Raw genomic sequence first — 72,089 nt, 5'->3', positions numbered from 1 at the left:
CGTATCTTCTATTCATTTGCGATACCAAAACTTTCTCCTAAAACAAGGAAAGGGATTTTAGCATTATTTAGGTATTGAAACAAGAGGAGACATATTTTGCAACTACTTTTTGCAATGTTACAATTTCATTACAGACAAAAAAAGAGTTAACAGGATGAGAAAAAAAAAAAGGTAAAACATGAATAAGATATGGCTGGCTGGTTTTGTTTTAAAAATATTGTTACGATCAACAAAAGTTTTCCTCATCTAGACACTTCAAAAAGAAACGTACAAAAGATAAATGATCATAGCTTTGGCCTGATTAAAGAAACTTTTATAGAGTGAAAATATGGCTCAACAGATAAGGTATCTATGGGCTAACACCCTAACACCAGGACCACGATTCAAATCCCCAATCTTTATGTAGAAAATCTGGGATGGTCGCCTGTGTCTACCACTAATGCTAGGTATGGAAAACTGAGATTGAGGGAATAGAGAGTGGAGTGTCCTGGCCTGTCATTGTAGCGGTGAGCACTAATGAAAGACTGACATTGAAGCAAGCGTCCAAGGTATAGACAAAGCCAACTGAAATATAGTTCACAGGTCCAGACATATGTATACACTTGCATATGTTACACACACACACACACACACACACACACACACATTTTTTTTAAAGTTCAAATATTGCTCAGATTTAAAGTGATAGTCTATAGAGGCAGTTGAGTAATTAGCTATAAAAGATAAACAATACTTATCTTCCAATATTGTCTCTGGGGTGGCATAATAGATAGTAGATCTGGAAAACTGACAGTGTTTGCCTTTTAATTTTCCACCAACTTTCATCAAAATTACCCCTGGAAGAGCTTGCAGCTGAAATTGCTGGTTTGGGGTTTTACTTTAGAGTCCATAAAGTTTAGAGTTACTCTTTTAAAATATTTTAATCACAGCATTTTATAAAAACACAAGCTACATTTTAAACTAACAGTTGTAAACATAGAAGTTGAAGAAAATGAAAACCAAACTGTTTACCACTTTTGATACTTTTGGGAATTGCAAGCTACCAATAGAAATGCACTGCTATTTAATCCATTCCCAGGTAAATGTTTCTACATCCATAGGAACGTTCAATCTCCTCATACAGGATTTCTCTCACTGAATGAAGTCTGACAAACCAGTATTAAATTTATAGCCTTTGTGTCGAACAATCATCACACAATTTTATGTAAATATAGAATGCTACTTAGCCCATTAATTCATAGATAAATATTTTGTATAAACATTTGGTCATGGCAGTTAAATTTATTATCAATCAACATGAAAAATAGAAAAACACAGGATTTTCATCTTTTTAAGTTCATGAAACAACTTAAACATTTTTTGTTTTAGTACTGATACCACATCTGTATTAATCTAAAAATAATCAGTTTATTTATATTATTAACATAAATTTCTAAATATTTGCAAATACACATATTATGCAAGTAAATTAACTGTAAAATCTCTGTGTTGAAATCATTAAATTTTGCCTCCAATATATGATTAGGGCTTAATTAAAGTCAAGCCTGTGGTTACAAGTGATGTTTCAAAATAAATATTTCTTAAAGAGAATACATTTTGAAAAGATATATAAATTTTAAGTGTTTGAAATTACATTTTTCCTTATTCTTCAATATTACATAGTGTTATAAATACCATTAAAATATAAAGCTTGAGCTGGCTGTTTGGAACCTTGGGCTTACACAGGGACACATGCTCAGGCTGGAAGGAGGGGACTGGACCTGCCTGTACTGAATCCACCAGGTTTAAATGAATCCCCAGGGGAGTCTTGGCCCTGGAGGAGATGGGAATGAAGGGAGGGGAGGGGGGGAAGGTGGGGTGGGGGCGGGAGGGGGGAGGACAGGGGAACCCATGGCTGATGTGTAACATTAAAACAAACAAACAAATATATACATATATTATGAAGCTCCTTTGAAGACCAGTTTGAATGAAGTTCCTCTCATGATTCATGTTTTTATATATTGACAGCAACTAAATTAAACGTCACACTATTTTTCTTTAAACATATTTATTTTGTTCTGAAATATGTTATTTTTAATATGTTATATTTTAAATGCAAACATCTGTTTCAGCTATTTCTTCTAGTGGGGTTGTGGTGATGCAAGCCTTTAGTCCCAGCACTCAGGAGTCAGAGGCAGGCAGATCTCTGTGAGTTCAAGACCAGCCTGGGCTACAGAGTGAGCTCCAGGAAAGGCGCCAAGCTACACAGACAAACCCTGTTTCGAAAAAACACAACAAAATAAAAAATAAAAAATAAATAAATAGATGATTATTCTACAATATTTATGCAGAGCTTTCCTATAAAATATTTATAAACCATGTTGCTAGTCTGACTCACTATTAAGCTATTACTTCAGTAGGACTAAACTAAGTTCATCTTTTAGACAGAAGAAGAAACATACAAACTCAAATGGTTCTCTTAAATCAAAGCTTATCTTAAATTCCATAAGTTTCAATGATACATTTAATTACTCTACAGGTTTATATGGTTCCTAATTTCATGAACTCACGAAAGAACATCTGCCTTGCTATACTCAAACTGTATTTTCACTTCTAATTTCTTCTGAAAAAATTGATTTAATGGTGACAGTCTTATTATCATGCTGATGGACTCTTACTTTGTTATTGGATGCACCAGATGGCATGTAGGTAACAGTGTTGCACTCTCTTAAAAAACATATATTATGGCAACTATATTGAGTTAACTTCAAGCATTGTAAATGAAGCCAGTTTGTATTTAAGATTTTCTGAAGCTCATTTTTCTACAAACTTAATTCTTTATAAACACTGTTCCCAATTTTTTTAAGGAAGTCCTTTATTCACCCAACTAGGCAATAGGAGACTATATTATACCTACTATTAGCATACCCTTAAGTACTTTATACAAATGACAGCATGGACAATGTGTTTATGTATTTTAAAATGTTTAATATAAAGTGATATATTAAAAGGCAATAGCTTTTCTCTACAGTAAACTTTCTAATATTTCTTGACAGTGTATAAACACATGAGTTTGCATTTAATTCTGCTTCATATTTGTACCAGTCACTTGTTGTCATTATAAGTAAACATTTGAGAAAATCAGCTTAGAGAAAGAGAGGTTCATTTGGTTTCAGCCAACTTGATTCCATTACTTTGAGCCTGAAGTATAGCTGAGTAAAATGGTGTGGGGCTCATGGTGCAAGAAAACAGGCTATCTCAAGACAACTGGGAAGCAGAGAGAAGGGAGCAGGGTCCCATTACGCCCTGCAAAGACATAGTCTCAAAAAAATATGTCTTCCTCCAATGAGAGATCATCTCTTAAAGTCCTCAGTCTCTTCCCAAAACACCAACAGATGGGGAAAATTCCTCAATACATAAGTTTTCTTTGGGGGGAATCATATTAAAGATGAAAATCACAATAACACACAAGGGTTGTAGATTTTTACTTCATGATTTATTAATTATATTAGAAATAAAGATAGATTTTAATTTCCAGTTGATTGTGAAATGTAGAACCCTTCAATCAAAAGTGTGAAATACAGTTAACATTATAGAAATAAAATAATTTCTTGATTTTATTGTCACTTTGAAGAAAACTGACCAGGGTGGGCCCCCTCTTGAGATATGGTTCTCAAGCTGGACCCTTCATTGACTGGCCAATCCCACAATTTCTGTTCCACTTTTACCCCAGCAAGACAAATCATAGGTCGTAGGTTACGTGGCTGGGTTACTGTCCCAATCTCTCCACTGCAATTTCATATGCCATGTTTGGTTGATAGCCATGGGAGACCTGCCCTCTTCTGAGAGAAACAAGGGTGGAGCAAGTGGCTGGAGGGTGGCAGGGGTGAGAAGAGAGGGATGGACTCTGAGGAGAGGAGGGATGGGAAACTACAGTCTGGATTAAATAATAATAATAATGATAATGATAATAATAATAATAATAAATCATTTCAAACTGCAGTAATTGGTAAAAAAAAAAGAAAAATATATGTAATGAACCCTGACATCTAAATATATATACATATGTAATACCACTTTTCAATATAGTAAGTTTCATATCAGAATAAATTATATTTAGGTTTTGATGTGGTTTAGAAATAACTTTATCATTTGTCTCTTATATTAACCTAACCAAAAGTTATTTCTGATTTATTTATATTTATTGGAAGTGTTTTTTAAATATATTTTTGTATTCTTTTTCTTCATGATTGTGATTTTATTTAATCCCTTGTTTTGTACCACTAGAAATTAAATTATTTTCAACATTTGGTCAACTAGTATTCAAATATGTTTCTGTGGTGATATCTTGAGGGATTAACATGGGATCAGTGTGTTTTGAATCAAATTTATACTTTATAACATGCATAAGCATCTTCCTATCACTTGTGGTTTTAATCATACCAGGAGAGGTGCCCATTTGTTCCAGAATAAAATGTCAACCCTTCCTTGGGTCTCTTAGACACATGTCACCCATCCTAAGATAATTCTTTACATTGTACTTAATTGCTCTCTTTATGAGTCATTTCTCTTAAGGCCAATTTTTCCCTGAAAATATGAGTTACATGCCAAAGAACCTGGGATACAGCAATTCTTCTTTTTGCTCTAAAAGTTAATTATGTAATTTCAGTTTGTACTTTCTGTATATCCAAGAGCAAGCTTGCTATAAAGAGTGGTTTTAAATTTCCCTGTTATTAACTTTCATCTTCATATTACACTGATAATATAAAATGTTTTTACTTTTATTTTATAAAATTTATTTGTGAATAAATCATCACTATACATGTATGTGTGTGAATATGGATATATATGTAACATGAATCTTAAAGAGTCCTGTTAATAAAATCAAACCTAAGGCCAGTTATTGGGGTAAATGCTGGAAAATCAGAGAAGCAGAACAATCCACAGCTGCCTCACCTTGCGACTTCCTCAGCTGATCCTCTTTCCTCAGACTGGAAGTGTCTCAGTCCTCATTCAGAATGGATCTCACCTCAACTATGTTGTTCAAAGCCTAAAAGCTTAACCAGCCAAATGCTTCTAATTTCTGATCCTCACGCCTTATATATCTGTCTTTTTTTGCCATCACTCCCTGGGATTAAAGGCATGAGTCACCATGCTTGGCTGTATCCTTGAACAGATGGATCTCTGCCTCTGGAATGCTAGGGTTAAAGGCTTGTGCTACCACTGCCTATCCTCATGTTTAATATTGTGGCTGTTCTGTCTCTGACCCCAGATAAGTTTATTAGGGTGCACAATATTTTGGGGAACACAATACTACCACATTTCTTCTTTTTTGTCAAAGATTTAAAAAGCTTATAAGTAATACAAGAAAAACTATCCAATAAGTAAGTATATACAATATATACAGACAACAATTACATAACAATGTCTAGTCCATTAACAGTATATATGTACATTTAAAGCTACTAAAATTTATACTAAACTATAAATTTTAATGTTAATTATATATATATGCTAAATATTTTCATAATTCCTAACATGGCCTGGAATATAAAAATAATCAGAATTAGTATTTAAAATACAAGGGAAAAAACTATTTCTTCACAATCCTAGAGAGCCAGAAGTCCTGCATCAAAGCATCAGTAAATTTGACCAGTGGAGTTTGCATCTGGTGAGGACTGCTCTTCTCTAAGATTATATCTCAGATTGATTGATTAATTGTGTGTGTGTGTGTGTGTGTGTGTGTGTGTGTGTGTGTGTGTTTTGTGTGTGTGTGTGTGTGTGTATGAAGGTGTGTGTATATGTTTGTGTATGTATATATGTTTGTTCTACTGACCACATGTGGAGGTCAGAGGGCAAATTACGGGAGTTGATTCTCTACTTCCACTATGTGGAGGTTGATATTCAAGTTCAAGTGTTCAGGCTTAGTGGCAAATGCTTTTAGGTGCTGAACTATATTAGTGGCCCAGAATTACATTTTTTTTAATGTGGCTTTATATACTAACAGGCAGAAACACAGAAAAAATGGGGGAAGGAGGAATAACGAGTTGATTTGCTATTTGTTGATACTGTTAAATACTCTTAAGGGATTTCTGTAACATGTCATGTGATGTGTGTCAAAGTAAAGTTCTATATAGTTTGTAAAACAATATAATTACTTAGTACAGGGTTTTTTAAGATTGAAATGCATGAATCTCTTCACAAACTGTCCAATTTTAACTACTTATTTAAAAATGATTTGAGAGACAGAACCTGCCAGCACCCAACTGGACTAAGAGTAAGACTGCAGCTACTCCCTGAGACAGAACCCACTAGCACCAGTTGGACTAAGAGGTGCTCCCTAAGACAAAAAGCCCAACAACATTGACTAGACCAAGAGCTCCAACTGGATCAAGAGTATCAATCAGACCAGGAGAGGCTCCCTCAGATACAGATACTGCTTGCACCAAGTGAAGAAAAAAAATGGGTAGATGCCAGTGCAAAAATACAATCAACAACATAAAAACCAATATGGCTCCATCAGAACCTACATCAGCCAGACTCAAACATCCCAACACTAAGAAACAGAAGATATCTACCATAAAAATGACCTTAAGAAGATATTAGAGATTTTAAAAGAGGACATGAAAAACTCCCTTAAAGAAATAGAGGAAAAGTCAAAAAATGGGAAGAAATCAATAAATCCCTTGGAAGCCAAAAGAAAGCAATTAAACAAGTGAGGGAAACAGTTCAAGATTTCAAAACTGAAATGGAGTCAATAAAGAAGACACAAACTGAAGTAATGCTGAAAGTGGAAAATCTGAGTAAATGAATAGGAACTATAGATGCAAGCATAACCAACAGAATGCAAGAGATGGAAGAGCAGATTTCTGGCATTGAATATATGGTAGAAGAAATAGATTCATCAGTCAAAGAAAACACTAAAACCATCAATGTCTTGACCCAAAATGTCAAAGAAATTTGGGACACAATGAAAAGATGGAACCTAAGAATAATAGTGATAGAAGAAGGAGAAGAATACCAACTCAAAGGCACAGAAAAGATATTCAACAAAATCATAGAAGAAAACTTCCCAAACCTAAAGAAGGAAATGCCTTTAAAAATACAAGAAGGTTACAGAACACAAAATGGACTGGATCCAAAAAAAGTCCCCTTGCCACATAATAATCAAACCACTAAACATACAGAATAAAGAAAAAATATTAAGAGCTGCAAAGGAAAAATGCTAAGTAACATATAAAGGCAGACACATCAGAATAACACCTGACTTCTCAATGGAGACTCTAAAATCCAGAAGGTCCTGAACAGATGTGATGCAGATACTAAGAGACTTTGGATGCCAACCTAGACTATCATACCAAGCAAAACTCTCAATCAACATAGACAGAGTAAACACAATTTTCCATGATAAAACGAGATTTAAACAATATCTCTCCACAAATCCAGCCCTACAGAAAACTTGAGGGAAAAATCCAACCTAAGGAAGTTATATACAACCATGAAAACACAGGCAATAGATAGTCCCATACCAACAAATACCAAAGAAGGGAAATATACAACACTACCACCAAAAAATAAAAGGGATTAACCATAACTGGTCATTAATATCCATTAATATCAATGGTCCCGATTCACCTATAAAATGACACGGGCTAACAGAATGGATACAAAAAGAAGATCCATCCATTTGCTGCATACAAGAAACACACCTCAGCTTCAAAGACAGACCCCACCTCAGAATAAAAGACTGTGAAAAGACATTCCAATCAAATGTATTTAAGAAGCAAGCTTGTGTAGCTATCCTAATATCTAATAAAAATAGACTTCAAACTAATCAACTGAAAGAGATCAGGAAGGACACTACTTATTTATCACAGGGAAAATCTGACAAGATGAAGTCTTAATTCTGAATATTTATGCCCCAAATACAAGGGCACTGACATTTGTAAAAGAAACATTATTAAAGTTTAAAGTGCACATCAAACCCCATACACTAGTAGTAGGAGACTTCAACACCCCACTCCCACCAATGGACAGGTCTGCCAGACAGAAACTTAACAGAGAAATAAGGGAACTAACAGATATTATGACTCAAATAGACTTAATAGATATCTACAGAATATTCCACCCTAACACAAAAGAATATACCTTCTTTTCAGCACCCCATGGAAGCATCTCCAAAATCGACCACATGCTTGGTCACAAAGAAAATCTCAACAGATACATAAAAATTGAAATAACCTCCTGTGTCTTATCAGACCACCATGGCTCATCAATAAGACCAAACGCCAGCCTACAGAATGGGAAAAATCTTCAGCAACACCACATCTGACAGAGGGCTAATCTCCAAAATATATAAAGAACTCAATAATCTAGACATCAAAATACTGAAAAATCCAATTAAAAAATGGGCTACATAGCTTAACAGAGAAGTCTCAATAGAAGAATCTCAAATGGCTGAAAGGCATTTAAGGAATGGCATTTAAGGAATTGCTCAATATCCTTAGTCACCAGGGAAATGCAAATCAAAACAACTCTGAGACAGCATCTTACACCTGTCAGAATGGCTAAGATCAAAAACACTGAAGACAGCTTATGTTGGAGAGGATGTGGAACATGGGAATAGTCCTCCACTGTTGGTGGGAATGCAAACTTGTACAGCCACCTTGGAAATCAGTATGGTGGTTTCTAAGAAAATTGGGAATAAGTCTTCCTTAAGACCCAGTTATACCACTCTTGGGCATATACCCAAGGAATGCTCAATGTTACCACAAGGACACATGCTCAACTATGTTCATATCAATGTTATTCATAATAGCAAGAACCTGGAAACAACCTAGATGCCCCTCAACTGAAGAATGGATAAAGAAAATATGGCACATATACACAATGGTGTACTACTCAGCAATAAAAAACAATATTATCATGAAATTTGCAAGCAAATTGATGGATCTAGAAAATATCATCTTGAGTGAGATAACTCAGACTCAGAAGGACAAACATAGTATGTACTCACTCATAAGTGGATACTAAATGGGAGGAAAGGGATGGCCAGACTGCAACCCACAGCTCCAGAGAGGCTAGCTAACAGGAAAAGCCCCTAGGAGGGACACATGGATGATTCTGTGAAGGAGAAGAGGATGAGATCTACATGAGTGGACTGGGTCAGGGGTGGCAGAGGGCAAGGAGTGGGGGGTGAGAACATAGGGAAATGGGGGGGGGGTCAAGCTGGAACAGGGACAGAATGGGAGGACAGATACCATGATAGATGAGAACATCACGGGAATCAGAAGAGGCAGGGTGCTGGGGAGGCTCTCAGGAATCCACAATGTTGACCCCACCTAGGTCTGCTAGCAGTGGTCCAGAGGGTGCCTGTCCCAGTCTATTCTGGTGTCCAGCCTAGCAAATAACCTAGCTGTCATCATAGAGCCTTTATCCAGTGATGGAGGAAGATACAGAGATCTATGGCCATGCACCAGGCTAATTTCCAGGACTCCAATTGATGAGAGAGATAAGAGATACTGCAGGTGAGGGACATTGAGATCGTGATGGGAGGACATGCACAGATGACCTTCCACACTAGTGGAAGCCCATGAACAGTGGACTGGTGGCTGTGGACCCCCCCATGGGGCTGGACTAGGCCCTCTAGATACAGAAGATGTTTGTTTGGCTGGAACTGTTTGGGGGGCACCCAGGCAGGGGGATCGGGATCTGTCCCTGGTCTATGGGCTGGCTTCTGGAATCCGGTGCTTGTGGTGTGGTGCCTTGCACAGCCTTGGTGCAGTGGGAAGGTTCTTGGACCTGCCTAGGCTCAGTATGCCAGAGTTTGCTGACTCCCCATGGGAGACCTTGATTTGGGAAATGTGGGGATGTGGGGTGGCTTGGGAAGGAGGGCTGGGGGGTGGGAAGAGGGAGGAGGGAGGGGCTGTGGATAGCATGTGGAGTGAGTAGAAAATTTCTTAATAAAGAAAAATGAAAAAAATATATTTGAAATTGCGTGTCTATTTTATAAAAAAAATAATAAAATTTAAAATTAATTTTCTGCTATACCCCAATATAAGGTTCCATGTAGAGCATTATATGAAAACCATTTTTAGGATTGTGGACTAAAACAACCCTCAAAAGGAGTATAAATCAAGTTAGTGGAATGAAAGCATTGCATAATATTTGTTAAAAGAAGAGACACACTGGCAAACTTCTCTCACAAAAATTATTTTGTAAAATTTTGAAAAACTACTTAAAATACAATGTGTACTTGTTTATATGCACATAAGTAATGTCATACATATTAAAGGGAGCACATTGAATGAATAGTTGCATCATGAATTAGGAAATGTGCACATAATTACAGAGGTAACAATTATAAGTTACTGAAACTTAGACAGTTTTAAGATTCTTACCAACTTATGGATATGAACATAAATGCTTACAAAGAGTTATGCTGAGCTCTGTAGAGAGCAAGAAGGGAAGAAGAGGGATTGTATTGTTAAGATACCTTGTAGAGAAATGTGAAGTGTATAAAGATTAATTTGAACTTAATATATATATATATATCCTAGAGAATGTACATTGGTAAATAATGGTGGAAATTTTTTGAGTCATCTATGTACTTAGTTATCTATGTACTTAGCTCACAGTTACAGTATCATCTCTATTTTGTCTGTCCTTTCTTTTTTATCCTAATAAGTCTATTTAGCTTGTTAAGGCCCACAGTGATGATATAAAATATTCCCCTGACCTGGCTCTCTATGTTCCAATGTGAGAGATTCACAGGAAACATTGCTGAGGGAATTATTCCTTTTTCTCATTGAGGTAATGACATTCTCTTTTCAGGTTCAGGGTACCACATTATCTAACTTTAAGAAAGTAAAATGACTTGGGAGGCAGTGTCAGGCGGATCTCTGTGAGTTCGAAGAGCTACACAGAGAAACCCTGTCTCAAAAAACCAAAAAGAAAAAGAAAAAGAAAGCAAAATAATCTAAGCTATCATTAGGCATAATGTCTCACAAGTTATTTTCTGATTATTTTCAAGCTGTTTGAATGTCTTGCCAGCACTGGTTAACTCTTTGTTTCATGTTTCCTAGTGTGAAACATCTATGCTCAAAATTACCATATGAAAATATATGAATGTGCTCAGAATGAGTTTGGAAAATACTCAATCAGGACTCAGACTTGAATTTAAAAAGAAACTTTGGAGTTTTAAATGTTGCTAAGACTGTGGAAGATTATGGTATTGGACTTTTGAAGTCAGACTAAATGCATTTTGCCTTATAATATGGCTACAAGCCATTGGGGGCTAGGGAGTGTATAGTGTTGGCTTTGATGAAAATGGTACCCAGAGGCTTATATGCTAGAATGTGTAGTCCCCAGTTTGTGGAACTGTTTGTGAGAGCTTAGGATGTGTACTGGGAGAGGTGTTTCACTGATGGTGGAATTTAAAGCTTCTAAACCCTGCCTCAGTGTTTGTCTCTCTACCTGCTGCCTGTGGATCAGGATGTAAAACCCTCAACTGGTGCTCCAGAACCATTTCTATTTGATTCTTACCATGATGATCGTGAACTAATGTTCTAAATATGTAAGCAAGCCCCCCACTGAGTACTTTGTAAGAGTTTCTTTGATCATGGTGCCTCTTCATAGCAATAGAACAGAAATTAAGGCATATGCTAGCACCGCACAGAGTCCAACTTGTCTTGTTTCTTCCTGTCTGCTTTGTCATTTCTGTACCCCAGAAATGGAGGATTCTCTTCAGCACTATGAGCCTCCTTGACATGGAGATTATAATGTGATTTATTTATTTATTTATTTATTTAGTTAGTTAGTTAGTTAGTTTTTGTGGTTTAAATGTTGGTGTACAGTGAGACTATTTTTGGATTTACCTGAAATCCAACAAATGTTAATGCTGGGGCTGGGGCACTAAATGTTCACCACAGTTTTAAGTCATTGAGATTCACATCCACGAAGTATACCTATTAGGGAAAAAATATTACATTTAGATTCTGCTCCTTTCTAGAGCACAATTGCAATAATGATTACATGTACTCAGGCCCTTCTCCTCTATGGCAATGTATAAAACTCCACTTTTCTGGAAATCTCATGACAAATGTCTTAACTCACACATATTTAGCCATATGGTAAGGATATATTAAGGCAGATATTCTAGGTAAGGTTATCCTTGCAATGTTCATGAAAATATATCAGCTAGGTAGTAATCATCATCCTTTAGAAGAGTGGTTCTTAATGTGTGGGTCACAAGCCCTTGGAGGGGTCAAATGAATCATTCATAGGGGTCATATATTAGATATCCTGTATATTAGAAAATTACATTTTGATTTATAATAATAGAAAAATTACAATTATGAAGTAGCAATGAAAATAATTTTATAGTTTGGGTGGGTCACCAAAACATAAAGAACTGTACTAAAGGGATGTAGCATTAGGAAGGTTGAGAACCACTGTTTTAAAGACTACAGACATTATCGAGGTGAAAAAAAATCGAAAGTTTTTTTTTTTTCATAAGGAACTTCTTATACATAAAATGTACACACACACACACACACACACACACACACATACACACACACATATAATACACCAATTATACATCTCAGTGTCAACTGCCAGGCAAGGAAAAGATAAGTCAAAGGGAACCATTTTAAGCAAAAATAATTTTGAAAAATGATTTATCTCAATCATATATGTGCTGTTTCATGATAACTTATTGATAGTATGATCTAGTACAAGAAACTTTTCTCCAAATTTGTAATGAATGTGACTGAATTTTACATTCTGAACAATTTAATATTAATTAATTATCAGGATTGGATACATATATTAATTCATGCTAATATTTATAAAATAATTTTATCAGATATTTATATAATATGCATCAATATTGTCCTAGGCAGGTTATGAAGGCACATGGAACTTTATTCTTTCTACTATGTGGTTGTCCCCAGACATTTTTTATTTCATTTTTTTGGTTTTTGGAGACAGGGTTTCTCTGTGTAGCTTTGTGTCTTTCCTGGAACTCACTTGGTAGGCCAGGCTGGCCTCGAACTCACAGAGATCTGCCTGGCTCTGCCAACTAAGGGCTGGGATTAAAATTGTGCACCACCACCACCTGGCCAGTCCCCAGACATTTATTTAGTTAAATAATATATGTATCTTCATAATTAAAGGGTAGATAATTCAAAAAAGAAAAATAAACAATGATAAATGGACTCCCATTTTTGAGTACTATTAAAAGGATGTAACATTTCAATTACATAAAATTAAATTAATATTTAGTGGAGATAAGGCACACAAATAATTGTTAACTCTGATTACTGACATAATATAATAATACAAATAAGACATACATATCTCCTGTGATAAATCTGCAAAGACATTTTAGAAAACAAACATTGTCTCTAAATATCAAATTTGAAATATGTATACAACATATCTGGGTAGAAGATTAACAATAAGACATGTAGCAAAAACACTGCAGAAGAAATTCCTTATATTTTTAGAGATGCACACAATGGCTTGGGTGTTAAATACAACAAAGTAAAATAAAGTTATTGTAAAGGAAAGGATAATAGGATACTGTCTTATTGAGTTGTCATTTTATTTAATTTTTTTAAAGTTGCAACTAAGCATGTTTATTAAGTTTTAAGATATATTACACAATGAAATGACTGGTTAATAATAAATAATGTATATTCCAAAATTATTGAACAATAATTTAAAATAGCCCCTTCATAAATAAGTTAAATGTATTTTTTATTATTTAAGCAGATATTAAAACATCTTAGTGCATATTTTATCAGTAGGAATACTTTTTATAAAGGCTATTAGTTCATAGGTAAGTATTCATAAATATGAATCAATGACACTTCTTTGTCTCTTGAATATATTGAGCATAGTAGGTTCTCTTCATGTGACACTCAATTTTTTCTCTTTTTTCTTTCTTCATTTTTATTTATTTAAAATTTGTTTTCATTTTACATACCAACCACTGTTGCCCCTCTCTCGCGTTTTCCTGCTACTTCCCTCCCTCCCCTCAGTCCACCCCTTTCCACTCCTCATTTGGGTGAAGCCTCCCTTGTGTATTTAACACAGGCTGGCATACCATGTTGGGTAGGACGAAGCACCTACCTGCTGTATCAAGACTGAGCAAGGCATTGCACCATAAGGAGTGGGCTCTAAAAAGCCAGTTCTCTCACCCAGGATAGTCCAGGTTCCATTTCCAGGAGATCCACAAACAGATCAAGCCCTCATTCAGAGGGCCTATTTTGGTCCCATGCAGTCATTTTAAACCAAGCTACAAAAAATGTTTAAAATTCTGCTCTGTATAGATTATGTAGATTCAAAATTTCATTATTAAATTTACATATCTGGAAAATTACTTTTATTATTTTGAGTGGAGTTGTGTCCTTATGTGTAAAAAGTAGTTTTTGTGTAGGTATTATAATGTATACTTATATATGTATACATGTGTGTACATATAGTATATGCATATATATATATATATATGTAACAATGTGGAGAATTCTGATGTATTGCACTATACTTGCTTATGTAATTATTAAAAATGCATTCATCCTCAAACACATAAGTGCTTGGTACATCACAGGATTTGTTTAACTCTTTTTACTTTCTTAATTGGAAATATTTATAGTTAGGCTAATTACTGGAAGTACAAGACAAGTATATCATATGCTCTCTATTGAGTACATATCAAATGTCTTGTGCAGAGCAATAGTCTATAACCATTGAGTATTGTATTATACTCTTTTTAAAGTAAAATCAGGAGCTGGAGAGAGGGCTCAGAGGTTAAGAGCACTGACTGCTCTTCCTGAGTTCAATTCCCGGAAAACACATGGTGGCTTACAACCATCTGTAATGAGATCTGGCACCCTCTTCTGTATACATAATAAAATAAATAAACAAATCTTTAAAAAAAGTAAAGTCAAATATTTACTTTATTCAAAGAAATTTAGGTGACTCAGATATAATTGCTAATGTGAAATTCCAATGAATTCTAAATTGTTAATTTAATAAAATTTTAATTCATCTTTTATATGTAGGTCTGTAGCTGCAATTTTTTTCTCCTGGTCATTCAGAAATATACAATCTATATTGTATAAATTGTTTCCTAGTGATATCAAATACTTAACATTTTCTAAAAATGGAGAATATTCTATGCAATTCCCAAATTTATTACTCTAAATGAGACACTGTGGAAGATCCTAACTTAAAAAAAAATGTAAACAGGTGTTCAAGAGTATAGTGATGGATTAACATTAAAATATTTACTCAGATTCAAATTGAACATTCAATCAAAAGCCTGAAGATTTTGATAAACATAACTAATAATCTTCTTGGTGTCATTATAAGTGATGCATGTGAAGATTTTCTTAAACCTATCAAGTAAGTGATTTTTAGTAAGAGATTCTTGGACAAATGAACACCAATGAGAAAGACAGAGTGGGCGGATCTTTTTCAGCTGTAAGTGTACAGAATTCCAACAGAACGAAATGAGAAATTCTGTGAAGCCCAGAGTCAGATCCAAGCACATCAAGAAGAAGATAATTTTAATATGGAGTCTTTGACACCCATCATCCTCTTTGAATTGTATCAGTGCTTTCAGGTGAAGATAAGTCTCACTGTCCATAAAGTCTAAGTTTTTAAAACATATTAAATGTCATATTCTGTAAGTCTTTGAAGTATTTGAAGGTTACCTACATAATTGAAATATATGTATGTATACCTAAAAAACTTAACTAACATGACTATAAGTTTAATTATCATGGGCAATTAATTATTAATCTGTATTTCTTAATTATACATTACAATCTTACACCTGTCAGGTTAATTATATCCTAAGACCAAAAGCACTGCAGACAGCTTATTTTGGAGATTATGAGGACCAAGGGGAACTTCACTCTGCTTTTGGTGGGAGTGCAAATTTGTATAGCCACTTTGGAAATCAGTGTGGCAGTTTCTCAGAAAATTGGGAATCAATCTTCCTCAAGACACAGCTATACAACTCTTGGGCACATACTCAAGGAATGCTCAGTTACACCACAGGGACACATGCTCAGCTATGTTCATACCAGCATTATTTGTAATAGCCAGAACCTGGAAACAACCTAGATGCCCCTCATCTGAAGAATGGATAAAGAAAATGTGGTACATATACACAATGGAGTACTACTCAGCAGAGAAAAACAATGACATCATGAAATTCACAGGCACATGGATAGAACTGGAAAAAATCATCCTGAGTAAGGTAACCCAGACTCAGAAGGAAAACCATGGTAAGTACCTACTCTTAAGTAGATACTAGATATAATGCAAGGGATAACCAGAACACTACCTACAACTCCTGAGACCCAAAGAGGGACTCATGGATTGCTTTGGGAAGGGGAAATAGATGAGATCTCTGTGAGTAAACTGGGGATGAAGGGTGAGCAATATAGGGCAGGGGATGGGGGATGAGAACATAAGGGAATGGGATAGTCGAGCTGGAACAGGAATGGAGTGGGAAAGCAATGAAAGAGATACCATGATAGAGGGAGACATCATTGGGATAGAGAAAACCCATGTGCTAGGAAAGTTGCCAGGAATCCCCACTGATGACCCCAGCTTGGACTATTAGAAATAATGAAGAGGGTGCGTGAACAGAACTGGCTTACCCATCACTGTATCAGATGGGTGAATGCCCTAACTGTAATCACAGGGCTTTTATCCAGTGACTGATGGACGCAGATACAGAGATCTACAGCCAAACACCAGGCCAAGCTCTAGGAGTCCAGTGGAAGAGAAATAAGAGGGATTCTATGAGCAAGTGCATCAGGATCATGACGGGGTAACCTACAGAGATGACCAAATAAAACAAGTAGGAACTCATGAAAATTGGATCAATGGCTATGGAGCCTTCATGGGACTGGTGTAGGCTCTCTACATGGTGAGATAGTTGTGTAGCCTCATCTGTGTTGGGAATGCCCTGGTGGTAGGATCCATCCCTGGTGCATAAGCAGGCTTTGTGGAGCCCACTACCTATGATGGGACACCTCTTGCAGCCTTGAGGCAAGGGGAGGGTCTTGGATTTACCTCTCCTGGATGTGCCTCTCCATTGAGGCCTTGCCTTCTTTTGGAGAGGAGTGAGGGATGGGTTGGGAGGGGGAAACCGGGGGATGAATGGAGGGAAGAAAGGGATCTTTGATTGGTATGTAAAAGGAATGGAAAATTTTTCTTAGTAAAAAACATTTATCAAAAAAAAAAGCAAAGAAAATAGACTGAAGAGAGACATACATATAGGAAATAGAACTCCTAAAAACACAAATTCAGAAATCATAACACAATCAAAAGTTGTTATGTACAAAAAATTAATATACAACAAAAAAATCTCTAAAATGCCATTGAACTTATGGTTGTTTGATTAAGAATGTTCCCCATAGGCTCTATATTTTAATGCTTATGGAGTGCACTTTGGAATTGTGATTTTGTTGTATTAGGTGTGGCTTTGTTGGGGAAGGTGTATTATTGTTGGAGGGAGTATATCATTAGTGATGGGTTTTGGGGTCTCAGAAAGCCAAGCCAGGCCCAGAAGCCTCCCTCTCCTTCCTGCTGTCTGCAGATCCAGATGTAAAACTGTCAGTTCCTCCAGCACCATATCTGGCTGCATTCTACCATGCTTCCCACCATGCTGATAATAGGTTAAACATCTGAGACTGTAAGTGAGCCCCAATTATATGCTTTCCTTTATATAGTTGTTGTGGTCAAGCTGTCAATTCACATCAATAGAACACTGACTAAGAGAGTTGATTGTGTGTTGGCCATCTATTGCTGAACATGGGGACAACCCTTCAGTGCATTTTAATACACAGTGGGACCCTAGTGGAGAGAGTTTTTCTAATGCATGTTGTGTCAATTGGAGTTAGATTCTTGGTTAGGGGTGAGAGCTTATGCCCACTTTTAACTTTCTGCACTGGTACCCCATCTGACTAGGATCAGTGTAGGCACTGTACATGCTGCCACAGTCTCTTTGAGGTTATATGTGAATCAGTCTGATTGTGTCTGGAAGACACTGTTTCTTTGGTGTCATCCATGTCATTTGGCTCTTAAAATGTTGTAACCTCCTCTCCTGTATACTTCCACAACCCCTAACCAGAGGATTTTGATGAAAATCCATATTTAGGACCGAGTGTTCCAAAGTCTTTAACTCTCTGCACATTGTCAAGTTGTGTGTCTTGTATTAGTGTGTCTCTGTCATCTACTGAAGGAGAAGGCTTACCTGGTGATGATTGAGAAAGACAATGATCTATGGGTATAGCAGAATGTTTTTACAAGTGGTTATGTTGATAGGATCCTTCAGCAGTACAAAAGTATTTAGTTTTTCCCATTTTAGTCTCATATTCGTAGCTGCAAAAGAAATATCAGGCATGAATTCCATGGTTTGATAAGGTGGGAGGAAAGGCTACTGCAAACAGTCTACTACAGGGTTTAGGTAAGACTGGAGAGCTTATAATGGAGTACAATAAAGAGTAAAAGTCACCTACCTGACTCACATCCTGGTTTGGCCTCTGGGGGATCCATTAAGAGTTTCTCTAATGGGTGGAAAGATCTGTTTTCTGGATCAGTGGTGTCCACAGAGAATTGAACTAGAATGGGACAAGAGGTCTCTTCAAGCAGTCTGCTACAGAGTTAGGAATGACACTGGAAAGATGGTCATTATTAATATGTATGTAGCAGAAATAAACTCAGGTTATATAAGTACAATGTGTCTGATTTTTTTCTCAACAGCGTCCAATTGATTATTGAGAGAGAACATCATTTAGAAATCAAGAAGTAAGTTTATTTATTTAGTGATCTTTTGGGAAGTTTTCAACAAATATATATATATATATATATATATACACACACACACGCGTGTGTGTGTGTTTATGTATGTTTGTGTGTGTGTGTGTGTATGTGTGTGTGTGTGTGTGTGTGTATGTGTGTGTGTGTGTGTGTATTTTGACCTAGGATTTGGGCTACATATGGAATATAGATTCTTAAAATGGCAAATATTTGCATTATGATTACAGAACAAAATCCACAAAATGAAGAGATGGATGCTGAAAACAGTAACATCAGAGCTGCACTTTGATTGAATCAGTCTGTTTTACTTGTTTTGATCACAATTTTAGTACTGAAACTTTATCCAGTCATTATGCCAGGCCAATAAATTACTCTTAAAACACACAAATTTCGTTTTCTTTCACATAATTTCAGAACCCAATTCCAGACTTGTTTGCTTTCTCATTTGTAAACAATACTATGTCTGAGCTAGAAATACTCAATCCATACTTTCTATAGGGATATATTAGACTTTTAAATTATGCGGTATTATATGTGTTGTCCTGAATGGGCTCATTGCTGAAAGACTAAAGCTAGTCTTGGATAAAAACTTGTACTAGAACAGAGAAGCCTGATGAATATACAAGGATAAACAAATTAAATATACACTGAAGAAATGAAAAATATAGCAGAGACCAGTCAGCTCACTGAAGGAATAAAAAGATCTCTTCCAAACACAACGTTCAATATCAGGCAGTACAAAGGGTCATCATAACTGCATAGTCTAGCTATTCATTTCATTTTCCAAAGGGTGACAAGCAAGCATATACTTATTTTCTAAAGCACTGCTCAAATGTAAAATAAGCCTTTTGCTTTAATGGTTTATTCAAAAACTGGTCTGGTACTTTAACTGGCTAGTGCTACCCTGAAATCATCATGTCTCAAAGAATATAATGCTTTAAAAAAATCACTATTTTAATTTCTTTCAGTATGATGTTTGTAACAACATGAACTATGGTTTCTATGCTAGTTGTGATTCCTAAGTAGAATTAGTATAAAGCACCAAATTGTTGTTAAAGAAAGTTACAGTATGTGAGGGCTATGTATTTCAAAAACAGTATAGATACTCTTCTTTGAAAAGAGAAAATGGACTTCCCAATAAAATTGAAACAAAGAGGGAGATTTATAAATTATTTGTCACCTCTAATAATTCTTTTATTTCCTGCTGTAGGAAGTCCAATCTATTAATTTTTAAGTTGATGAAGTTAATTTTATATTCTTTCTTTTTTAGCTTAAATTTTTATTATTAAGGTATTTTTCTATATATTTTACATACCAACCACAATCCCCACTCCTCCCTCCTCCCATGACCCAGGCTTCCCCCTCATCACACCCACCATTCCCACCTCCTCCAAGGCAAGGTTTCCCATGGGGAGTCAGCAGAGCCTGGTACATTTAGTTGAGGCAGGTCCAGGTCCCTCCTCCCTGCACCAAGGCTGCACAAAGTGTCCCAGCTTAGATACTAGGCTACAAAAAGCCAGCCCATGCACCAGGGTCAGGTTCTGATCCCACTGCCTGGGGGCTTCCTAAACAGTTCAAGCTAAACAACTGTCTCATGTATCCAAAGGGCCTAGTCTACTACCATGGGAGCTCCTCAGCTATTGGTTCACAGTTTATGCATTTCCACTAGCTCGGCTGGTCATTTCTGTATGTTTTCCCATCATGATCTCAACGTCTCTCGTTCATAGAATCCTTCCTCTCTCTCATTGATTGGACACCTCTAGGTCTCAGCCTGGGACTCAGTCACTGGATGAGGGTTCTATGATGACAGTTAGGGTATTCAGCCATCTGATCACCAGAGCAGGCCAGTTCAGGCACCCTCTCGACCATTGCCAGTAGTCTATAGTGGGTCATCCTTGTGGATTCCTGGAAACTTCCCTAGCACTCTGTTTCTCCCTATTCCCATGATGTCTTCATTTATCATAGAATCTCTATCCTTGCTCTCCCACTCTGTCCCTGTTTCTACTTAAACCCCTGTTCCTCTGTGTTCTAATCCCCCATCCCTTGCCCCCCATTAACCTTCCTCACCCCCAGTTTACTCATGTAGATCTCATCTATTTCTCCTTTGCTGAGTGATCCATGCATCCTTCCTAGGGTCCTCCCTGATAGCTAGCCTCCCTGGAGCTTTGGGTTGTAGTCTTGTTATTCTTTGATTTACATCTAGTATACACTTATGAGTGAGTACATACCATGTTTTTCCTTCTGAGTCTGGGCTACCTCACTCAGGATGATATTTGTAGTTCTTTCGATTTGCCTGCAAATTTCATGATGTCATTGTTTTACTCTGCTGAGTAGTACACCATTGTGTATATGTACCACGTTTTCTTAATCCATTCTTCTGTTGAGGAGCAGCTAGGTTGTTTCTAGGTTCTGGCTATTATGAATAATGTTGCTATGAACATAGTTGAGCATGTGTCTTTGTGGTATGATTGAGCATTCCTTGGGTATATGTCCAAGAGTAGCCTGGGTCGTGAGGAAGATTGATTCCCAATTTTCTGAGAAACCACCATACTGATTTCCAAAGTAGCTGTCCAAGTTTTCACTCCTACCAACAGTGGAGGACTGTTCTCCTTGCTTCACATCCTATCCTACATAAGTTGTCTTCAGTGTTTTTGTTCTTAGCCATTCTGACAGGTGTAAAATGGTATCTCAGAATTATTTTGATTTGTAGTTAGTTCCCTGATGACTAAATTATGGGGGAAAGGTCTATGGTGCCAGGTGCTAGTAAAGCTGGTCCTGAGTCAAAGTGTAGAGGGTGTTCAGCCTAGAGGGCTGAAGCCAAATGTCCATGGGCAAACTGATGTTACTCATTTCTTGCTCTTTGGCAAACTTAAGTACATTTTTGTTTCAGTATATACCTTTTCAGGGGTCTGTTGGGCCACAGTCCACATGGGAGAAAGGAACAAACATGCACATTCCCATTTCCTTCAATATTTGCCTATTCTGGGCCTGCCATCACAAATCAAAACAGATAATGGGCCTTGCTTCACCAGCAGGGTCATGGTCGAGTTCTTTGAGCAATGGCATATGAAGCACATTACAGGAATGCCCCACAACAGTCAGGGGCCGGTAATCATTGAAAGAAAGCACCAATGCCTTAAAGAACAGCTTTTAAAACAAAAAAAAAGGGGGGAGTAACCCCCCATATTGAATTACATCAGGCCTTATTCACTACTAAGATTTTGAATGTGCCCAAAGGAGCCAATAAAACAGGTTCCAAAAACATTGGGGTCAGTTATACCACAAGCCTCAGATTCAAGTATAGTGGAAGGATCCATTAACATTTCAATGGAGAGGACTCCATCCCTTACTTACTATAGGAAGGGAGTGTGGCTGCATCTTCCCCAATCTTGCTCCCAGCCAGGAATCTAAAATTCCTTCCTACCCTACTCCCCACAGAAAGATGCCCAAAGCCAGATTGACTAATAAGGAGAAAAACAACAACAACAACAAAAATGTATGGTGGTTTCAAGTCGATTTTAAAACAAAAAGAAACAACAAAAACAAGATAAGTAATAATCAAATCCAGGGGTTTATTGCCCTTGAGAAAACTTTGTGTTTCTAGGCTCTTGCAGATAATGGCACCCCAGATAGAATTCCTTCTGGTGACTCTGGCACTCCTCCAGGCCACAAACAAGGCCTTGAGAAATCCTCACCAACCTCAGAAGGTGAACTGGGTGGTGATAAGTGCTGGCAATGGAAAGATCCTGAACAGCATCACCTGTGAGGCCGTCCCTGGAGCCTGGTGGCCTAAACTCTACTTTGATCTTGGCGATCTGGCGAGAGGCTCCTGGAACATTGGACACTGGACCCCTGCTCATGAAGGCTGACCTGACTACAAAGGGGTGAATGGGTGCAGCCTACCACGGGCTTCTAACCCCCGGAGTCCAGGATGCTCCCATGCAGTCAAGAGGGCCATTCTACGGGACACTTCTTTCTACGTATGCCCTGGAAGCAATCGAACTGCAAAGGCAGTTAGTCAATGTGGAGGTGCAAATGTCTATTACTATGCTCAGTGGGGATGTGAACAAACCACGACAGGCTACTGTATAAAATAAAGGAGTAATATGAAGGTTCGACGGGTCCCCCAGACTCATCTGGCATGCAAACCCTGTATGGCCGCTGCTCCAAGTATAGATGTAATCCCATCCAGATGACTATTACAGAGATAGGTGAGAGAGTGGTTGATTGGGGTGTGGGGGAATGTGGGGCCTTTGATTATACCAGCAGGGACATGACCAGGGTCTACTCTTCTCCATAAGGAGAACCATCCAGCCCATTCAGGAGCCCCCAGTAATAGGGCCCTTGCCACCAGTCCTACCCTTGGTCACTTCTCCCCTGTTTGAGCTGCATACAGAATCAACTGTCCCTCTCTCCTCCTCCCCTGCAAAAAGGGCCCCTCTCAGGCTTCTTGGACTACCTGAGGATGAGGGACTTGCCCTGTCTGTAGTACAAATGGCATTTTTGGCCTTATACTCTTCCCGGACAGATCTCACTGCCTCCTGCTGGATGGGCTTACATCGGTTGCCCACCCATTCTTTGAGGCAGTGGGAGTAGAAGGACAATTTTGGACAGAACATAGCACTACTTGACGCAGATGGAATGACCCAACTGTGGAGGAACCCATGGGCTATCTTTCCCTTTGGCTATTACAACTATGACCTGTATTACACTGGTGGGGGCTTCAGATGTCCACTAGAGGGGATGCAAGGAGATAAATGCCACCACCCCTCTCTGGCTGAGGCTTACAGATTCAGGCATCTTCTGACTCTGCTGCCAGACTGGACTGTCTCCACGTGTTTCTACTGAACTACTAACATAATGGAATGATTCTTGTACCGTGGTGTTGATACTTCCCCATGTATTGTACCATGATAATGAGGAGGTCATGGCACAATTGAACCCTCGGGTTAAGAGAGAACAGAAGACAGCACTGGCAGTGACCACCCTCTTAGGAATAGGAGCCATCAGAGTGGGCATGGGGTCCACCTCTATGGTGTTACAACAACAAAAATATCAAGAGTTGAGGCATTTAATTGATGCAAACTTAGATAAGTTAGAAACCTCAGTTAGGTTTCTTCAAAAGTCCCTTGATTCGATAGCACAATTGGCCTTACAAAATCATAGAGGGCTTGACCTTTTGTTTTTGCAGCTGGGAGGGCTATGCAAGGCCCTGGGGAAAGAATGTTGTTTTTATGTCGATCACTCTTGGGTGGTCACCAAAAATTTAGATGAGATTTGTAAAGCAATTGAGGATAGACAACGAGATAAACAAAATTCTTGGTATCAGTGATTGTTTGACTGATCCCCCTGGTTCATCAACCTTGTCTCCATGTTGTTAGGTCCAATAGTGCTGCTAATTCAATTATTTACCTTTGGGCTTTGCATCTGGAGAAAAATAGTTGGGCTCCTAAGATGCCAACAACAAGAAATAGAGCTTATGGCTCTCTGCTTCCATTTATGATACAGTTAACCCTGAGGACTCCCACTAAAACATACGGTGAACCTTAAACAAAGTGCTGTGGGTGAACCTAATAAGAGGTGCCTTGTGCTCAAACCTAAACCAAGGTGGGCATAAAACAAAAAAGGGGAGTCTGGGGGGGGGAAGAGCAAATGGAGCCAGGTGCTAGTAAAGCTGGTCCCTAGGGAAAGTGTAGAGGGTGGAACCCAAGTTGTTTACAAAATATATGATTGGAGCTTCAAGTCAAGAAAGATGACAGTACATGATTACCTCATAGGCAACACTGTAAATACTGTAGACTAGACACATGTGATTGGGTAACCTTTAAGCTGATGAGTCCAATGGGGCAATTGCCCCCCTCATTCGTCTTGTTTTGTTTGTGCTATAAAAAGAGCTTGTTGTTTTTAAATAAATGAGTACTTGCCTGACTTGGCTCCCTGATGCCCTCAGATTGAGGCTGGGGAATTGGCTAGAGTGTACTTACCTCTCCTAGGTTCCAGGTCTCTCTTCTAGGGTGACCTAAGTTCCTGGTGGGGCAGGACCCCATAAAAGATGTTGAGCAATTCCTTAAATGTCTTTTGGCCATTTGGGATTCTTCTGTTGAGAATTCTCAGTTTGCTCTGTAGCCCATTTTTTAATTGGATTATTAGGTATTATGGTATCCAGTTCCTTGAGTTCTTTATATATTTTAGAGATCAGCCTCTGTGTCAGATGTGGAGTTGGTGAAGATCTTTTTCCATTATGTAGGCTGTCATTTTGTTTTACTGAGTGTGTCCTTTGCCTTACAAAAGCTTCTCAGTTTCAAGAAGTCCCATTTATTAATCATTGCTCTCAGTGTCTGTGCTAGTGGTGTTATATTTAGGAAGTGATCTCCTGTGCCAATGCATTCAAGACTACTTCCTACTTTCTCTTCTATCAGGTTCAGTGTAACTGGATTTATGTTGAGGTCTTTGATCCACTTGGACTTGAATTTTGTGCAAGTGACAGATATGGATCTATTTGCAATCTTCTACATTTTCTCCCCTAGCTACTTTACAGCACATCTAAAAGCTCTAGAACAAAAAGAAGCAAACTCTCCCAGGAAGAATAGGAAATAATCAAGTTGAGGCCTGAAATCAATGAAATAAAAACAAAGAGAACAATACAAAAAATCAATGAAAAACTGAGTTGGTTCTCTGGAAAAAAATTAACAAGATAGACAAGCCCTTGTCCAAATAAACTAAATGTAGAGAGAGGGCATCCAAATTAAGAAAATCAGAAATAAAAAGGGAGACATAACAACAGACACTGAGGAAATCCAGAGAATCATCAGGTCATATTTCAAAAATCTGTCTTCCACAAAATTAGAAAATCTGAAATAAATGGACAATTTTTTGGATAGGTACCACATACCAAATTAAAACAAGATGAGATAAACTATTTAAATAGACCAATAACCCCTAGGGAAATAGAAACAGTAATTAAAAGTCTCCCAAACAAAAAAAGCCTGGGACCAGATGGTTTCAGCACAGAATTCTACCAGATTTTCAAGTACGAGCTAATCCCAATACTCTTCAAATTGTTCCACACAATAGGAACATTACCAAACTCTTTTTATGAAGCTACAGTTACCCTGGTACCCAAACCAAAGATGCAACAAAGAAAGAGAATTATAGACCAGTCTCCCTCATGAACAATGATGCAAAAATACTCAATAAAATATGGGCAAACAGACTGTAAGAACACATCAAAAAATTATCCATCATGACCAAGAAGGCTTCATCCCAGGGATGCAAGGATGGTTCAACATACAAAAATCTGTCAATGTAATACACCATATAAACAAACTGAAAGAAAAATATCATATGATCATCTCATTAGATACTAAAAAGCCTTTGACAAAATTCAATATCCCTTCACGATTAAAGGTCCTAGAGAGAACAGGAATACAAGGAACATACCTAAACATAATAAAGGCAATTTACCACAAGCCAATAGGCAACATGAAATTAAAGTGGAGAGAAACTCAAAGTGATTCCTCTAAAATCAGGAACAAGCCAAGACTGTCCATTCTCCCCATATTTATTCAATATAGTACATGAAGTTCTAGCTAGAGCAATAAGACAACAAAAGAAGATCAAATGAATAATTTTATATTCTTAAAATAATTTATTTTTCACTTTGATTCTCCTATTGTACTAAGATAGACAAACAATGTTTTTCTATTTCTGAAATTAAATGAGACATTATTGATGAGAATAAATGAACAAGATGTGATCACATGTTTTAATTAATTGCATGGCATTTATATCATTTAAAATTACAACTAAGCTAGAACACATATTTTAGTTTAATATTGAATTGTGTGAGAAGAATGCTAAACTATGATCTCAGATGATTCTGTAAGAAAAAAAATCTACTCCAGGTAATGGTTTTGTAGGACTATATATTATTTTTAGCTTCAAAAATTAAACTAATTTAGAAAGATAGAAGTCAATATAACAAATGTTTGTATTTTTAAGGTACCATATCCATATTCTCAAATACTTATTGTGTCTTTATTGCTAAAATATTCAATATTCTTTTCTAGGTCATATGAAGTACACCATGCTTGTCATTCTGTGTCTGCTGTTTCACTTAATCTTGAACTGGTGTTTCCTCTTCATTGTAGCAAATAACAGGATTTTTTTTATACATTGTTACTATTGAAATGTATTCATTGCGTATATACCACAGTTTCTATTCAACTCTATATTTATGTTTCTATTCTTTGCCTATTTTGAGTGGTATTTTAAAAACCATAGGAGAACACATCTTAACAACATTCTTTTAACTTCATGTACACATACAAGAATCAGATATTTGAATAGGTTTTTTTTTTTGTTTGTTTGTTTTATTTTTTTTAAATCAAGAAACCTAGGATTGTTTTCCACAATGCTTGAGCAATAACATTCCAAACAACAGTGTAAAAGTTCTGTTACTGAATGGTTGGTATTGCTTGCTATCTTTAGCTTATTTTATAATAGAAACCCTTAGGTAAAGGGTATGTTTGGTTGTGGTATGTATTCATACTTTCCTGATTGTTAGTGCCATTAAGCATTTTCTTATATGATTGTTTTAAAAGTGCTTGCCTTATTTTGAGAAATATAAGCTTGGTTTCATTTCTCATTCATTAAATGTGACTGTGTATCTCACAAATATGAGTGATGGGTGCTTGTGTCACCTAAACTCATATGTGAGTTGGTCAGTGCATGATGTCATGTTTCTTCTGCTTCTCTTTGCTTACTGACCTAAGATACAAACAGTCTCTCACTGAACTGAAATGTCACCATGTCAGCTAGGCTGGACGGCCAGTGAGCTTTTGGAACACACATGTTTCTGCCTTGCAATTCTTGGGGTTTCAAATAAAATTAAGCCATGTCTGGTTATTTACTTCAGTGCTGGGGATTTGAATTCAGGATCTCATGCCTGAGTTCATGTTCTCTTTCTTAATGTTTCTATGTTGTGATCATTAATGATAGGCAAGCATTGTCAAAGTCTATGTTCTCAGTATTACCAGATTACATTCTCATTTTATGTAAAAATACAAACTACACAGGTACTCAGGGCATTTACTTATAAAATTTGGACATTGCACATTATAAAGTATCGCCAAACTTTTAGACATAGCTAATCCATAATTTCTAATTCGTCTTTTGTTTTGCTTTTGTCTTGTCAGACCAGAGGAGCTTGTTAGTTATATAAAGTTTTATGTTTATATTGATATTTTCTCTCATAGTTCAACTCTATTTTATCCAGTTTGGAAATTGTGGAAATAATTTCACATTAAAGGTGCAGCCGATCTTAAACCTGAATACTCTATCTTCACTTGGTGTTCTGACATTTCAAAATACTAAGAGATCACAAGTTTTCTAGAAGACTAAACATATTATTGCCATTTGTAACTCTTAAACTTTTAGATGGTGCTCTCTGAATTGAGATGATCTAAATAAACGCACAGTCCTAAATATTAATTTCCATATCAGGGCAGACTAGAAATCACAGCTCAGATCATCTGTAACTTATATTCTGTAGCTGTTGTATTTTGAGATTTGAGGATATATTTTAAAAACTTTGAACATTCTCAATCTTATTTTTTAAGAGTTTAGGAATGTACTAACTTTTCAGATTTCCTTGACCCTCCACACTGTAATTAAATTAAAATCTAAGTAGTTTAAAGCAACTAAATAATTTATTGAAACATACCTAACTCTTGAAAAATGTATTATATAAAAATATTTTGCAAATATTTAGTCATGTCTAATATGGAAATTAATAGAAATTGTGCCTTGATGGTTATTTTATATATAATTTTTGAAACATTTTGATACATACTATAAATATATGATTATTTTAATTTTTGATTATGACATTTGAAGTGAAAAATTAAAAATAAGTAAATTTATGAAAATTACATCAGATAAGCATCACCAATCCCTCACTTGTTAAATATACTTGAAGTTTTATTTTAAAAATATTTTATTTTACAATTTATATTAGAATAGTTATAAATTGTAGAGTTTTGCTGTAATTTTAAACTACATAGTTTTAAATGAGGCTCAAGAGATGGATCAGTACCCTATAATCTTCTTATCAGAGGACCCAGTCTTAGTTCACAGCACCCACATAGGAGTGCTCATAATGTCCTTTGAGTCCAGGTCCTGTGATGCCTCTGGCTGCTGCATTTACCAACAATCTTTTGCACAATTTAAAACAAAGACACAGACACAGAAACAAAGATGCATGCATGCACACGATTAAAGGAAATACATTATTATATGTTAATTCTACTGATAATAATGAGCATATATTAATTATGAACACAGAAAATTACAGATAAAAATCAGTCATTTCCAATACCTTTTAAGAGTGATATATAAATAGAAATATAGATAACCGTTTTAAACTTGAAACAAAATTTTCAAATCTACCTTAGTAAAATTGATTAGAAATTATAAATAGGGTTGAGATTTTCACTCAAACATGTGGACTCATCTAACATGACCGAGGCTTTTGTTTCAATTTTCAGTATCACATGCATACACACACAGACACACACACTCATGTATATGTGGAATATGAACTAATTTACAGTTTTATATGTTTAATATTTTTTATTTTTACCTGTCACATGTTACTTTCATACATTTCTACTTTTGTTGGTTAGTTCTATGTAGTATGTTTATAAAAGATTAGAAAATCCATTAACAATTAAAGTAAAACAAGCAAATATAATTTAGATTAATTTAGGAGGATGAATTCTTATAGTTATTAAGGTGAGAAGACCAAGTGAGTAGATTGTTGGTTTGCCTATTATATTATGACTTTGGTCATTAAATAGAATTTATGCACTGATAAAGAAAGAAAACAAAGATGCACAGGTTTAGGTAAGAAGAAAAGTATTTCCATTCAGACATTCTGAGCCTTTGTATTTTATTAGATATTAGGATGGGGTTTTATGTATTAAGCAGTTGGAATGTCTCAAAGAAAGTCACTGGGATTCCAATAAAGCCATGGGAGTTACCAGTGCACTGGAAATGTATTAAAGTGAATAGTAAAGCATGCTAGAAAATTGTTTTGAACAGACAAAAGAATACATAATAAGGCAGAATATTTTTTTTTCTAAAGATTCCCATGAGAAGCCTGTTCTTTAGTGAAAGGACTTTGGATTTCATTTGTAATAATCATATCAGGGTATTAGCTAGCTTTCTTTCACTGAAACAAATACCTGGAAAAATTCATTTAAAGAATGAGAAATACATTTAGGTCTTATAGGACTATAAAATGGAAAGGAGACAGAAAGGTAAAAAGAAAGAGAAAGGCTAAAAAATAGAGCTAGAATGAGGCCATGGGAAAGATATATTCCCTGAAGACATGCCCTTGGGAACACACTGCCTTTAAATAGGTCCCATCTATTGAGTTTTTGTCACTTTATGAAAAGCCTATGAATTATGAATTGATCATTAGATTAATCCATTGATGAGGTCAGAGTCTTCATGACCCAGTCATTATCCAGTGCTTACTTTGAGTATTACTGTACAGAGATCAAGTCTTTAGTAGATGAAACCTTGAGGAGTCTTTTCTGATGCACTTAGTGAGAGCAATTTCAGTGAACTTCTGGGAGACAAAAACAGATGTAAACTATGAACAATTAGTGTGAGACAGTATTGGACAAATAAATCTAGACTACTGTCTTTGCAGGTAGGGAGGGAGCACATTTGTTATTAAAGAGCAAAAAAGAAGATGTCCTCCCTGGAAAGATCTATAGCACTGTTTTAAGTAATCTATCCTGAGACAAAGGTGATAAAGATGAGAAAAAATTAAGTATTTAAAATAGTTATGAATCTGGAGCTATGATCCTAAACAGGATTACATCTTCTGTTCTAATTTAATAAAACATGGAGGTTGTTGATAATGCAGATCAGAGGTCCCCCAACAAGGACATAAATATGCTCTGCCTAAGAATGCAATTTGTAATCTATGAAGACATGAAAGGACTAGTTTTAGGCTTTAATGAAAGAACTGAAATATATCCAACCCATTCTATTTATTGTTTTACTCATTTTCCCCTAGAGATACATAGTATTAACCAGGCGATGAGGTGGTATGCTCCAAGTTACCATATTCTAGATGATAGGACAAGGAGGTTGCACCCCTGAAATCTTAACCATATGGTTGTATAACCAGGACTTAAAACACCAGTTAATATGCCAATGTAGATTGGAGAAATATACCAAGGCCCAGTCCTAGAAAAAGAATTAGAAGCAAATAATGGCTTGTGAGAGTGAATGAATCTTCTCCAGAGATGGGCTGCTTGCCTGACTATCCAATTACAAATGATCTGTCCTAAGCACATATACATACACACATTCATTTGAGTAAGCAGGGGGCATGGAGTAGATGGATGGGAGGAAATGATATAAATACAGTTCTCCTGTATGAAATTATCCAAAAGAATTCTTACACAGAAATAAAGAAATGTATCCAGACTTGGTTGCAATTTTAAATCACCCCCTTAGGCTCCTGTGATAACAGCTTGATTATCAATTGACAGACTATTAACAAATAAATGGGCTATTTACTTGTATCAACTGATAAATTTAACAGTGAATTCATGGTCTAATGAAATCAGGAGAAGTGGTGATAACATAATGTAAAGTCTACTTGAAAGAAATTTGTTACTTACATACACACAGAAATTCTATATGTTGTTCCCAGGCCTCTTCTCTCTTTTCTCTACTTTTTCTTGGATTCTGCTCCTCTTCCTTCTCTTTTTGTTCCTTTTCTTCCCTCTTCTACATTTTATCTTTATCATGTATCCCATAATACATGATATATAACTCTGCCTCTATCTAGCTCTTTTATCTCAGGATGGTGTGATGTAAACAGACTTCACAGAGTAAGTGGACACAGGAGATGCCTACAATTCAAAAGAGCAAGACTGACCAGAGAAGTAACGTGATTTGAACCATAGATTCAGAGCACATCAGGGAAAATGTGTATGAAAACTGCTGTGGAGATGTGAGTATGCCAGACTGAACTTGAAGAGTGATTTCATAGGATACTGGTTTCTTTAGGTCAGGGTTAATGCCACAGTTTAGAATCAAAGCTACAGATTCTCTTCTTTTTCCTTTTATATTTGTATGTGATATAAAATACTGTTAAATGGTAAATTGGTATAATCCATATAAAATAAGACATCAATTGTCCTATATATTGAGAATAATCCTCTGGGTACATCATGTATCAGTTATGAATAACATGTGATAGAGCCGATAAGAAATTGGAACATATACAAATATCCACTAAAAAATCAGCACTAGAGGCATAGGGGAAAGCATAGGAGGGTTTGTTGTTTGCATTTACTCATTTACTGATGTGTGTGAGTGTGTGTGTGTGTGTGTGTGTGTGTGTGTGTGTGTGTATGTGTGTGTACTTCACAACCTGTGTGGACATGAGAAGACATTTTAAAGATAAGGCAATTCTCCCTGTACCATGTGAGTCCTTGGTCAGACTCTTGTGGTAAGGTTTGGCTCTAGGTGCCTTTATGAGAAGAGCCGTCTGGCTGGACCAACCTTTTTATTAAATATGTGAAAAAGTCTAAGATTGCAGGACAGAGACGATAAATGTACATCTATTATGTATATAAGTATTCTAATATGTATTATTTAAATATTCAAACTAGGGGTAAAATGTTTGATAATATCTACTATACAACAATTCAGAAAATCCAGGAGTCTCATATGTTCCATTGTTAAACATACAATAATTTTGCAGGCTTCTTTTTTAATCATAAAGACATACATTTCACTTTTGTAAGAAGACAATCCACTTTTCCAGTTATATATCATCTGTGAGCAGTGATTTTTTTAGGGAATTGAGGCATTCTAATGATGTATATAGTTATTAAGTACTACAGTATTCACTAGAGAGACTATTTTTCCAGAAAGTATCAAGTTTGCATTCATAGTGGCACAGTCTGGAATAGCACACCAAATAGTAGAGTTGAGCTTTCTAAGTTTTAACTATGTATAAAATCTACCCAGGGACACTAGTCCCAATCACTGAAATTCTGATTTACAGTTCCTAAGTTATATTGGAGGAATTTGCATTTTAACAGTCAGACAGATGTTTAAAATAAAATAAAATTGTAATAAATTCTTTTTAATTAGAAATGTCTTGTGTTCCAGGCTGATTTTGTCTCTCACAGAGGTAGAGAAACTGTGAAGGAGCTTGCAAAGTACACTTTGTTTCTTGGCACTGATTTTGATTTTTTTAAAGCAAGCTTGTGTGTTGCACTAATTTGAGGTGTCTATGCACATAACTAGTCAACTATATAAATTTATATAATTTAATTCATGTAATAGATGACTTTCTTTACAGTCACAAAATACAAAGATACAATAGAATTCAAATTGAGCATAAGCACATCTCCTTCTGTGTCTTCTCAAAGTCTAGTTCTGTGTAATAAAAATATCCATAGACTGAAGGAAACAGCTCTTCATAAAGTGATGTTTTGGGTTAAGCCAAATTCCATCTGTCTAATTAAAAGAGATCAAACTTTAGGAAGGCCATTGAGCACCATTCATAACTATTGGGTGGGTCAAACTCTGGTAGTGTATAAAAGATTGACCTTTCAAATCACACTGAAGATCAGGGTTGGTGCTAACACCCTCACAGGTGCCAAGCACCAAATCACAGTTTGAATTGCCAGCCCAACCCACCATTAATACAGTGTCCCATCACTGCACAAAGTTTTCTTTCCTTAACTGTTGCCTGTGATGGACTTCATATCCATCTATGATTGTTTGCACCACTAAATTCTAATCCAATGTCTGAGATGTTTGTTTTGTTTCTGTTGTTATTGATGACAAGTCATATACCCATTTACTAGTTTAAAGGAAAATAGATGGTATTTTTAAGATCCTAGAGTTGGTAACTTCCCTGATTATTACCATAATTTTGAGATCGATTTCTAAATACATCAAAATGTTTTTAACTCTCAGAAACAAAGCCAACACAAAATACTATCAGCTTTATCTGTAATGTAGACATCATCTATATTTTCTAGAAGAAATTAACTGAAGACTTTCTTTTCTCCCATGTGCAGATGTTTTTATTTACACCTCAAATTACTGATGCCATTCCTGGACTTCAGATTAGTATGCTCTCTTTTCTGCCATTTGCAGATGTTTTTTGTGCACCTCTAATTACTAATGCCATTCCTGAACTTCAGATTAAAACACTCAGTTCTTTGCATGTTTCATCAAATATAATGCTACTTAAAGAAAACACCTGAGTTTCTTCTAGATTTTCTGCACACATCCAGGTTTTGTAGGTGAGCAGTAGAAACAACCATACACCTTTCCACCAGTCAGCAATTGGAAATTCTCTTTCAGTCATTACTCTATGCTGTCTCTCCCACAAACCCTGCAGTTCAGCCTGGTGCTTGGCTGTGGATCTCTGCATCTGCTTCCATCAGTTACTGGATGAAGGCTCTATGATGACAGTTAGGATACTCACTGATCTGATTACTGGGGTAATCGAGTTAAGGCACCCTCTCCACTATTGTTAGTAGTCCAATATCTGTGGAGCCTCCATGAGTATGGACTAGGCTCTCTGAGTAAGTGAGACAGTTGTGTTGCTTGATCTGCTTAAGGGGCCCCCAAGATCAGGATCAGGATTCATCCTTGGCTTTTTGCAGCCCACTACCTATGGTGGGCCAACTTGCACAGCCTTGATGCAAGGGGAGGGGCTTGGACCTGTCTCTACTAAATGTACCAGGCTCTGTGGACTCCCCATGAAAGACCTTGCCTTGTTGGAGGATGGAATGAGGGATGATTTGGGAGGAGAACGGCGGGAGGCAAGGGAGGAGAGGGTTATCTATGATTGATATGTAAAATGAATTAAAAATTTCCTTAATAAAAAATAATAAAAATTGTTGTTAGAGTTTTCCTGCCTGGCCCAGTCAGGACAAATCTCTCTTACGCACCAGACCCACAGTCGCTCAGACCCAACCAAGAAAGCACACAGAAACTTACATTGTTTACAAACTGTATGGCTGTGGCAGGCTTCTTGTTATCTACTTTTTCTATCTTAAATTAACCCATTTCTGCTTATCTCTACTTTGCCACATGGCTTGTGGCTTACCAGTGTCTTTACATGTTGCTTCTCATGGCGGCGGCTGGCGGTGTCTCCCCAGCCTTCTACTTCCCAGAATTCTCTTCTCTCTTGTCCCGCCTATACTTCCTGCCTGGCCACTGGCCAATCAGAACTTTATTTACACAGAGCAATATCCACAGCACTTCCCCTTTCCTTTTTTTTTTAAGGAAGATTTTAACTTTTACATAGTACAATTACATATAACAAAACAGTTATCAAGCAAGAATTACAGTTACAATATTAAAGAAGATATCCTATCTATCTTATATTTATGAGTCTAATGTTTTATATCTAACATATCTTTTATCATAACTGAGGAAATTATAACTATCTAGTCTTCAACCACATCAAAGACCTCAGAAGGACATAATACTACCTGAGAACCGGGAGAAGGATGCAAGTAACTTTCGGGAGTCTTGCAGGGTAGACAGAGACAGCTGGCAGCCTGAACAGTCACCTAATGTTCCTTTGTAAAGTTGGGGCATCTGCTTTAGCCCACAGGGCTAGAGTCTCTTGGTCACTTTTTTCAGTGTCCTGTAGAATGTCTGGCAGTTTTCTCTGCGAAGCAGGAACCTGAAGGACCATTTTGTCAAGCAAAGTTCAGTGGTCACCTTTCTATGGGTCCTGTATGTCCAGTCGATCGAGCAGTCCAGGCAAGAACAGTTTCTTGCCCAAATGGCTATTTTTGCCAAGGTGAAGATAAACTCCATATGAAGTGTCTTCAATGCCCATCCTCCTCTCTGAAGTAAATCGGTGCTGCCAGGAGCAGACATGTCTCACTGTCCAGAAAGTCTAAATTTTAAAAGTATTTTAAATGCCATATTCTGTAGGTCTTTGAAGTATTTGAAGATTACCTATCTGTCTGAAATATCTCTATGTATACCTAGAAGACTTAACTAACATGGCTACGAGTATGATTATCATAGATGACTAATTATTAATCTATTTTTAATTATCCATTACAATTTAAATGAGCTATACAAACATAATACCTTAAACATGAGTAGAAATATGCACACAGTATAACAAAATTAACTTTAAGTTTGTATCAATAGACTAAAGTCTATACCAATGTAAAACATTCTAAACAAGTTGGTGCTCTTTAGAAGTAAGTTCCTTAAACTACCTTTTTATCCTATTATATCTATATCATATCTCCTTTTTTTCTTTAGAAAGAGGTCATGTTTATAATCAATCTACTTTAAAGAAAAATATTGGTTTTTCTCTGTCCCACACCAGAGGGCTCTTCTGATTTGGGACATAAGAATCTCTTAACCTTTTCTTTAGCAGTATGTCTGGGTTTAGAGAAGGAGTGAGCCAATTCCATCTCCAAAGCCAGCTTGATAATTTTGGGAATGTAGGCGTAGTTTTTCTTACTACTTCCTGCTGGAGGGGGGCGCTGTATCTTATGGGGACACAAAGAAAATTTTAGGATTATAGAGTAGTCCATTAGGGTGAACCTCTGAGCCAGTTGCCTTGAAACCATTCTGGATGTCAGATCATCTGGGCCATTGTGTCATTGGAGACCTTTCAGGTGGTCTTGGCTGATCAAACCTGATATATCTTAATCTGGAACAAATCCACAGCCTCTGGCTTCCTGTGGAAACAAAAGCAGAGACTCCTTTCCAAAGCAACATATCCTTATATCCAAATTTTGAAGTCAAGGTACCTTTAAAATTTACATATTTGTTTAACTCAACAGCTTTTATGATAATATCTTTTTCTGTAGTTAAAAATCCCAAAGACAAGACAAACCAGATTCTCTGTGTAATATCCATCTTTGTAAGATTGAAAAGCCTCTGTGGCTTCTGGCTCCGCCCACCTCAGCTTCCCAAGATGGTGGTGGTTCAGTTTACCACCAGCTCTGTGTCTAGAGCCATGTGTACCATCAACTATCAGAAGCAGTTCTATTAAAGCAGCGCATAGCCCAGAAATCTTTTTTTTTTTTTAACTAGCAAAGGCTAAATCCACCATGCCGCAGAGTAAAGTGTCACTTATAGATCCCGCCACCCTGCAGGTCAGACGCACACGCCAGGAACCTGCCATAGTAGCTCAAACTGGCAGGCTGCCACTAACTTGAGAGAGCCAACTAGGAAGTTCTTTTTAGCTCTGTTTTAGAATCTTTTTTTCAGGTTTTAGGTGGAAATTCTTGCCAACACGTTGTGCACCATTTGTAGTTGGAGTTTTCCTGCCTGGCCCATAGTCAGGACAAATCTCTCTCACCCGCCAGTCCCACAGTCGCTCAGACCCAACCAAGAAAGCACACAGAAACTTATATTGCTTACAAGCTGTATGGCCGTGGCAGGCTGCTTGTTATCTACCTTTTCTATCTTAAATTAACCCATTTCTGTTAGTCTATACTTTGCCACATGGCTTGTGGCTTACCAGTGTTTTTACACGTTGCTTCTCAAGGTGGTGGCTGGCGGTGTCTCCCCCTAGCCTTCTACTTCCCAGAATTCTCTTCTCTCTTGTCCCGCCTATACTTCCTGCCTGGCCACTGGCCAATCAGAACTTTATTTACACAGAGCGATATCCATAGCAAAAAATAAAGAATAAAAAACTACAGCAATTCCTTTGAATAAATTTTATAAAATATATTTTACAAAACACATAACTTTATTTGTTATACCACATCACATTTGTTAACACTCTATATAAAACAGAAACTTTTATTAATGGATCTCTCTACTCTGTCCCTATTTCTTTGTTATTCTTTTTACAGAAATACATATTCAGGTGGTTTTCATTGTGCTTAAAATAAATTCCAACATAGACTACAGTGAACATATTTGATATCTTTTAACGAAATGATGCAGTTAAAATGGAGAGGCCGGGAATACAGATAGTGAGAAATAAAAGAGATTATAGCAGGGCAGGAGACCCAAACTGACCAGATGAGTAAGGCGAAAGTCTTCTAAATCACAAAGCCATTCTTGAGGAGGTCTGAGTGTTGCTCAAAAGTGACCATTCTCAGTTGTATGCCCCCACAATACACTCTGCATTATTTTTCTATTGCTCAGATTAAACACCATGACCAAGATAAAAAGTGGCATTTATTTATGCTTAAAGTTCAAGAGGATTGGAGTCCATAATGACGGAACAACGACATTGCTGAAGGGGATTGGAACAGCATCTGAGAGCTCACATCAACAGAAGGCAGAGACAGAAAGTCACACTGAGAGTATTGCAAGTTTTTCAAAACCTTAATGCCTACCCACAGTGACCCACCTCTCCCAACAAGGCCACACCTTCAAATTCTTCCTAAATAGTTCAATCAACTGAGGACCAAGTCTTCAAATATATGATTCTATGAATCCCATTCCATTTAGACTACCACACACATTCACCTGGGGGATATATGCAGGACACCATCATCCCGTCACATACATGCAATGAACAGACTGAACTGTAAGAACTATTTCTCCAAAAAGCTGTCTGTATTCCAGGATGACACTACCTGATGGACAAGGAGCTAGACATGAGGTAACCAAGGAAAACTACACTTGCATCTTGGTAGTTGTGTCTACTGGTGGTTGGGATGCTTCTGTGTGGTTTTATATATTTCAATCTACAATTATATCTTTCCCCTATTCCAATCTACACATTTTCACAAGGCGTCTGCCATCTCAGAAGGCTTGGCACAGTTATAATTAATCACACCATGGTCTTTATATCCCTCCCCTTTTGCAGTGATCATGGGAAGAAATAATTGAAAACTGAGATTTCGTTCATTGTGATTTAGACAAAAAGTGGCCCATCTTATAACATGAATCTGAATTCATAAATATGTATTAAAATCCAGAATGTAGACAACCCCCCTTTAGGCTGCTTCTTAGAGTAGGGGTAGCCCACTGCAGTCTCTCTTTAGAGTGCTTTGCTTAGCTTTACTAACAAGTTACTTTGGTAATTAAACTTCACTCAAACTATTTTGACTAAGTTCATTCCTTAAGGAAGACAACAACAGAATGAGTCCCACAACTTGACATTTGTAACCCAAGTAACAACAGTCCTCTTCAGATCTTTTCCCACATCCTATTGTGTCTACTTAGGTCATTCAATGCATTTTTAGCAAGCCAGCTTTTTCCACTTCTGCATCAGCCCAGACACAATGAACAGCTCCACAGGGCAGTAGCAATCCTGGCTGTCAGCATACTCCTCAAAGCCCTCTTGTCAGCTTCTAAACTTTCTAATAGAGTGCTTTGTTAAAGATGACTCCTACCTATCAATCAAATCTTAGCTTGAATGTTACCATTTTTGAGAGACATTTCATGTCCGCCCAAATATAAATAGCCCCTCAGTGAACACCAAATAATAAAATTTCGTTCTAAGCCATAATAATTTTCATGTGTAAGATATACTGTATAAATTTATTTTAATTTCATTTATTATTGTATGTATCTCTGAATAATGTGCTAGCCATCATCAGAAAAAGGAGAGTGTTCTGTGTTTTCACACATTTTTCATCAGCATGAATGGTCAACAGCATGGCTTAATAGTGTCTCAGAAATGAATCAAGATTAAAAATCTTGATTAAGAATTGAAAGGACTTTTTCTTTGTGTATGTTTGTGTATATATGTGATGAAAGAAATGGAGAGAGAGAAAGAGAGAATGAGCATATAATCCACTATACCACTTCAAAAATTTAGAGGACCAAGGACAGCCTCTGGAATGGGCCCTTGCCTTCTGCCTTTTCTGCCTTGTTAAAGACATGTTTCACTCTACATGTGTCATGCTGGCTTACTTATCTGCTCCTGGCTCCACTTCTTACCTTGTAGGAAGGCTGAGTTATAGTTACTCAGAATTGCGTCACTCCACTTCCCATGTTATAGGAGAGCTGAGTCAAGGATCACATCTAGCCTTATATTCACTCTGGAGATCTAAACTCAATTCCTTACACACATGCAGCCAGTACATTAACCAAAGGAGCCATTTTCCTAGCCTCTGAAGGAGGTCGTCCCACAAAGCCTCCAGATCAAGAAAGGGATTTTACCTATTGGTTAACTGACAAGAGGAAATTTGACTTTTGCATATTAGGTGGATAAACAAAATTAAATAAAAACAAAACGGTGTATTGGATTTCCTGAAGACATTAAAACAGACAAATGAACAAAAGGAGACAGTTTACTAACTAGTGGAGAATAGTGAATGACCATTATGGACCAATAGATAAAGTTTGAAAAGTATCATCTGAATGCAGAGAAATTAATTCCTTAGTCTAAACTAAGATTTTTTAATTCCATTCATGTCTCACAAAGGTGGCGACAGCAGTCATGTCCTTTTAGAACAAGATCACTAGATTTATTTAAGTTCTCATTAGATTTCTTTCCTGTTGGATTTGTCTGTTTTATTTTGACTACTCCTATTTCATGAAATGCCCCATGTAGGACTTGGCTGATCAGACTCTATACACATTTCAATTTGTGTGTCTGTTCAGAAAGACTTAATAACTTCTAATATTAGTTCAACCCTAACATGGAGCCAGTAGAGGCAGATAGAGCAGCTTTCCAAAAAGGTGACCGAGATGCTATCTCTTGAAGGTAATTGCAAAATAATCAGATTTGGGGAAAGAAGTAGATAGATGTTCAGCAGGCTGACAAGAGGTAATGACATGTGCAAGATGCAGAGGTAGAACTTAATGAGTCGTATACAGGAAATGATACAGAAATTTACTTGCCAAGGGGAAACAAGACTTCTGATAACTGATTTACATTTTCTATTCAGATTTTTTTTAATGAAATGGAGAAGGCATATATATGGAATTCCAGTTTTATTTATTTTTGAGTTCCAATATTGCAAAATCATTTTATTTCTGCAGAAGCTGTCTTTTTGTTCTTGCAAAGGAAACCATTTCACACAATCTACAGTTATATGAATGCATCATTCGAGCAGGAGACAGCCATCATTTCTTTGAACTACCTACAGCAGGTTTCTACATTCTCATTACAGTAGAGAAGATTTGATGATTCATTCCACAATCTGTAGATAGCAGGCTCATACATAAAAGGCAGCTAAGCTTTTGAACTCCAGGCAGAAGGTGAAACAAATGTGGGAACTGTATGACAGATATCATTCATACTTGCTGTGTTAGCTACTACAGCAATGTTCTCATAGCCTCATATATATGAAAGGACAGGTTTTTTTTTTCCTGAGTATGCACATGAACAGGATTTGCACATACTCAGTAAACAAAAAATAGCAAGCTTTAGATCTGAAATAACTTTTCAGGAAACAATGTTTACTTTATGTAAGATTAGAGTTTTCAGCTTAAATCCGAACAAAGGAAATACCTTTATAGCCATTTCTCTTTGACCAAAATACACTTACTTATCATGACTGATCTTAAATATTGTTAAAATTGCTCTGCATTCTCTCTGTACCTCTTCTGTGGCAATTCTAAGGCTCAAGTTTCTCAAATGTGGCAACAATATTTAATGTAAAATTGACATTTCTTCTAACTTCTCTAGTAAAATTCTCCAGTGAGCAACGGAGGAACAATTTTGTCAATCCTATTTACATGCATATTTTACAACAAAATAAAAAATTGATTTTTTTCTTCCTAATTTTCCTCAAATCCTCTGTCTTATTAGAGTGTTTAGTGTATTCTGAAGAAGTAAATATTACTCTTTACAGAAACAAATTGCTGAAATTATGTTTTCCAAATTAATTATTGTCATGTGTTCCTGTAATTTACATTCACAGATGTCTCATTTTCTTCCTTTATACTAATACCCAAACCAAATGTAGTGATATCTATACATACCAAAATATAATTAAGGAAATTAATTATGAGAATGTACAAGTAGAATTTCTGGGATAAAATATTCTCTAATGTCATATTCTAACTAATGAATAAATCATGGATTCCCTAACCCTATCACTTTTATCTAATATACACATTTTACTACTTCTAAACTTCTTAATATCTTTCCAACTTGCTAAATTTTATAATTTGTATCCATTTTAGTGACTTCAACATCAACTTCAATCTTTTATACTTTAACTTCTTAATTGTTTTAACTTCCTAAACATTATTTCAACACAACTTCCTGTAACTGGTACTTGCACAAACTTCGTGATAGATATTAGTGTACATTCTGTCTTAACTTCTTTGTTAGAAACATAATTCACTCTCACTCAAATTAACAGTATCAATATAAATTTAAAATAAATCTTTACTGCATGACAATTTGCTTCTTTCTAGCCTGATTTTTTTCCTGCTTTCTGACATTTCAGTGTACTACTATTCCTCACACAGCTTCTGTTTATAACACTTTCTTGAATTTTATTGTGAACTTCTATTCTTCAGTCCTTCATGTTCTTACCTTTCCAAAATCTGTAAAATGTTAATCATATCATCTAAGTGTTCTGATTAAGAGTTTGATTATCTATCACAGCTTAAAGAACTTAATGATTTTCTTTTGGGATTTTTTTATTCTAATATAGTAAATTTGCTTTTTAGGATATTGTAATTGTTATGTTCAGTTTTCTTCCCAATAAAACATAGGTGTGTTTTATATGATTCAGGAAATAAACAAAACTTAGGAAAATCAAAAACCTTTGTAATTCCCAATATCTATAAATCCCCTTCCTATTGTTACATCTTCAATAGTAGAAATTTGCTTGGAATAGTCAATTCGCAATATGATGTGACGTTGCACAGAAATTTCCAGGAATACATGCTTGCATTTGTGATCATCCTTGATTTGGTGGGCTTTAAACATCCTTCTTCCAGTGAGTAGCTCCTACTTATAAACTCCTGACTCACTGATCTAGACTTCAATGGAATCCATTCTTTCATGTTTTGTTAGAGACCTAGCTGGGGTGAGGAGATGTTTGCTCACATATCTTTAGGAAAAGCCACACAATACACTTGAAAACTGAACAAGCACAGTAAAAAATGAAGATGAATTGGGAGAGAAGGCCTCTGTAGTGGGTACTGAAACAAGAAACAGATTGATCTGTATGAGGATGGAGTGGCTGTGTGTAAGATTCTAATATGGCTATCTTTCATTGTGTTTTTCGACACATTATGTGTCCTTGCTCAATATGATGAGTGATAAGATAGTCAATCAAGGTTCAGGCTTCTGGAAATGGAATGTACTTGGAGTGAATCCTAGGGTAGATGTCTTCTTCTAACTTGGAAGGTAGGGGAATGCCCCCATGATAAAATGAGTCTATCATGGGACTATGGGCATTTCTCTAAACTTTGTGCACAAGAAGACATATTCCAGTCTCTGAAAGTAGAGTCCATGGGGCAGGATATAAGCATGTTATGGTATCAGTAGTGCAATATTTATTGTAGCTCACAAGACATTCATCTGATGACCAGGTATTTCCTGTGACATAACTTGCAGAGGTGATGTGGGAATTGTGATGGGAAAAAAGATATCTCTTTCATGGTTCATTTCCTGTTACATTAAATTATAATTTAACTCATTTTTCATGACTTGACTTTTGCTGATCTGACTTAATACTAGCTTTGTTCATTTGTTCTTCTTCTTAATAATTATTTTCTTTTAAAATTATTAACTTGCCTAGCTCAATTTCCTAAGTTTCTCAAGCCTCTATAGTTAGGACATTGCTTGAATAAATGATTAATATAATTAACCTACATAGTACTTATGTCGAGAAATAATGTGTTTTCACAGGTTGTACTAAAAATGTTATATTGGTTGGTAAGATGACTCAGTAGATAAAGGTAAGCTTGAATAAAAAACTTGGTTTAATGTGCTTCATGGTAGAAGTTGAGAACTGACCTCTGAAAGTTGTCTTCTGACCTCCACATGCCTGAGGTAGCACATACATGTGTTTACACTCACAAATAAATACACATAAAAAATCTAAACATAAAGAAGTTGAAACTTGTGAATTGTTGTGTTTAAAAATATTGCTTTTACTACCCAGAAAGCAACTTTGTGCAGTGATGTTAGTACATTTTGAAAGTGGAATGTTCTCTATAACATCTTTCATTTGGTCTCCAATCTTTTGGCCAATTTAGGAAGGTTAGGGAACCTCCAGAAGTTTAATCTCACTGGGAGAAGAGCTAGCTTTGAATTCTGGCTCTATGTCCTGTTAACTCTCTGTTTCCCAAATGTAAGTACAATGATTCACTTAATCTCCCAAACAATATTATAGTAACATTTCTGAAATTACTATTTATAGCTACTTAAATAGTAGACAGTTCTTTGAGTGCAAACACTTGCAAATATGGAGCAAACTGTATCATCAATTTGGAGTATTTTACATTTGATTTATCTATAATTTCTACTCCATTAGGTTAAACTATGTTCTTGGTTACTTAATTTTAGGTATGGTAATATATGTCACATGTAACTGTTATGTTAGATATCGAGGGTATGAAAAAATAATTCAGATCTAGATTTTGATATTTAATAGTTTTGATATGATTCAGGAGTTTTTTCTTAAAAGCCCTTAACAGCCATTCCTCTTCTCTGAAGACTCCTGTCCTGCCCACTGCTCAGCTCTTCTACATCATACACCATACTCATAACTTACTGGTGATGAGGGACCTTATAATATTTAATAAATAATATGCATCCCCTACATTCACAAAATGTGATGGTTGGCCAATAGGGAGAAGTGTAAACAAAACTTCTGAATTGAAGCTCTGTCTATGTGTTACCAAACCCTCCTGAAATGAGTCAGTGTCTGCTGTGACTGACTGAATAGAATTTCAGTGCTGTGGAGAGACTGGATTAATGCTTGTCTAGAGGTTAATTATCTTATCTTAGGCCAAGCTCTGGACATTAGGAACAGCTATCTTCTGTCTCTCTCTCCATTAGAATTAACATCTTATGACAACAGGTAATTTTTTTTTCTATTAACTTAACAGAGAGCTAACTTCTATGCTTTCATCAATCCAAATGCTAAGAATGCCATCAGGCAGTGTTTTGAGCCTATAGAAAACCTTTGCACATCTCAATGTACCTGAATCTTGGACGTACCCACCAATGTATTTTAATCTTGCCTTGCTTTGTGACTTTTCTTTGTTCTGCAAAACTATAAAACAAATTGTAAAACTGCTTATACAAAGGAACATAGAATTTGGATAATGTAAGTCTGTGTTCCTGGTCTACAATCACTCAAAAAGACTCCAAAACAAACTATTTCTTATTCCCTTAAAGAAAAAAAATGAGAAAAAGAAAAAAAAATCTTCTAGAATGAGGATAATAGAAATAATATATATATATATATATATAATTGTATTTCATTCATTTTTGAAATAAAATTTCATGACTATAATATTATGTCACCCCACCATTTTATGACAAATTAGATTTACTAATCTATCTTATTTATGATGAAAAATATTAACAAAATTTTCAGAATGGAACTATGAATTAAAATAAAATAAAATGATTATTGCCAGATATCAAAACTGAGAACTAGAGCCTGGATAGATAACTCAGCTGTTAAGAGTATACATACTCACATATATGGACAGACAGACAGACAGACAGACAGACAAATAGAAAGATATACACATGTCTACTACTGAGAACCCATGTTTAGTTTCCAGGGGGAAAAATGTCAATGAAATTACACCACCTATAATGCCAGATCCAGGGAATCCAGTGCTTCTTGCCTCATTGGACATGTGAACTCAGGTACACATAACTAACCAACACACACACAAACACACACACACACACACACACACACACACACACACTCACACGGTAATAAGTAGAACTGAAGTTAATTCCTTGTATTCTGTGAGACTCAGACATTATTATTGTAATGTCATAACAAAATTATATAATGACCATATTATAACAAAAATCTTGAATATTTGAATTGATCTGTTTTTTAGGATGGGCTTAATTGTATGTTTTAGAGATCCTAATAAGATTTCAAACCTTATGTAGAGAGCCAAACCGAGGAATTTACAAGGAAAGATAGATTTCCTGCAGGCAGGCTTCACTCCCTTTGATTCCTCATAGAAACTTGAACATAGTCATGATGTACAGAAAATCCTTAGTTTCTCATAAGTAATACATTTTATAAAGTCCTTCTGTCACATTCCATTCAATTCCTACTAGTTATTCTAACAGATTTTACAGTCCAAAGAGGGAGATCAGACTTCACCACCTAAAGGCAGAGTATCATCTCAACCCTCCACCTTGATGAATCCCTAACTTTCTGTATGACACAATAAGTCCCAACACAAATTTCTTCTGATTAATCTTTTCAATAAACATCTTTGCCCCAATTCTTTGTCATATCAGGCACAAGCTGCTTGCCTTAACATACGGAAACTCATTTATTTTAATTTTTATTTTATTATAACTTTTTTTTAACCTCATTGCATACTATAGGGCTTGCCATGTGCTGCTCCCTTGGAAGGTATGGCACTTGAGTTACAGGACACCAAGTTTGTTTTCAGAAACCATCTTTATTAAGGAAAAGAAATAGTTAATGAGATGCTTTTACAGAGAACATTCCAACACAATAGATTCTTCTTTGAGAAAAAGATTATATCTTGAATTGTATTGTTATCACTAAGAACAAGATAGTATTAATACTGACAAGTACCAAATAGATTATTTCAAACATCCCAATAAAAATAGTATTTTCTTACTTCACATTGTCTTAGGTAAAAATTTTTCCATAGGTCTCTGTGTGGGTGTGTACATATGTGTGTGTAGGTGTGTTTGTATATGTGTATATACATGTGTGTTCATGAGATAAAACTTTATTGGCCTATAGAAGAGCATTTTAATAAGTATAGGCTGAAAATGTTCTCTGATGAACTAACTTATTAGCCATCCTACGAAATGAAATTTAGTATTTTTGGATTCATCTTGAGGATTCAGCTCAAGAAAAACTATTTAAATATTAATCATAACTATTCATCTGTAAATATTAAACTCTCTTTCTCTACTTTTAACCCATCATCTTAAAGTGTAATCTTTAAACTTTTAATTATAGTGGTATAGGTAGCAAGTAAGATTTTCTTTGACCATTACTTAGGTTTAATTTTATATTCGTTTTGTGCAGTTCTAGCATTAAGATTCTCAAGAAACCTCATCAATTCAGATTACTAATATTTTTTTTTATAATTTAATTTAATTTTGCATATTGGCCATGGATTCCCCTGTCCTCCTCCCTCCTGCCTCCCCTGCCTCCCCCCCCCAGGCCAGCCCCCAAACTCATCTCCTCTAGGGTAAAGACTCCCCTGGGGATTCACCTCAACCTGGTAGATTCAGTCCAGGCAGGTCCAGTCTCCTCCTCCCAGGCTGAGCAAAGTGTCCCTGCATAAGTCCCAGGTTCCAAACAGCCAGCTCATACACTAAGGACAGGTCCGGGTCCCAGTGCCTGGGTGCCTCCCAAACAGTTCAAGCTAATATGACTAAATTTCATAATTATTTCTTTATATCCACTTTATTTCATTTTGAATTAGGTAAATTACAGTTATTAAAGATACATTTTCATATATAATTGGCATATGACACTCAAAAAAGTATAGTTTGGACAATTTCTCACATGTTTGTTTCATTCTATCGCCTATATAACAAATGTAAGATTTTGATAAATTCAGTGTTTGTTGTAAACTTTTGAATAAGCTGTGATTTTAATCTTAGAAACTTCTACACTGTGGTTTTGTGGCTTTGAAAAATAACCTCTATTATTATTCTTTTTTCATCTGCTACTCAGGATTCTACTGACTTAATTAGGTAATGCCTCAATAGATTGCTAATAAATGTTTTGCATACTCTATTTGAGTTCACATTTAAAACTGCTTTAGTACCTTTTAAAGTTTTGTTTCTTAAACTCACTGCTCATAGTAACTATAGCTCTAATTATATATCAGCATAATTACATATCAGTTTTATTTTATACAATGTGAACTGTTGTTAGAATTATTCTATGTGAACTATCTATACTTTGATTTTTACAATTCAATTTTGGAATTTTAAGGTTCTTTTGTTATGAATTATTCTAAGTGTGAATTAGTATTCATGTGCTTTTTTCTAAGGTGGTATAAATATTGTTTAGTATCTAAAATAGTTGACATTGAAAATGGTGATCTTCAAAAGGGTTCCATGGTGAAGACATTAGAGATGAAAAAGGAGGAATGTGTGATCAGAGGTGGCAGGAAATAATAATTCACTTTTCAGAGAGTTTGGGAACTCAGGTCTTCCTATGAAAATTAAGCAATGAAAAGAGAAACAAAATCAAAACAAATTTCTCTTGATTAATCTTTTCAATAAACTTCTTTGCCCTAATTCTTTGTCATGTCAGACACAAGGTGTTTGGCTCAACATACAGAAACCCATTAATTTTAATTTTAATTTTATTATAACTGTTCTAGAATCTCACTCTATACCACAGGGCTTGCTGTATGCTGCTCCCTTGGAAGCTGTGGCACTCATATCACTGGACTCTGAGTTTGTTTTCAGAAACCATCTTTATTAAGGAAAAGAAATAATGAGATATTTTTATGGAGAACATTCTAACACAACAGGTTCTTCTCTGAGAAAAAGGTATTTATTTTTCTATACTATTGAAGGAATGTTAATCTGGGTATTCCATTGTTGCAACAGATCATGACCCCATAGATTCACTGCTACCTTAAATATATACAGTGTCAATTTTACTCTCTGTCCTTCTGTCCCCATGCACTCAACCAATATCATGCTTTGTTTTATTTGACATAAGGTTTGAATAACTCAATATCTGCCTCCTGAAGTGGCCAATTTGGATGCTACAATTATGGTGTAACTATAGTGACATCTGCTCCTGTATCCAAAAGACCTTTAATTACAATGCCATGATTCATAACCTAAGCTTTGGTCTTTGATCATTTATCTCCTTTTTTAAATAAAAGCATGTTGTTAAAAGAAAACTTGAGAGCCTTTGTCTCATATCAAAAGAGCCTTCTGGTGTGGCACAGAAAATAAAATCTAGGGACTATTGTTGTCACAACTCTCTTTCCCCTCATACTTTTTTTTTTTGAAACAGGGTTTCTCTGTGTAGTTTTGGAGCCTGTCCTGAATCTCATTTTGTAGACCAGGCTGGACTGGAACTCACAGAGGTCTGCCTGGCTCTGCCTCTCGAGTGCTGGGATTAAAGGCATGCACCACCACTGCCTGGCCATACTTATTTTTGACTCTGTAGGACATTTTTATAGATATATTGCTATCTTAAAATGTAAACATTGTTTTGACATTAATAACATTTAAATTTTCCACATTGAACCATAAATTTTTCTAACAGCAGTTTCTTAAGTCTTCAGAAAGATTATGAGGCCCTATGACAATGACTCTACCTGGTCCTTAATAATGCTATTGAGCTGATAAACACCACTCAAAACTTGGTTTTGGACTTCAAACTTCTCAGGACAATCCCAAGATGGCTAGCTGAGATGGGCTACATTCTTACACTACTCTAGTCATAAATTCAGATATAGATAAGAGGTAGATAATTAAATCTACTATGAAAATAAAAGGATATAGAAATTATAAAATAAAGGGTAGATCATTGAATCTAGAGATAATTTAGATATGATATAGATTTTTTTTAAGGGGTGAAAGCCTGAGATGGCCTACCTTCTTATACTACTCTAGACATAACTTCAGATAAGCCTGAGAGAGATCAGGGAAACAGGAAAAGCCACAGCTAACCTTACATCACCAACACACCAGCTTCCAAATGCAAGTTACTTCCTGTCCTATACCCATACCTATATGCCTTGCTGTTCTGTCACCTGATTTGCCCTCTGTCCAGCTATGTTACTTCCTCTTCCTGCCTAGCTCTATCACTTCCTGTCAGTCTGTACAGTCCTCCAGACCTCCATGGTTAACTAGTGTTGGAATTTAGGACATGTGCCACCACTCCTGGCTCTGTTTCCAGTATGGCCTTGAACTTACAGAGATACAGACAGATTCCTGCCTGACAAGTGATAGGATTAAAGGCATGTGTTCCCATTGCCTGACTTATTTGTTTACTTATGTTCTCATTCATAAAACAAACAAACAACTCATAGCATTTTATTAGTGCTTCCTATATTTTCTTTGGTGTATGTCCATCTGCTGAGATGTGGTGAGAGAAAATTAACTCTCATCCCCCTAAAGCTATCAATTGTGAGTATCTTCTCATAACCACCTCCCTCATTCATAGGATTTTGTCTTGACTGATCTTACTCAGATGTTATGCATGCTGTAAGAAGTGCTTTGAGTTTGTGTGTAATAGTGATCTTTTGTCTTGAAAACATTGTTTCAATAGAGTTGCTGAAGGCCTGTGTCTCTGACAAACCATCCTCTTGACATAGGTGGCTAAAGGGCTCCAGTACACCATGTCTGTTGTTCAGGATACTGATAATTCAGCTATGTAGCATAGCAGTATCAATATAGTCTGTCTTCTTTATAAAATGTCTCAAGTTCCTGAAGAAGGGTTCCAGAAAATCAGTCCTCAGGATATCCTGTGAATTAGCTTTCAATGTATAAGTATTCCAACTGCAAAATAAAGAATTGAATTTTATCACACAGTAGTGCTCCAAACTTCAGTTCCTTCAACATTCACAAAATAATCCTATTTATTCTGATGATGTGATAAAAGACAGAGCTGTTAAAAGAATTCTTCATGCCAACACAGTGAGCAGATCCCTCTAGCAATGGGAACTAGAATAAACACAAGTGAGAAATTTTCATATTAAGTCACAAGCTTTGGGGTGTAGCTCTTAATTATAGGATGGTTAGGTTATTAGTACTTCAAAAGGATATTGTTATATATGACTGGAAGGACAGCCAGAAAGAAATTTAGCCTTTGAAGCAAAGGATAACTAAGCCAAGCTTCTTTTTCGAATATTTGCTGAGTAAAAATGAAAATGAAATAGAATAGGGAGTCTTCAGGAGTGAAAATCTAGGAACTTTAAATAAATCATTTATTTGAAAGCACAATCTCTTAAAGTTTGAACAGTAAGTGGATGTTAACTTTGGTTGAGATTGAAAAAACTAAGATTCTCTTCCAAGCATCTAATGTCATGACTGTGTTTATTGTGAAGTAGTAAGAAGTTTGAGTGTTTTTATGGTTAACTGGCAGTGAAGCAGCCTGCCTGGTAAGACTAAAGATAAATGAAGTTACTCAGACGATAACTTCTTCATGCCTACTGTATGTGTAGCTAATGACTAATAAATATTTAGTTTATTTTGTTTCCAGGTTTCCAATGTATTACAGTAAATATTTATAGTCTTTCTTTTCATTTTATTTCATTGCTTTTAAAACATAAAATACTAGAAAAGAAGTCTTACACAATTCTAGGTCCAAAATAAAATATCTAGACAAACAATTTTAATAGAATAAATTACAGTATGCTATGATATCTTTATTAGTTTCTTTCAGCAAGAATATTTTTCTGGGAAAGTATGACTGTAGTACCTTATACTATTATTCAAGTCAAATATTTAAAATATATTAAAAACATGTAGTCTGTGGCTAACATATGTATAAAGTAGTACAGATATTTTCAAAATAAAACCCAATGTTTGATATCATTAAAATGGGATTTTAGAATATGTATATTGCATACAAAGGAAACTTAATAATTGAGACAATTTCCTAGCTTGAAGCTTGAATTATCTGGATAATTGCTTCAATTTTCCATTTTGCTTCACACAGGAACCCACAACAGCCCACATAGTGTCATTTATTGGGAAATATCAGTGTTTCTTTTTTGTATCCATGAGGGAAATATAAACTGAAACAGTAAAACTTAAAAATACCGGTAAGCTTTAGCCTGAATATTCATTGATTACTTTTAGGTAGATATTTTAAAACTCCTATTCAAGTTTAGATATTTGAATTCAAGGCAATATTTGCTCTTAAAGAACAAATGGGTTTAAAGTATGCAATTGGAATGGAAGTGAAGCGCAGCAATCTGCAGGGAGGTGAAGGAATGCTCATAGTTCATTAAATAATGTGAGTTGTAATGAGGTTTACACAAATCAAACAGTGTGTTAGGTAATTGTAATGTTGCTAGGTGGTGAGCCACCTGTCAGGAAGCACTTCCAGCAGAAGGCTCAATCTGCTCTCCTGCCTCCAGACGATTTCTAATTAGTGTAAACTTCAGCTGTGGCAGGCTATCAGGAAAGAAAAAAGTTATTTATGTGCCTCTTTCCCTTCTAGGATGAAGAGGAACATTTGCTTTATTTTGAGTAATTTAATTTCTTAAGAAGATATTTGATACACAGCCTTAAAACAGAAAAAGGATGCATATCATTAACCACAAGAACCCTTTATTAAAATGTTAATAACATAGAAGCTTCAGAGTAGATATTCAGGGTTAAACCACACACTTTCCTGAAGAGAAAAATGAGATTGCATTGTATTAAACATACCTACTATTTCTAATAAATATACTATATTTACTGTTTATCCAATCAAAAAGTAGTTGTAATTTAAAAAAAAATTATTCCTTACATGTCTACAGAATGTAGTACAGAAATAACAATGCATTCATATGAAAAAACAAATGAAATATTCTCAATTTAGAATTGGCAAATTGAAAAAAAAAAAGATGTAGCTTGTGTTACTGGGAGATCTGGAGCAGGGTTTGCAAAGGGGCAGTGTATGCTCCGAGTCAATGTCCAATATATGGTGTGGTTTCATCCATATGGGTCTAGGAATCAAGGGGTGAAAAACAAGATAGTTCCACTCACAATCACTCCTAGTTACCCACTGGGAATTTTTTTTCTTCCCTGCTCCCACAACCCCAAGTTCTGCTGACCTACAAGTTTTGGTTCCAGAGTGAGGCCATGACAAACATTTCATTGAACTGGAAGCTCAGACTTCCCCATGGTTATTAGGGGCTTCTACTGCCCTTACACCACCAGGCTAAAAAAGGAATAGCAATGTTAGGAGGGCTGATGACCCAGCATACTATGGGGAATTGAAGTTACTGCTCCAAAATGGAGGTCAGAAAGATTATGTTTAGTTCAGTTTATCCCTTGGGATATCTCCTGGTGCTACCCTGTCCTGCAATTAAAGTCAATTAGAAACTACAGCAACTTAATCCAGGTAGGATGACAAAGGGCATAGATCAATCAGGAAGGAAGGTATAGCTCACTCCTCCAGTGGGACACTTTGTACAGCCTTGATACAGGGGGAGGGTCTTGGACTTGCCTCAACTGAATATGTCAAGGTCTGCTGACTCCCCATGGGAGGCCTTACTGTATTGGAGAAGTGAATGGGAGGTGGGTTGGGGGGAAGACTGGGTGGTGGGAGGAGGGAAGAGAGGAGGATCTGTAGTTGCTATGTAAAAATGAATAAAATAAAAATTCTTAATAAAAAGAGGCTGTCCAAGTTTCCAGGCAGCATTCAGGCTCCCCCACAAAACCTCTCATTGGACCCTGTAATCTACAAGACCCACATCTTACCACAAATCCTTCACATCCCCTTTTGACCTCAGTGGCTTCTTGAGACAAAAAATCTGCCAATTCTGAGTAAAGGAAGAAGTGAGTGATGCTTCTCTCACTCAGAGAGTCCTGCCTCTAGGTCCTAGGCCTAGGGTACAACCTGTGCCTGGGAACCCCCAAACATTGCTTCACCAGTTGACAGCTAACAGGAAAGACTTCTGTGGGTAGCATCCCCAAACAAAACCCCTCACTGGACCCTACAATCTACAAGACACACCACCTACCCCAAATCCTCACATTCCCCTTCCACCTCAGTGGCTTCCTGAGACACAGAATCTGCCAGTTCCAACTAGAACAAGAACCACAATTGAACCCAGAGTGATCCCCTGAGACATAGCCATAACAAGCAGCTCACTTAGACACAGGCACCTCTTGCACCAATTGGAAGAAGAGATGGGTAGATGCCACTGCAAAAATACATACAACATAAAGAGCAATATGGCACCATCACAATCTAGCAGTTCTACACCAGCAAGACCTGAACATCATAGCATAGAAGAAGCAGGAAAAAGCAACCTCAAAAATAACTTTATGAAGATAATAGAGGCCTTTGAGGAGGGAATGCAAAATTCCCTTCAAGAAATTCAGGAAAAGAGAAACAATTGGAAGAAATCAATTTAATTCTAGTTGGAACTGGCAGAATACCAAAGATGGAAGAGAGGATCTCTGGCATGGAGGATACAATAGAGGAAATAGATTTGTCAGTCAAAGAAAACACTAAAGCAAAACAGTGATAACACATAATGTCCAGGAAATCTGGGACACCATGAATAGGCCAAACCTAAGAATAATAGGGATAGAAGAAGGAGAAGAATACCAACACTATGGCACAGAAAATATATTCAACTTAAAGAAGGAAATACCTATGAAGATACAAGAAGCTTATAGAACACAAAAAATATACTAGACCCCCAAAACAAAGTCCCCTTGCCACATAATAATTAAATCACTAAACATATAGAATAAGAAAGTATATTAAGAGCAGAAAAGGAAAAATGCCAAGTGACTTATAAGGGTAGACCCATCAGAATAACACCTGACTACTTGATGGAAACTCTGAAAGCCAGAAGGTCCTGAACAGACATAATGCTGACACTAAGAGACCACAGATGCCAGCCCAGACTGATATAACCAGAAAAACTTTCAATCACCATGAAATGATTTTGCATAAGTGGGGAACCCCCAGCTGGCCAGCTCAGGGTAACCCACCCATAAGGGAAATCACGCAGGGCAAATGCAGCAGGGGGGCAGTTCATGGAAAGTTGTTCTCACCCGGATGCTACATGCAAATTGACAGTTTATTATAATGGAGAGATGAAGAGAAAAATAGGAAAGGGCGAGGGAAGTAGAAAAGAGAAGAAAGAGAAATTACAGGTATGTGTACACCTCTTGGGAATGGAGAGAGACAGAGAGCAGGAAGAGAGAGAAGAGGAGGAGCTCTACTTAATATGAGGTTTTTATGTTATGATGCAAGGAGGCTACAAGTTGTGGTGTTTTTAAGGGCAAGGTCAGAATATTAACAAAGTGAACATAACATTCCAAGACAAAATCAGATTTATACAATACCTATCCACAACTCCAGCCCTACAGAAAACACAAGAACAAAACCTGCAACCTAAAGAAGTCAGATACACCCACAAAAGCACAGGCAAAAAATAACCCCTTAGCAGCCATCCCAAATAAGGGAAATTCACACACACACACACACACACACACACACACACACACACACACACTACCCTTAATATCAGTGGACTCAATTCACCTATAAAAAGACACAGACTAACAGAACAGATACAAAAACAGGATCCATCCTTCTGTATACAAGAAACATACCTCAACCTCAAAGACAGACACTACCTCCAAGCAAAGGGCTGGGAAAATACTTTCCAGTTAAATGGACTTAAAAAGCAAGATGGTATGGTTTCCTAATATCTAACAAAATAAACTTCAAACTAAAATCAGTCAAAAGAGATTGGGAAGGACATTACATACTCATCATAGGAAAAAGCTACCAAGATGAAGTCTCAATTCTAAACATTTATGGCCAAAATGCAAGGGCAATGGGCATCCACATAATTAAAAGAAATATGACTAAAGCTTAAATTACACATCAAGCACCACACACTAGTAGTGGGAGACTGCAAAAGCTCACTCTCACCAATGGATAGATCTGCCAGACAGAATCTTAACAGAGAAATAAGGGATCTAAAAGATGTTATGACTCAAATGGGCTTAATAGCTATCTACAGAACATTCCACCCTAACAAAAAAGAATATACCTTCTTCTCAGCACCCCATGGGACCTTCTCTAAAATAGACCACATACTCAATCACAAAGCAAATCTTAACAGATACAAAAATATTGGAATAACTTCTTGTATTTTGTCAGGCCACCATGGCTTAATGTGAGATTTCAACATCAAAAATTACAGAAAGCCTACAATCTCATGGAAACTGAATAATGTTCAACTGAATCATCAATGGGTTAGGAAATAAATAAAGAAAGATATTAAAGACTTCCTAGAGTACAATGAAAATAAATGTACAACACACCCAAACTTATGGGACACTATGAAAGCAGTGCTAAAAGGAAAATTTGTATCATTAAATGCCAACATGAAGAAGTTGGAGAAATCTCACACTAGCGACTTAACAGTACACCTAAAAGCTCTAGAACAAAAAGAAGCAAACTTACCTAGGAGGAATAGATGCCAGGAAATAATTAAATTGAAGGCAGAAACCAATAAAATAAAAACAAAGAGAATAATACAAACAATCAATGAAACAAAGAGTTGGTTCTTTTAGAAAATAAACAAGATAGACAAGCCCTTATCCAAACTAACTAAAGAACAGCGAGAGAACATCCAATATTAACAAAATCAGAAATGAAAAGGGAGACATAACAACAGACTGTGAGGATATCCAGAAAATCATCAGCTCATACTTCAAAAACCTGTACTCCACAAAATTGGAAAATCTGAAAGAAATGGATGATTTTCTGGATAGGTACCATAAACCAAAATAAAATCCAAATCAGATAAACAATTTAAATAGATCTATAATCCCTAAGGAAATAGAAACAGTCATTAAAAGTATCCAAAAAATAATGCCCGGGACCAGATCCTTTAAGTGTGGAATTTCTACCAGAATTTCAAAGGTAAGCTAATATTAATAGTTTTCAAAATTGTTCCACACAATAGAAAAAGAATGAACATTACAAAATTGTTTTTATGAGGCTACAGTAACCTTGATACACAAACCATACAAAGAAGAAACAAAGAAAGAGAATTTCAGACCAATGTCCCTCGTGAACATTGATGCAAAAATACTGGCAAACCAAATCCAAGAATATGTCAAAATAAATATTCACCATGTCCAATAGACTTGATTCCAGAGATGCAAGGATGGTTCAACTTATGAAAATCTGTCAATGTAATACACCATATAAATAAACTGAAAAAAACATGATTATCTTATTAGATGCTAAAAAGCCATTGACAAAATCCAGCACCCTTTCATGATAAAGGTCTTGAAAAGATCAGGAAAACAAGGAACATATCTAAACAAAATAAGGACAATTTACAATAAGCCAACAGCCAACATCAACTTAAATGGAGAGAAACTCAAAGTGATTCCACTGAAATCAGAAACAAAACAAGGCTGTTCATTCTCCCTATATCTATTCAATACAGTAATTGAAGTTCTAGCTAGAGCAATAAGACAACGAAAAGAGATCAGGGCCTAAAACTTGGAAAGGAAAAAATATTAAACTTTTGTTATTTACAGTCCATATGATTATATATATATATATATATATGACCCCAAAATTCTACCAGGGAACTCCTACAGCTGAAAAACACCTTCAGTAATGGAGCAGGATACAAGATATACTCAAAAAATAAGTAGCTCCTCTCTACACAAATGATAAATGGATTGAGACAGAATTCAGAGAAACATTACCCTTTACAATAGCCTCAAATAATATAAAATACCTTTGGGTAACTCTAACTAAGCAAGTGAAAGACCTGTGTGACAAGAACTTTAAGTCTCTGAACAAAGGAATTAAAGAAGATAACAGAAAATTGAAAGATCTCCCATGCTCATGGATAGGTAGAATTAACATAGTAAAAATGAATATCATACCAAAAGCAGTGTACATATTCAATGCAATCCCCATCAAAATCCCAACAAAATTCCTCACAGATATGGAAAGAATGATGGTAAACTATATATGGAAAAACAGAAAACCCAGGATAGCTAAAATAATCCTGCACAATAAATCAACTTCTGGAGGCATCAGCATCCCTGACCTCAAGTTCTAGTATATAACTATAGTAATAAAAACAGCTTTGTATTGGGATAAAAACTAACATGCGGACCAATGTAATTGAATGGAAGACCCTTACATTAATCCATACAACTATGAACACCTGATTTTTGACAAAGAAGCCAAAACTATAAAATGAAGGAAAAAAAAAAAGCCTCTTCAACAAATGGTACTGGCATAACTGGATGTCAACATGTAAAAAATTACAAATATAACCATATCTATCACCATGCTCAAAACTCAAGTCCAAATGGATCAAAGACCTCAACATAAATCCAGTTTCATTGAAGCTGACAGAAGAGAAAGTAGGAAGTACTCTGGAACGCATTGGCACAGGAGACCATTTCCTAAATATAACATCAGTAGCACAGACACAGAGAGCAATAGTTACTAAATGGGACCCTCTGAAATGGAGAAGTTTCTGTAATGTAAAGAACATGGTAAATAAGACAAAAAGACAGTCCTCATAATGGGAAAACGTCTTCAGCAATACCACATCTGACGGAGGGCTGATCTCCAAAATACATAAAGAATTCAAGAAACTAGACATCAAAATACTGAACAACCCAATTCAAAAAATGGACTACAGAGCTAAATAATTAATTCTCAACAGAAGAAAATCAAATGGCCAAATGACATTTAAGAAATTGCTCAACACCCTTAGTCATCAGGGAAACACAAATCAAAAAGACTCTGAGATACCATCTTACACCTGTCAGAATGACTAAGATCAAAAACACTCATAACATCTTATGTTGGGGAGGATTTGGAGCAAAGAGAACACTCCTCCACTGCTGGTGGTTGTGCAAACTTGTACAGCCACTTTGGAAATGAATATGGTGGTTACTAAGAAATTTGGGAATCAATTTTCCTCAAGACCCAGCTATAATGCCCTTGGGCACATACCCAAGGAACAATCAGTTATACCACAAAGACCCATACTCAACTATGTTTATAGCATCACTATTCATAATAACTAGAATCTGGAAACAACCTAGATGGCCTTAACTAAAGAATGGATAAAGACAATGTGGTACATATACACAATGGAGTACTACTCAGCAATAAAAAAAAAAATGGCATCATGAAATTTGCAGGCAAGAGTATGGAACTAGAAAATATTGTGCTGAGTGAGGTAACCCAGACTCAGAAGAACAAACATGATATATACTCACTCATAAGTGGATACTAGATGTAAAGCAAAGGATAACCAGACTACAAGCAATAGTTCCAGAGAAGCAAGCTAACAAGGAGGACCCTAAGAGGAACACATGGATTGCTATGGGAAGGGGAAATATAGGAGATGATTATGAGTAAACTGTGGATGAGGGGAGCAATGGAGTCTGTGGGGTGGGAAACGAGAACATGAGGGAACGTGAGGGATGTTGGAGCTAGAACAGGGATGGAGTGGCAGAGCAGTGAAGGAGATAACCTAATGGAGGCAGGTGTCATGGGGGATGGGGAGAGGCCAAGTGCTCAGGAGGTTCCCAGGAATCCACAAGGATGACCCCAGCTTAGACTACTAGTAATAGTGTACCTGAACTGGCTTACCCCAGTAATGAGATCAGTGAGTACCCTCACTGTCATCATAGAGACTTCATCCAGTAACTGATGGAAGCAGATGCAGAGATTCTCAGCCAAATACCAGCTCTAGCTCTAGAAGTCCATTCGAAGAGATATTCTATGAGTAAGGAGCAACAAGATCATGATGAGGAAACCTACAGAGACAACCAAACCAATCTAGAGGGATTTCCTGAACTTTAGACCAAGAGCTGTGGAGCCTCCATGGGACTGGACTAGGCCTTCTGCATAAACAAGACAGTTGTATAGCTTGATGTGATTAAGGGCCTCCCCCCAAGCAGTACAATCAGGATCTATCCCTGGTGCATGAGCAGGGCTTTTTAGAGCCCACTACCTATGGTAGGATACCTCAAACAGCCTAGAGGCAGGGGGAGGGGCTTGAACCCTCCTCTACTAAATGCACCAGTCTCTGTGTACTCCCCATGGGAGACCTTGCCTTGTTGGAGGAGGGGGGGCTGAGAGGGAAGGCAGGAGGGGCAGGAGAAGGGAGGAAAGGGGGGATCTGTGATTGAAATGTAAAATGAATTAAGATTTTTTTAAAAAATAAAAACCAGAAAATATATTCCTGCTCACTGGTAGCATGAATGTCACTTCCTAGCAATTGTCTTTTGAAATCATTGGCTCATTTTCTTAATAATGTCTTTGATTTTTACATGAGAAGTTTGGATACTGACCTTTATAATTTTCATTCATTAAATAAAAGTATGACAATTAAAAAAAAAGAAGAAGAAAAAGAGCCAAAACCAGCTGAGGTGTTTCCCCGGAATGGAGGAAATACAGGGTGGATAGTAGAGGAAGATAGTTATAAATGCCAGCTTTGGCCACGTGACCAGTTACAGAAATGAGGACATGAATGCTTCTGTTTTATTTTGTTATGAATGCATTTGTACATATATTTGTGTTTTCTTTTAATTTCTTTAGTATATATTGTAAGATCAATTAACATAATAATAACTAGATACTGTATTTAAGTGTAAGATATTAAGAATGTCCCTTAAATGATATTGCCCCTTATTCTAAATTTATAATGATAGTCATATCATGTCAGTTGTAATTACGATCTGGTTAAATATGTGCTGTATTTGTTATTGTATATGGGATAGTTGTGCTATGTCTAGGTGTTATTATGACCTGTTTTTGTTTTCATTTGAAAATTAATTGTGACAAGAGATATGATTGTGTGCCAAATTTTCAAGGAGGTACTTATAAAGACTATTCTTGGTTGTCAACTTGACTATGTCTGGAATGAACTACTATTCAGAAATGGAGGGCACACCTGTGAGAGATTTTTCCTGCCTGGACTGAAATGGGTGAATACACTGATAGTCTGGACCTTTGAGGTAGGAAGACACACACTCTGATCCAAATCTTGATGCAGGAAGACATACCTTTAATATGGGCAATACTTTCTGCTGGAAATCTATACAAGGATAGAAACCTTTTGCTCATTTCCTGTTTATCCTTGTCTTGCTGGCATATCCATTCTATCACTGGCATTGGAGCCTACTTCTTTGGTATTCCAGAATATACTAGATTAGACTAGACATTCAGCATTGTGGACTGAGCAACTACTGATCAACCATTGTTGGATTAGCTGGACTGTAGCCTTAAGACAACCCAGTAATTCCAATGAGAGAGAGAGAGAGAGAGAGAGAGAGATTGATTCATCCCATAAATTCTGTGACTCTAGAGAACCCTAATGAATTTCCAAACTAGAAGCTTTGAACATGTTCTTCACAATGTTTATTTTGGATTAGATACATATCCTGATAATTTTGTACCTCTGGCAACAGCAATTATTATGACTTAAGCCTTATGGAACATGCATATTAGGCATTACAAGCTCAATGTTGCTATTACAAATGTTGTAACACTTATCAGTTATGGTTCTTTGGTAAGTCAACCTTCTTAAACCAATGCTTTATTTTAATAACAAGGATGTTGACATCTGTAGTCCACAGGTTGCTTGTGGTGATTAAAGATTATAGAATAAATAGAACAAGCCATACTTTATATGATCCAGATGTTCCTACTGTAGTTAATGAGCTTACTCATGATTTCTCTTTATCTTTGGGTTTATGTGTTTACTTCTGCCTACAAAATTTTAACAATGATTAAAATGTAGTGGTTGTTTTATCCAAACCAGGATCCTCCCCTTGATTTTCCTCCAAATAGAAAACCTTTATTGTTTTTTTGAATGAATTTACTGACCATTTCCCATAACTGCAAGTGTGTAAATAATAGTCGCTGAACTTGGACATTCTTTTTTGCATTTATTTCTTCTTCTCTTGCTCATGTGTTTTCTTCTTCTGCTTTACTTTTTCTCTTTATAAAACAAAGCCTGTCAAGGACATGCTTTTGACAGAAGTTACATTGAAAATATAGTATTTTATTAATATGAGTAGGTACCATTCTTCAGAATTGAATAGTATTGGGGGGACTTATTCCAGCTGTACATGTAAATGATTTTTAAAAATAAATTTTCATATGCATTCAAAATATGATGATTCTGATGATGAATAATAATTTGAGTAAGATATTGATAGACACCAAAGAATCTGTACTCTCCTCCAGTATGAGGAGAAAGAGTTTCAGACAATGAGAATACATTTCTGAAGATCACTATTTTGGAGATCTCCTGGAACCTAAAAGATGATATTGACAGGACATATCTCTGTGAGAAAACTTAAGTCTTTTGTTTTGTTTTTAAATCATGATAAATTTATTTTCTTTGTTTGTTTGTTTGTTTTGCTTTGTTTTTTGAGACAGGGTTTCTCTGTAGCTTTGAAGCCTGTCCTGGACTAACTCTGTAGACCAGGCTCGCCTCGAACTCACAGAACTCCACCTGCCTCTGCTTCCTGAGTGCTGGGGATTACAGGCGTGCACCACCACCTCCCGGCTGGAAAATTTATATTCTTACATTCATAAAAATAGATGCTTTTGTATATCACTCATTAGTATATTTGAACAACTTAAAGCAGAAGTTTGGCTTAGCATTTAATTTTCCATAATCTCTGATTTCTTTCACTGCAGTTGTCAGTCTTGATGATGAGACATCAATAATCTACCCTTCATTACATAATTCACAGATCTTAACAGCAGAGGGGCAGAAAGAGTCTAAGAGCCAGAAGTGGTGAGGTGATGTTATGGACCCAGTATTATCCATACACCACAGGGAAGATGCATATATTCACTCACAACTGCTGTGACAGCGTCAATAGGCCCTACATGACCTTAAACCACACAAAATTCCTTATGGAGGATGGGAGTTGAACATGAAGTGTCGAGGAGCTGCTGCATTCGCTTGCTTGCTCCTGGGATAGTACAAGTTTTGTTCAGTGGAGTGACACCAGATGTATCAACTACATTCAAAGACAGGTCCCATGACCAGCAGTGGTTGCCAACACAAACTGGCCTCCATAGTGTTTATCTATCTATCTATCTATCTATCTATCTATCTATCTATCTATCGATTGATTTTTTTCTGAGACAGGGTTTCTCTATCAGAGATCATTGTGAATAGGTGCCTTAGATTCTTTCGGGAAGGGTCTCTGATAGAGAAGTCCCATTAAAGGCTCAAGGAGACCTTGTTTTGTTGGTGGTTGCCAATTAGAATAGGAAAGGCTAGTATGAGGGCTGATATTCAGACGTTTAAATTGATAAAATGAAACACTTTATGAATGATAATGGCAGGATGGGGACACCAGACATTTTTTAAGTAAACACAACCACAAGGTGTTCTTTAATCCTTTTTCTTTCACTGTCTTCACACAGGGGCAGCAACTCTTAAAAACCTATTGCTTAAACCTTAAGAAACCATGCAATTTATTTTCTCTTACTCTTTCATGTAGAAAATATATTCTACTACCCATTTCTTCTTCCATAGTACTAAAAGAAATATATGCAAATTATGTTAAACTTACTTTTGATATAATAAAAGGAAATATAATAACCAGTAGATTTTACTATAGATTGTATTTAAAAATAATACCATTAGGCTGGGCAATGATGTGAAATACATTATTTTATTAAAACACCTTTCTCTGTCCTATTTAAAAGTATAAAGCTGTGAATATGAATTCATATGTCAAGTGAACTAGGGATCCATTTGAAATGCACAGTAACACAGTATTATGTCTTACTTTTTAACCAGCAAAGAATTTGAAGGATTGGACACTTCTTAAGAAGTCATTGGAAAGAGACAGATAACAGAATAATTGAATGTGAATGAATTCCTAAGGAAAAAATGTGAAGTGAGATGGGATTTCATTAGTGATCCATTTCATAAATGTAAAGCTGATAGCATGAAAGAAGGGATACATTCTGTGCAGCATCGTCATCTTCTATTTCAGTGAAAATATTCCTGGAGGAGAAACAAGGTCAAATGTAAATAAGTAATTTAATAAAAGTAGATGAGTCCACTCAAAGACACTTGAAGATATGCTTAGTGTCTCAAATGACTTAAGCAACTGGAAGAATACCACAAAGGATACTGCCTAGACATGAGATGTTCCTGCCACACCCCCATGGCTCAGTCCTCTGTCAGAACTCAGACATAAAGCAATTGTTCCTGCCTGCATATGGGCTCCCTTTCCCACCACTTTCTTTAAACTGACAATTACATTTGCCAGTGAACTCAAAATGACCTAGACCCTTTTTTCTTGTCATTCATAGTCACTCTCTACCTGACTACATAAACAGGCCTCCATTGACCTAGGGGCAGAAGTCTTTACTGTGGCTGTGCCTGTCAAGCTGTAAGTAGAAATGAATCATCAAATTCACTTCTTATAGGGTGGTGTCTTAGATATTTGTTTATGGTCCACACCAAGCTCAAATTTCCACAGTTAAAGGGAGAATATAATCTTTGCCTCACAATGCTTGCACAATAGTGAGGCTTTAATGAGCCTATGTCACCTGTCAGTATAAAGGTCTCTATGGAATGGACCCTTGGTCACAAATCAAACTGGTATCTGTCCATTGACCAGATAAAAGCAGTAGCCCATCAAAGTAGTATCCCATAAAAAAAAAAAAGTTCATTTTGATTTTTTGGTGTTACTGCTTTTTTTTTTTTTTCAGTGAGTGAGAAAGAATATGAAGTTTGGTGGATAGTGATGTGGGAAGGTCTGGGAAGACTGAGGGAAGAGAATTGAAATTTATATGTCACATCCAGGTCTAGTTTTCTTTCCATTCCTGGATCAGCAGGATTGCTAGAGAGCTGTACAGGAAGCACAATTTAGCTGAAGGCCATGAAAACATTAAAAAATAACTAGATGAAATTAGTGGTAGAGTAGAAGGCCCCTGGTCCAACCTTGAGCACTACCAAAGCAGATACAAACAAATAGTGAATAGTCACTGTTCTTGTATGATAATCTTTCTAAAGAGTAAATGCAATTTTGGTTCATTGAGGAATCAGAGAATTCCTCATCAAAATTAATGCTAGAATCAAGACACATTTTTTAGCATTAATCTCAAAACTGCATTACTAACCCCATACTTCTTCTGTAGTTAATTTTATATCTAAAAAACTTTTTACATCATCATAGAAATTGAAATAAATTATTTTCAGAAGTGTTATAATTTCACATGGAAATCATAATTAGAGTAAACCAAGATATATTTCTGTCTTCTTTGACACTCATACACATTTTAGGTCGTGGCTTAAATCCCTTCATCTCCCATCTGATCCATTATAATTAATCCCGTGACACAGTATTCTGTTTCTTATCATTCTTATAAAAAATTAGGTTAGTTTTCTGCAAATAGTTCTGATTATGTAAAAGAATGATCAGTTCAGAATAAATGACTTTATCTTGTCAATGTCAGTCTTTGACAGTGTCACTATAATGTTCAAACTTCAGCCCATAGTATATTTCATTCAACATTAGTTTTTAAATGCCTCTATGTATTAGATACTGACTTTGTAAAGTAAGTATAAACTTCAGTTCTTTATATTTGACTTTAAAGAGTTTTAATTATAACAGATATGTTTCCATAAAATAAGTCCCAATATCATAAAAAGGTTATAGACTTTTTTCTTTTTTTTAATCTGGCTCTAGTTATAATATAATGGATTTAATATTGTATATATTACTACAGAGATCTCAGTTTTAAATTACATTTTATTTATTTACTCTTTGTATGAAAGCTGGAATCTGTGTACAGCAACACATGCATGGTGGTCAGAACTTATGGGAATAAGTTTGTTTCTCTCCTTCCAAATGGATAGATCCTGGAATCAACTCTGGTCTGTTGCCTTAATGGTAAGTGCTTTTATGCACTGAGACATCATTGATCTTTTCTACTTTTTAAAATCCAGTCATATTTTTCATATATTTTGAAAATGTATTTCAGCTCCCATAACTCCTACCAGACCCTTCCATTATACTCTTCACCCAACATCACATTCTCTCTCATTTTCTCCAATAATAATAATAATAATAATAATAATAATAATAACAATAAAATAAAACAAAAAATGAAAATCAAATCAAACATCTTATCTCTTGATACACAAATCATGACTAGAAAGAGAGGAAGATGACTCAGTCATGACTCCTTTTGATTTAAACACTTGTGAATTAAGAGGCCTCTGCTATGGAATGTAGTTTCACACTACACACTTTATAGTCAGATATGAAACATATGTCCAAAGAAACAGGTGGTGAGGAGTGGATGCATCAGTTATGTACTGAGCAATCTCCTGAAAGATAGCCAATGTTGCCAGCTTCTGGGTTAAGGATTTGTGGTGCACCATAGACAATATTCTGTGTCCCTTTACTCAGTCCTTTGAGTTACCATTTCCTGCATTTGATTTTGATTTTGATTCAGAACAACCTTCTGTTGCACTAGGAATTTGATTCAGAACAACCTTCTGTTTTATAGGTCACAGGTATTTTTTTGTCCGGGCTGCTATAAGATTCTTAAATATCTTATATTAATCTCCATGCATGATTTGTCCCCATCTTTATTATGAAGCAAAACACTTCATTATTCCACACGCATTTAACAAGACCCTCATTCCTTCACTTTTTTCCCCATTGTCTCTCTCTCTTTCTTTCACAAGGGCACAGTAATATATATACATATCTCCACTCTGTGTGTCTCTCTGTCCACTTCTTCCCTCCTTCACGTGCTAATTCTTTATAATTTGGACTATCAAAATTAGCCAAAACTATGAGATGGTGAAGAATGTCTCTGATTTGGAAACAAACTCTAAAAATGATTTTAGAGTTTCTGTTCTCTATGTTAAGAGTTGCTTTCAAGCATCTCTATGAGGCACATCTTCAAAATCTATGAAGCAAGTTGGCATTTTGTTCACCATGTATGACTTTCCTTTGATGCCATGCTATCTGCATTACATTGTAATTCTTGGACCAATAATTATATTTATTTTGAGAACCACCTATACTCCTACAAGATTTGCAGTCATATGTACTTGTCTTTCTCAAACCTGAAAGCAGTGTTGAAACTGTGTTCACTAATTTAGGATTAAAAGACCAAAGGATTCTCTTCTGTATGCCAACTCTTCTTAGCAGTTTCTTACTTTTGTCCTGTCAAATTAAATTTGAACTGCCACAACTTGTTTTATTATTGATACATTACCTTAATGCTGTGTCATGTTTCATTAATTAACTCCATAACTGTTAAGTCATAACATTAATCAATATTAAAATCATGGACACTTTTAGTTTATAATATGAATATTTTTCCTTAAAAATTCTACCGAGGATAATTGTTTTTTAACAAAATACTCCAGCTTCAGGAGTTTAAAAACAAGGTACTGTTTTTTAATTAAATGTGGTGTGTGTGTGTGTGTGTGTGTGTGTGTGTGTGTGTGTGTGTGTGTCTGTCTGTCTGTCTGTGTGTGTGTGTGTGTATGCGTACGTGCGTGCGTGCGTGTGTGTGTGTGTGTGTGTGTGTGTGTGTGAGGAGTACTGTGTTTACATGATTTGGAACCCTTTTTCTTCACCATCCAACTGCTACTGTGAGCCTACCTCTTATCTTTCAAAACTTTGCGACATGGTTTCTGTGAAAGCTGGAATACCGAAGTCAGTATCTGCCCCTTTAGAGCAAGGACGGCTCTAAAGCATAGTGACTGATGGCATGATATTATTTGAGCTGTTTCTGGATTCTTAGCTGTAATCGTTTATTGTTTGGTTGTGTTTCTACTCCTTTGATTTGGTATTGTTTGTTTTTCTTCTGCTTCGTGTAATTTCTGGACCTTTTATTTCCTTATGGTATTATCATCTACATGGAGTCTTTTCGGGAAGGAGACACGTCTATATACAAAAATATATTTAATTATGATTTAAGGATATTAAGTGTCAAAATGAAGAGATGTGGTGCACTCAACCTATTTAAGGCATCTTAAAATATATTAATCCGTGAGTTGTTGAGCTCAGGATTGGAAAAAGCACAGGGACGAAAGGCCAGATGAATGGAAGCACATGAATTATGAACCAAAGGCTGGGGAGCCCCCAGCTGGATCAGGCCCTCTGGATAAGTGAGACAGTTGAGTGGCTTGGACTGTTTGGGAGGCATCCAGTCTGTGGGACCAGGACCTGTCCTTAGTGCATGAGCTGGCTGTTTGGAACCTGAGGCTTACACAGCGACACTTTGCTCAGCCTGGAAGGAGGGGACTGGACCTGCCTGCACTGAATCCACCAGGTTTAAATGAATCCCCAGGGGATTCTTTGCCCTGGATGAGATGGGAATGGAGGGGAGGGGATAGGGGGAAGGTGGGGGGGGGGGCGGGAAGGGGAAGGACAGGGGAACCCATGGCTGATGTGTAAAACACACAAATATTAATATATATACATATATACATACATACATATATATACATACATACATACATATAATATATATATTATATATATATAAATCCATTTACTTATTTACTTATTTATTTATTGTCTGGTATTTAGATGATGTGTGAAAGTGTGGATAGATAGATAGATAGATAGATAGGTAGATAAGAGGACACAATGTAAAATCTGTTCTCTCCTTTCTCTTCTTCGTGGGTACTGAGAATTGTATTCAGATCAGCAAGCTGTGTGGCAGTCTCCTTCACCTGCTAAACCATGTCCCTATCTTTCAGGACTTACCTTACATATCTACAATAAAATTATACAGGTATTCATTCCTTTTACACAAAGCGTTATGAGATTTATGATTGATAGATACGCTAACATAAATTCTAGGTAGTTCACTTAAAATCACAGTGATATTTATTATCAATATTTGCCAATAGTAAGTTAAATATATTATTTTTTAACTTATGAAAATCAATAAGGACAACATAACATTTAGATTCTAGCACAAATTTCAAATGGAAAAATCTGTTCTCTTCCAAGATAAAAAGCCCCAAAGTAACTAGGATTAGAGGGGTCATATCTCAATACAATATGAGAAGAACAAACATCAAACATTATACTGAGTGGGAAAAATCTAAAAGCATTTTCTCCAATTTCAAGAACAAGTATGTCCAGTCATTTATATTCAGGAAAACAATTAAAATCTTAGCCATGGGTATATAAATAATTTAAAAAGAGTGAAACCTGTATTTGTGAAAACAAATGAAAAGAAATCCATTGCACATGTAACACCATAAAAACTTCTCTGACAAACTCTAACATCTCATAAACACTTTCATCAACACAGCATACTTCAAAATCAACTTACAGTATCCAGAAACTTTCTGGTCCATCAACGCTTACCTCACTGAAAAAGTGTGTCAGGAAAACAATCAACAGTGGTATCAACAACTGAAGAGATAGACAACCCTAAAAAATGAAGCTGTCAAATAGTTACCACTTCTAACATATCAAATAAATAGGGTATAGTGTCTCATGACACCAGTACTCAAGAAGTTGATATGGAAGAAACTGTAGATCAATTTCCTCGAAATAGTGAGATTGAAGCCACCCTGGGAAACATAAGAGGGTATTTGAAAAAGACAAAAACTAAGGAAAAATTACAAATAATAAAAACAGTCACAAATATGACCAAGGTTGTTAAAGATCTGTGTAATGAAAATTGGGACACACAGAAGAAAGAAAACATAGAATATACAAGTACCTCATGTTGAAAGGACTAAATATGTCCATTAAAGGACAGAATTGACATTTTTTAAATGGACATATTGCTAAAAGATATTTACTTCCTCAATGTAATATCCATCAAAAATTATGGCATTCTTAAAAAAATACAGAAAATGTGGCTAATCCACATGAAAATACAAAAGATAACAGGAGCAGAGCAATCCTAAGGTAAAAGTGCAATGCTGCAGTGTACGTTGTTCCTGATTTAAACTGTAATGCAGAGGCACAAAAATGTTCTGTATGTTCTCCTTCCTCTTTCCACTCTGCCTTGGTTCTTTTCAAATAGGCTTCTTCTGTTTTGTTGTTGTTTTTAACCTACACGATTTCAAACTCGATATTTGGCATTCTGAGTCTCTCTTATTTCACTTAACTGGAAGTTCTCCTGTCCCATCCATTTTAAATGAAATGGCATAATTGTGTTCTGTTTTATGATTAAAAAACTCTATTGTGCATATACATCACATTTTCTATTTCTTTTTTGAGAATCACCAAGCCAGGAGATAGAGAGCTGTTTTATATAGGATTTTGTTTTTGGTGTTTTGCTTTATCTTTTTTCCTAAACATCTTCAAAGCTCATTTCAACTGTGGCTACACTAATTTACATTCACACCCATAGTGTATAAGGATTAATTTTCACTTACACTCTTGCCATCATTCTTATTTGGATGTGTTTTTGACAATAGTCATTCTGAGAGAATGAGATGAAATTTTAGAGTAATTTTCGTCTGCTTTTCCATGATGGGTAAGGATATAATGTTCACATTTTCAGCAATCAAAATTACATTGGGATTCCATTTTATACCTTTCAGGATGGCTGTCATCAAGAAAACACTATAACTTTTGAAGAGAATACAGGTTTAGAGAGAAACAAACTTTTATACATCTTTGTTGATACAGTAAATTAGTCTTTCTACTCTTAAAGACAGTAATATTATTTTTCAAAACATTTAAAATAAGACTGTCATGTGATCAAATTATACCACTCAGAAAAATCAAAGACAGTTTACATTAGAGATAGCTGTATACCTTTATTTCAGGAAGTTGCCTAAGTGTCTATCAGAGGATGAGTGGATACTGAAAATGTTCTATGCTCAACAATGTAGACTATTGGGTCACAAAGAAAGATATTTTGTCTTTTTCAGGAGGATGGATGGAACTTAGAGGACTTGTTTTAAGTGAAATAACCAGTTCCATAAAAAAACTCACATAACCTGTTTTTTCTCATAAGAGGTATATAGAACATTAAGCAAAGAGCAGAGAACTAAAATGGAAATGACCAGGGGTAGAAAGGCAACAGGAAAAGAGTGAGATGTGATAAGAGGTAAATGAAGGGAAGTGACCAAGTTTTATAATATACATGAGTAAAATATTATAATCAAACCACTATTTTACACAAATAATATTTGCTGGTAAATTGATTACTTGTGGATATTTCTTTATGATCATTGAATGTATTGTCCATTCATAATATCAACATCATCAAGGTATTTAATATTTAACATATAATGAACAACTATTTATATTAAAAATTTTAAACATGAAGTGAATTTAAATTAGAAAATCTAGTATACACTATTTTTTTCATTTCATCATTTCTTTAACAGATATAATTTTACTATTAAAATTATAAAAGTAAGATTACTTCCTTTTAAAATGATGTTGGTTATTTGTTTTATGTAAAATCCCTTTATTATATAGAGATTTGTCCCTTAAAGCCATAGTCTATCTAGAAATCTGTTCCTAAAATGGTATTAGATTTTGCTAAATGCCTATTCAGCATCTAATGAGATGATCAGGTGTTTTCTCTCTTGTAATCTGTTTATGTGCTTGAATGCACTCACTAATTTTCATACACAGAACCATCCTTGCATCTCTGTGGTGAAGTCAACTTCATAGTGAATAATACTAGCCAAGAAGCTATCTGCAATTGATACCAGCTTTGTGCAGGGCAGGTGGATTGCCGTATCAGTTTTCTCCAGTGGAATGTGATAGATATATCAACAAAAATTTGAGCAGGCCTCATGCTCAGGTGAAGTTGGCCAGCACAAAATGCTCTTCATGTTTTTATGGGCTTTTTGTTTCTGTTTGGTGTGTCCTTCCTTCCTTCCTTCCTTCCTCCCTCCCTCCCTCCCTCCCTCCCTTTCTTCTTCTTCTTCTTCTTCTTCTTCTTCTTCTTCTTCTTCTTCTTCTTCTTCTTCTTCTTCTTCTTTTCTCTCTCTCTCTCTCTCTCTCTCTCTCTCTCCCTCTCTTTCTGTCTTTATTTCATTAGAGATTCAAAAATACCTAAAATTAGACAGATAGGAAAGAGTAGGGGGCTATCTTGAAGGAGTTGGAAGAGAGGAAATAATGTAAACATAATATATTTTATGAAAAAACCTGAAAAATATCAAAATGAATGACAAAGTGACTGAAGTTCTGTCATGACTATGTGAAATGTCTAAAATATATAGCAATATTATATTATAATATATTATATAAAAATACAAAATTGATTCCTGGAGAAGTCATGGTATTTCTCATTTATTTGCATATAAATACTTATAGAGGGGTCTAATCAATTGGTGGCCTGTTTGTAACTACCCAAGCAAAGATCCAAATACCATTAATAGCAAGAAGCAAAACTGTCTTA

Source organism: Onychomys torridus, chromosome 6 (assembly GCF_903995425.1).
Source record: "Onychomys torridus chromosome 6, mOncTor1.1, whole genome shotgun sequence".
Lineage (NCBI taxonomy): Eukaryota > Metazoa > Chordata > Mammalia > Rodentia > Cricetidae > Onychomys > Onychomys torridus.
The sequence above is the reverse complement of the archived record's forward strand: the minus strand, read 5'-3'. Positions refer to the sequence as shown.